This window comes from Coregonus lavaretus (assembly GCF_964263955.1).
Source record: "Coregonus lavaretus genome assembly, chromosome: 12".
In the NCBI taxonomy this organism is placed as follows: domain Eukaryota; kingdom Metazoa; phylum Chordata; class Actinopteri; order Salmoniformes; family Salmonidae; genus Coregonus; species Coregonus lavaretus.
The window spans coordinates 35,585,725-35,657,813 of NC_139999.1; the positions used below are offsets into that span (position 1 = coordinate 35,585,725).

Sequence of the window (72,089 nt, forward strand, 5' to 3'; positions counted from 1 at the left end):
AGTTGATTTCTTCAAACCAAGCTGCTTACCTATTGCAGATTCAGTCTTCGCAGCCTGGTGCAGGTCTACAATTTTGTTTCTGGTGTCCTTTGACAGCTCTTTGGTCTTGGCCATAGTGGAGTTTGGAGTGTGACTGTTTGAGGTTGTGGACAGGTGTCTTTTATACTGATAACAAGTTCAAACAGGTGCCATTAATACAGGTAACGAGTGGAGGACAGGGGAGCCTCTTAAAGAAGAAGTTACAGGTCTGTGAGAGCCAGAAATCTTGCTTGTTTGTAGGTGACCAAATACTTATTTTCCACCATAATTTGCAAATAAATTCATTAAAAATCCTACAATGTGATTTTCTGGATTTTTTTCCTCAATTTGTCTGTCATAGTTGACGTGTACCTATGATGAAAATTACAGGCCTCTCTCATCTTTTTACGTGGGAGAACTTGCACAATTGGTGGCTGACTAAATACATTTTTTCCCCACTGTATGTCCTCATTATGTAGCTACGGCCCTGCACACTCACAAACACGTTCTGCTGTCCTATAAGCCTGCGGATCTTGGAGGAATTCTGCCTGTTATAGGCGGCCTGGTCAGAAGCAGTCAGAGATGAGATGGAAAATGGAGCGTTTCAAATGAATGCCACATTTTGATGAAAAAATAACGAGAATGGCCTAAAAGTAAAGGTTACTGTGGTGCTGCAGGGGCCCAAAACAAACAGCACATTGTGTCTAATTATTTATTTATACAAAATCGGTTGGAATTTTGGGTCTGGTCCCAGCTCTCAACCAGCAGAGAGGCCTGTGTGTGTGTGTGTGTGTGTGTGTGTGTGTGTGAGTGTGTGTGTGTGTGTGTGTGTGTGTGAGTGTGTGTGTGTGTGTGTGTGTGTGTGATCAAGAGAGGGAGATGGAATGTGTTTGTGGAGAAAGATAATTGTGTATAATGTGGGGAAGTTAATTCAATTCTGGTTGAAAAATGTTTCAACCCTTTTTATTCTGCCCCAAACTTCATCAGAACAGGGTGCACAACAAGACAAAATACACTTAAATCAGAGAATGAGTCCATTCCCTCAGAAGAAAACACAAATTGTTCTTTGTATTCTTTTTTTAAAGTCTAAACAAATGCACAGATGGAGCTGTGGGGATTTCGGGTGACTCCACATGATGACAGATGAAGATTAAGTTCCCTTTGACAAGAGATGGACACAAACCTAAACCAATGAAAATCTTCCGCATAAATAAAGGCATGGTCTTGAGAGCGAGGTGGTCCAATGGAGCTCACTGGGTGGTTGCTGTCCGAGGAGGAGAGCGTCGCATAGGCTCTCCAATTTGCCATGTCTGGCCGACGCGCCAAAGCATTTCACGAGCAGAGAATCCCGACAATCAAGATACCTAATTATCATAATAGTTTTAAAAAAGTATTTTGTGTACGTCATGTATAGGCACTAAACTTGTAGGACTTCATGGATCTCTTCCTGATCCAAAGCTCTTCCTGGCTTTGTTCATCATCCTCAGACTGTGTTATTTCTTGCTCCAATGTCAAGATTACTATAAGCTTTCTCATTTAGAATGATCCACAGTCTGATATGCAGGCTTGGACTTATGAGCAAATGCTGCACATTCCAACACAGGCAAATACCACACAAACTGCAGCCAAAGGTTCCCTAGCGCCTTAAATGTGACCATAATTGTGACTGCAGCCTTATTGATGAAAACATTGTGATTTGTGCCCATACTGTTAGTGCTGGTGTTATGAAAGACAGAGAGAGCCCATTGTTCTGGCCTGTGTGTGTTTGTCTCAGAGATGATGACAGGAAGAATAGCTGAGGAACCAGATTCTGAAATGCCCTGTGAAGAGCTGGAATGTGACTGTGTGTGTACTATGTGTGTGTATGTTCGCGCGTGTGTGCATGCATGTGCATGTGAGTGTGAGTGTATGTGTTAGAAAAATAGTTGGAGAGAGAGAAAGAAAGAGACAAAGAAAGAAAGAAACAGTGAGGGGGATTGGGCTGCCTTTTTCCTGTCTGCATTCTCTCTTTCGTTTCTGTCTCTCTTTCCTCAGTCCTGGGGCTGGAAGTTGTAGGGGAGGGGGGTTGAGGGGGTAAGGGGGTGGGGCTGTAATTGTCTCAAGGTGTGGAGAGAACAGAGCAGGCTGAGATTGTGCAGCTACGCTCCCTGCTGTGTGTCACAGAGAAGTGTGTGTGTGTGTGTGTGTGTGTGTGTGTGTGTGTGTGTGTGTGCGTGCGTGCGTGCGTGTACGCGTGCGCGTATGTGCGTGTGTATGTGTGACATGTTGAAAGACAGGTAAAAATGTTGAGACTGAGAGAGGGAAACGTTTGGAGGGGGACACGGGGGAATGCTTACATGAACAAAGCAAAGGTGAAAAGGCAAAAAGAGGCCATAGCATTATGAAAAGAGGGACTTTTTTCTTGGAAGTTTCACTATTGTTCAGTTGACACTAAAACGTCCATAGTGAGAGAAAAGAGAGAGAAAAAGAGAGAAAAAATGCAACTGTACATGATCATAGTGGGGAAGATATTGACATAACAGTAAACTTGCAATAATACAATAAGGGAAAATCATTATGGATCATGAGAAACCGAAAAACAGAGCGATCAGAGGAAAAGTGAGCCAGGGAAAGAACAGAAACCATGGAAGGAGGGGAGGAGAAGGGCAGGAGAAGTTTGAAGGGGGGAGTTAGTGCCCCAGTGGGGGTTTCTTCCAGAGTTCATCCCTCTTGAACGAGGGAAGGAAAGGGAGGGGGGGTGAGGGGGTGGAGTTGACCGTATAGAGAGCGTATGAAGTATCCAAAGTCACGGCAGTTGAGTTGGCTTGTGGGGGAAAGCGTGGTTTTAATGTGGCTGAAGTAGCCAATAACCCCAGGGCTGGGCAAATCAACTGAATTGAATTAGAAAGGCAACACAAGCCAGATGAAGTGGGAAGAGAGATAATCTGAAAAAGTTGAAAACACAAACCAGGGAGGGAGAGAGAGAGAGAGAGAGAGAGAGAGAGAGAGAGAGAGAGAGGAGAGAGAGAGAGAGAGAGAGAGAGAGAGAGAGAGAGAGACACAACGTCTCTATTCCTTTAAAACTTTTGTGAGTGTAAGTGTTTACTGTTTAGCAATGTAAACATGTTTCCCATGCCAATAAAGCCCTTTGAATTGAATTGAGAGAGAGAGAGATGAGATAGAGAGAGATGAGGTAGAGAGAGATACATGAGGTAGAGTGATAGAGATGAGGTAGAGAGATAGAGATGAGGTAGAGAGAGGCAAAAACACCAAATAGAAAAACATCAAATATTGCATGCATAGTAGAATTAGGCCGATACCCGCTAATTATCCAAATCCAGTAAAGAGCCGTTAAATTCGACAACCACCTAAAAGGAAGCGATTCACAAACCTTCCATAACAAAGCCATCACCTACAGAGAGATTAATCTGGAGAAGAGTCCCCTAAGCAAGCTGGTCCTGGGGCTCTGTTCACAAACACAAACAAACCCCACAGAGCCCCAGGACAGCAACACAATTAGACCCAACCCAATCATGAGAAAACAAAAAGATAATTACTTGACACAAAAAATGGAGCAAACTAGAATGCTATTTGGGCCTAAACAGAGATTACATAGTTACAGAATACCTGACCACTGTGACTGACCAAAAATTAAGGAAAGCTTTGACTATGTACAGACTCAGTGAGCATAGCCTTGCTATTGAGAGAGGCCGCCGTAGGCAGACCTGGCTCTCAAGAGAAGACAGGCTATGTGCACACTGCCCACAAAATGAAGTGGAAACTGAGCTGCACTTCCTAACCTCCTGCCAAATGTATGACCATATTAGAGACACATATTTCCCTCAGATTACACAGACCCACAAATAATTTGAAAACAAATCCAATTTTGATAAACTCCCACATCTATTGGGTGAAAGACCACAGTGTGCCATCACAGCAGCAAGATTTGTGACCTGTTGTCACAAGAAAAGGGCAATCATTGAAGAACAAACACCATTGTAAATACAACCCATATTTATGTTGATTTATTTTCCCTTTTGTGAGTGTAATGTTTACTGTTCATTTTTTATAGTTTATTTCACTTTTGTTTATTATCTATTTCACTTGCTTTGGCAATGTAAACATATGTTTCCCATGCCAATAAAGACCTTTGAATTGAATTGAATTGAGAGATGAGATAGAGATGAGGTAGAGAGATAGAGATGAGGTAGAGAGATAGAGATAAGGTAGAGAGATAGAGATGAGGTAGAGAGATATAGATGAGGTAGAGAGATAGAGATGAGGTAGAGAGATAGAGAGATGAGGTAGAGAGATAGAGATGAGGTAGAGAGATATAGATGAGGTAGAGAGATAAAGATGAGGTAGAGAGATAGAGATGAGGTAGAGAGTTATAGATGAGGTAGAGAGATAGAGATGAGGTAGAGAGATAGAGAGATGAGGTAGAGAGATAGAGATGAGGTAGAGAGATAGAGATGAGGTAGAGAGATATAGATGAGGTAGAGAGATAAAGCTAAGGTAGAGAGATAGAGATGAGGTAGAGAGATAGAGATGGTCAAGAGAAAATGATAGATAGACTGGAGAACACACTGTACACACAGCTGACAACAAGCTTGTGTTGATTTGTTAATGCATCACAGCTCTATAAGCATGTCCATTAGGGTCAGTGGCTGAGGCTTTGTCAGTAGAAGTTTTGTCTACGTTGCTGCTGTGGTTTTTGATGTGTTTGGTCAAGCTTTTTTTGTGTTTGAACCCGGTGACTGTGGTGTGCATGAAACTAGCACTGCGGTGCTGGATGCGGTTCAGTATACGGTCACTGAAATTACTGACTGTGAGGGAATTGAGAGGGAGCGAGACCAAGAGAGAGAGAGAGAGAGAGAGAGAGAGAGAGAGAGAGAGAGAGAGAGAGAGAGAGGAAAAGTGAAATGTACAGCGTGTACTAGTATGGGCAGCAATAACGTGATCTGAGACTCATTCCAATAAAAGCAGGATAGAATTAAGGAGGGGAGGGGTAGAATGAGAGGATGAGGAGAAAAGAGAGAGAGCTAAGGGAGAACGAGACTGTGTGTGTGTCTGTGTGTGTGTGTGTGTGTGTGTGTGTGTGTGTGTGTGTGTGTGTGTGTGTGTGTGTGTGTGTGTGTGTGTGCGTGCACATGTGTGCTCACATGCAAGTGTTTGCATATTTGTTTGCCCCCTGTTCCTCCCCATGGAGGCCTCTGGGTGGCGCCTCTGACTTTAACCATCACCCTACAGTCCCACATACAGTATATCACCATCAGAAATGTCCCACTTAATGCAAGCTAACAGTGTGGTATACTCAGTCTCAGCATTCATTTACAATAGGATGGTAGTCTTCTCTTAACATTGTGTGTTGACTCATTACATTTGCCCTCCCTTTGGGACACTATGAAGTGGCATTGGGGACACATAAATGACTTTGGTGTTTGAACCCTAAGAAGGGACGGGGGAGGCTCAAGTCTGTGTGGGAGGGAGGGAGAAGGGGGCTTTTCAATTGAGAAAGGAGTAGAGGAGGGGGGCTGAGAGAAAGAGAAAGAAAGAAAGGGAGGCATGGTGTTTGTTTTCATTTGTAAAATATGAAAAATGAAGAGGAGGGAGGGAAAGCAGAGGGAAAAAATAGGAGAGAACGTTTGTTATGAGACCAACCAGACTAATGGGCCCGCCCCCGGCTCTCTAGTTCCCTCCCTCCTTCTCCCCCCCCCCCCCCCCCCCCCTCTGCTGAGAGAACAGGCTGTTGGTTCGCTCCACAGTATCACTGGCTGTGTGTGTGTGAGAGGCCCAGAGAGCTGAGGAGAGGGGGGTGTTTAGATCAGTTACAACTCCCAATGAGAGACACCCAGAGAGTGGAGAGAGCGACTGAGGACTGTGTGTGAGAGTTGGAAGTAGTCTGGAGCTCAAGAGAAGAGAGAAAGAGAAGACAAAAGGGAAAAAATCTGTTCAAGACCAATACACAGAGAGAGAGAAGCCAGTCAAGGACTTTATCAGAGTGGAACCAAGCAGAGGCTGAGACAGACACACAGCACCTGGAGAAGGTTCACCCCGACTGGGGCTGAGAGTGACAGAGGTCCACTCCTACAACAACCACAAGCCTGGAGAGCCAGTCATGCTCTGAGCTGCTCTTGTTTTGCTCTGGGTGGAAATTCCTCTGAGACGTCACTGCTAGCTAAGGTCAGCTGAACAACCACAACAGAAGAGGACTCTGGTGTTGTTGTGGTTGTTGGACAAAATAGTGTGTGTGGAGCTAGAGAGAGGAACATGTTTGACTGTATGGAGGCTCTAGGGATGGCCCCCCGGCCGCTCTTCGACGTGTCCATTCAGGGGGCTTGTATGCTGGGCAAGGCCACCCCCTTCTTCCCTGGTCTGGACCCCTTTGCCTGGGCTGGGACGGCCAGTGTTCAGTGTAAGTGAAGTATTTGCTCTGTCTCCTCACTAGACTCATCAGACTGGAAAAGCATGTGTGTGTGCTGTGTGTGTTTGTGCAGAGCCAGGGTTTTCACTCTCCTCATCAGACTGGTGGTGTTATTGTGATAATGCGGAAATAGTGACTATCTCAGTGTGCATGTGTGTCCTTATCAGAGTGCTGATGTTATCATAGAGCTCTCTCCACAGGAAGAGACAGATTCCATTCGATTCTCTGTGCCCTTTCTCATCCTCCAGTTTGTTTGTTTATGTGCTCAGTGTGTGTGTGGGGGACTGCATATTTATTCATCATCATGTTTGTTTTCTTTTTAAATGACTTCAGATGAATGATTTAGCTTTCTCTCACAATATGGGCCCCCTGACCTTGTGAGGTGTTTAGAAGCTAACTACCAAAGTCAAAATGAAAGTGGATCCTTAAGAGGGATCACAAGAGGCACAATGATGAAAGCATATGACCCATTTCAGTAGAGATATGGGTAACTGATGCAATGTGAATAACTAGGCCTACTTAAAAACATAATTAGCATCTAACTTAAAAGTTCATTTGAGGGCAAAACTGTTAATGAAGAATAACTAGAGCATGAATAAGTAGGACATTACAGCTTTACAGTAACAACTGAGGCCCTGGGCTGGAACAGGGCCCTGTCTCTCTCTCTTTTCCTAGAGGCTTTGCCACTTTACTAACACACATAATGCCTGTATGAGTGAGAAGGAGTAAAGAAAATAACTTGAGTTATTGTTATGCAGTCCATCTACCCTCACCACTGTATTTCATATGATAATAGCCTACTCTGGCACTGGCAACATGGTGTTTCTGGCATGCTCATTTGAATATAAAAGATGAGGGGGGCCTTGCTATTGCACTAAAATAACGTGTTCAGGCAGTGAAGACACACACAGGAAACTATTAGAGATGTTATATTTATCTATTTAATTCAGTTGGCCTACACAATTTTACGCAAGGCTTTGCCCCCTTAGTACCTTTTGTGTTGGTTGGATAATTGCGTCCCAGGCGAGTTCTACTTAATGGCAGTAGGCCTACACCGTGTGCTGGTTAGTTTCAGTTCTTCCAGGTGAAAGGCCTATATATCTTCATTAATCGTGAAGACACCAGGGTTTCAGGCGCTGTCAGCCCCACGGTGTTTCCCGTAATGAAGACGAATGAGCTGTCAGGGCGAGCGAGACCACAGCCGGTCTCAACTTGCTAAATACAATCGCCAACTTCTGAGGGGACAGGAGGACAACAAAAAACTACTACAATTGTATTGAACATCGAAACTATGGCCCTTTCTTTCTTCGGTAACAGTCTAGGTCCTATATTGTCCTGTCCTAAAGTGTCCTTATTACAGTGTAGGCTAATAACCTTTATGTAGCGCAAATGTGCATAGTGGCCATCATACCACTTTTTCATTTAAGAGAATTAGATTTATTTTCCCACGAACACTTTAAGTGAATTAAGTTCAGTTTATAAACAACTTTTCTCTGAACAGTTGGTTGCCTTCACAAAATAGTATCTGTTGTTAGGCAGTTTGAGAAAGAGACAAAGAGAAGGAGAAAACAGAATAGGCCTAAAGACCACAGAAATGTCCTTTGATAGGCGTGGATGGCCCCGTGCGGGGGAGAGAGAAAAGAGGGATCTAGAGTGTTGAGTGTTCATCTTTAGACCGGTGTTCTGTTTCCATCCTCTGTTCTCAATAACCTCTGTAAACATTGAGAGACAATAACTCGCGAAGAGGCGTAATTCACCCACTCTATTCACACTGGTTAGCCCTCATTGTTGCCAACAGACAGATGAGCTAGCAATGGCTTACCCTTACATTGCCAAACAAGGAAAGGTCGGACTAAAATCAAATTTAGGGAGTATGATAGCATAATAACCAGTAAGAGCTCATTCAAATGCTCAAAGAAGTGGGTATTTGTGGAGTGTGTTCAACCTGGACTCAGGGGTAGACATAACATAGTAAATGAAAATCCGGACACTCCAATTAGTATGATATGTTACGTTTCGTATGGAAACCTATGTATTAATTTGTGGATGTCCATCATCCATTTCGTATGATGTTACGATTTACAATTCGTACAATATGTTACAAATTTGCAAAACGTATGATATGTTACGAATTCCTATTTGTTTTGGCTAATGTTAGCTAGGTGGTTAGGAGTTAGGTTAAAGGGTTAGGGGAAGGGTTAGCTAACATTCTAAGTAGTTGTAAAGTAGCTAAAAAAGTAGTAAGTAGTTGCAAAAGTTGTCCGTGATGAGATTCGAACACGCAACTTTTGGGTTGCTAGTCGTTCGCATTATACGCCCACACCGACCAACCACCCACCTTACTTTCCTTTTTTGCCTTGAAGATGCTCCGCCATTTCCTGGTTGCTAAAATTCGGATAGTTCGCCTAATTTCAGTTTATGTGACAAAACAAACAAGTATAGTGTAAATGATCGGAGAGGTTGAGGGTAGCGGAAGTTCAGGAGTAAAAACAAACAAAATAGAATTATTATAAAATTGACTGTGTCCATAAAATGTATATAGTATGTATAAGCTGGAAGTAGAAGCCTAAGCGTTGTTGTTCACTAGTTTACTCCAATTAGGGGAGGGGTGGTTGGGTTGGAAAGTAATAAAGGGAAATATATTTAAAAAAGGGATATGTATATATATGTATGTATATGTATATGTATATGTATATGTATTTATATGTATGTATGTATATATTTGCGAGAAAAAAACCATATGGGGGATTGGAAGTGATGCAGACAATTACATTGATGGAAGTTACAATCTATCTGCAATATTAAAGCTGATCTACCCCCTAATTTATTTTTATTTTTTATTAATCATTGTACCATCACAACCGCTGTGAAATATATTTTCCATAAACAAAAATATTGTATTTTCAGCTGTTTGAAGCTGGTGTACAAAAACAAAAGTAAAATATGCAAAAGGGAAACTTAAAAATGGGAAGTATAGAAATAGCACACATAGAACAGCTCTACCGCTTCTTAGACTTGCTTTCAATGAGAATGACAGATCTATAACTCACATTTCTATGATTTGGTCATGCTAATTTGAGTGTTCTATATTTACGTTTACTATGTTAAGTCTAGTCTATGAGACCAGGCTGGTGTGTTTGATGTTTTAGTTTTTTTGCCCTTGGATGGTGAACTACAGCGTGTCATTGTTTAGCATTGACAGAAAGGTCAATGATAGATGACAGGCTTATCAACTACGAATGAGGCCATCACTTTTTCACAAAAAGACAACCCAAGCTCATATTGGTCTCTATTACTCTGACACACCGCATTGTGTTTTATCCAATTTGATAACGTAAATATTCTGAAGGCTGTAGGTCTGTCTCATATGACATCAGCAGAAAAAAACATTTGGCCTACAGGAGAGCACAACGTATCAGCACTAGTATCAACAACACAGCTAACCTATGAAGGATCCGCCAGGGGGTAGATTGGAATAGAGGCTCTGTCACAGTGTGGAACTTGGTCATGTTACTTCTCTAAATTCTCATAATCCGGGATAGGCATTCAGGGGGCCCTAGTGTGTGTGTGTGTGGCCAGCTTTCCTGTTTTCTGTTGTTTTTATGTGAGGCAGTTCAGGACCTCTCTACCTCCCTTGGTTTCAATGTCAGGCGTTATGGAGAGAGCACAGACAGGCCAAAGTCAGGACCTGTGTGTGTGTGTCCGTCTTTGCACACTGGTGGGCTCCTAATAAAGAAAGAGAAAGGCATAATTTTAAACACAATTGAATAAAGTAGACATGGTATTGTACAATAATGAAAGCAATACCAATCAAGGACTATACATGCCATTATTTTGAGTTCTTATGAGTGTGCTGCTGTATATGTGTGTCCATCTCACTGAATCATGCATACAGTATCCCTCGGATCTTGTGTCTTGTCAGAATACGTCAACATCATTTGTTTGCCTTTAATCAAGGCCTTTAATTATTCAATTATAATTACAAAAGGCTCAATTAAGAGATTAGACTGCCTGCAGGGACGGGGCCGCAAGAAGAGATGGATGAAAGGGGGTTTGATTAGGGATTAACATTTACCCCCTACAATTCCATCCCTTCTTCTGTACTCAGGGGGTTTCATCCTTTCATCAGAGAATATGCCAGCGTGTTTTCTGTGGGAGTGATAAAACTAATCCCCTGTCTCTCTCTGCTTCTCTCCTCTCTGCCCTTGATGTCTTATTCACTACCAGCTTGAAGGTCATATGGCCACATTATACGTGTCATGACTATGTTAGGAAGCTCAGGTGAAATAGGATTAAATGATAGTTTGTCTTAAATGCTATGCCTTCAGGATGAAACAATATGGTTACAGATTAACTGCAAGGTGAGAATATTTCTCTATGAGAAATTGGAGAGGGAGGATGAAATCTACATTGCAGTATGTACAGTAATACATCAGCATAAACATACTTTTTTCATGGTCAAATAAAAATAGAAAATACTTCTACACTCCTCACAGGTATATGTTTTTAGTTTCCATAATAAGACATGTATGCATAAAGGCAGCAGTTTGTAAAGTAAGAATTTACACAAACATACTAGGGCCAGTTTGATTGAATATGTCTAAGACAAGGATAGGGAGACAGAGTGAAATACTATTTGTGAGGTAGATGGTAGCTGAGAGGGTTTAGAGGGAGAGTGAGAGAGAATATATCCCAAAGACGGTGTGTTTGCGTCTGCGGTGTGTGTGCTTTTGTGTGTCTGTCTCAGCGCTCAGACGGCCGTCCCTGTTTGTGCCTGCGCAGATTTCACAGGCCCCTGATGGAATTCGGTAATAGCATTTTATTGCCTGTCTTCAGTGGGCGAGGGAACACAGTAAATAATATCGGCTGTCCATGGTGCGTCCACTCCTATGGATCCTACACAGTGTCCTGGGACGCCTCTGGGCTGGCTTTCCCATAGTGCCATTGGGCCAGGGCATGGGAGAAGGACCCAGTCAACCCTACCTTTTGTATTAGTCTGTTATTGTTTTCCAAAGTCAGAGAACCACTCATTTACATAATATAAAGATTTTCTACATTATATGTATTTTGTACATGATCAGACTGTCGTCAGGCACCTCTCTATGGTTTCTCCTAGATAGACATAGAATGGTTGTAGATGACGTGACGTGACGCCTCAGGACTACCTGTGTGTGTTAGTGTATGGTCTGTCTGTCTGTCTCTGGGAGTGTGTATGTATCTAAGTTTGGGATCCGACCCCAGAGGAAGTGGGGATCCTGTCTTCCTGTGGCAGGGCAATGCTGAGCAGAGCACCAGTAAGTAGCTAGTCAACTGATTGCTACTCTTCAGACAAAAATAAGCTGTGCCAAGCTGAAGCTTGAGTTACTGTTTGAGTTATTAGCTGAGTCCTATTCAGATGTGCTAAACTGGCCGACCACACAAAAGGGATTGATTTTAAGTGACTGATTAGTTGATTGATATATTGATGATTGATACATTGATTTACTGGTTGAGAATCTTGGTCTTAAAGTGCTAGGTTGTTTGGATACTCAAACCTCGCTCAGTCAGATGAGTGCTTTAGTAATTGCGGTGACTGAACCACTTGTACTGCACTAGGATTAGTGGTTCTTGACAGTAATGACAAATTGTTTCCCAATTTCAGTGTAACTCAAACAATCTTGTAAGTAATGGGATTAGCTTGGTAGAGTTATTGAAAAGCAGTTACTGTAGCATGAGGAAGCAGCCAGGCAGCACTGTAGTGCCTCACCTGTTGTAATGAATAGTATTTTCCATCTAGTCTTGTTCCAGCTTGTCTCACACTCTGTCATTCCCCTCTTTATTGTGTCATAACAGTCTCTCCCATACATGGCCACAACACATTGACTTCAATGGTTGAATGTTTGGAAACAATGGGAACATTTGGGAGTGTGTGTGTGTACAGTTGAAGTCGGAAGTTTACATACACCTTAGCCAAATACATTTAAACTCAGTTTTTCACAATTCCTGACATTTAATCCTAGTAAAAATTCCCTGTCTTAGGTCAGTTAGGATCACCACTTTATTTAAGAATGTGAAATGTCAGAATAATAGTAGAGAGAATTATTTATTTCATATTTTATTTCTTTCATCACATTCCCAGTGGGTCAGAAGTTTACATACACTCAATTAGTATTTGGTAGCATTGCCTTTAAATTGTTTAACATGGGTCAAATGTTTCGGGTAGCCTTCCAGAAGCTTCCCACAATAAGTTGGGTGAATTTTGGCCCATTCCTCTTGACAGAGCTGGTGTAACTGAGTCAGGTTTGTAGGCCTCCTTGCTCGCACACGCTTTTTCAGTTCTGCCCACAAATGTTCTATAGGATTGAGGTCAGGGCTTTGTGATGGCCACTCCAATACCTTGACTTTGTTGTCCTTAAGCCATTTTGCCACAACTTTGGAAGTATGCTTGGGGTCATTGTCCATTTGGAAGAGCCATTTGCGACCAAGCTTTAACTTCCTGACTGATGTCTTGAGATGTTGTTTCAATATAGCCACATAATTTTCCTTCCTCATGATGCCATCTATTTTGTGAAGTGCACCAGTCCCTCCTGCAGCAAAGCACCCCCACAGCATGATGCTGCCACCCCGTGCTTCACGGTTGAGATGGTGTTCTCCGGCTAGCAAGCATCCCCCTTTTTCCTCCAAACATAACGATGGTCATTATGGCCAAACAGTTCTATTTTTGTTTCATCAGACCAGAGGACATTTCACCAAAAAGTACGATCTTTGTCCCCATGTGCAGTTGCAAACTGTAGTCTGGCTTTTTATGGCGGTTTTGGAGCAGTGGCTTCTTCCTTGCTGAGCGGCCTTTCAGGTTATGTTGATATAGGACTCGTTTTACTGTGGATATAGATAATTTTGTACCTGTTTCCTCCAGCATCTTCACAAGGTCCATTGCTGTTCTTCTGGGATTGATTTGCACTTTTCGCACCAAAGTACGTTCATGTCTAGGAGACAGAACGTGTCTCCTTCCTGAGCGGTATGACGGCTGCGTGGTCCCATGGTGTTTATACTTGCGTACTATTATTTGTACAGATGAACGTGGTACCTTCAGGTGTTTGGAAATTGCTCCCAAGGATGAACCAGACTTGTGGAGGTCTACAATTTTGTTTCTGAGGTCTTGGCTGATTTCTTTTGATTTTTCCATGATGTCAAGCAAAGAGGCACTGAGTTTGAAGGTAGGCCTTCAAATACATCCACAGGTACACCTCCAATTGACTCAAATGATGTAAATTAGCCTATCAGAAGCTTCTAAAGCCATTTTCTGGAATTTTCCAAGCTGTTTAAAGGCACAGTCAACTTAGTGTATGTAAACTTCTGACCCACTGGAAATAAGATACAGTGAATTATAAGTGAAATAATCTGTCTGTAAACAATTGTTGGAAAATGTACTTGTGTCATGCACAAAGTAGATGTCCAAACCGACTTGCCAAAACTATAGTTTGTTAACAAGAAATTTGTGGAGTGGTTGAAAAACGAGTTTTAATGACTCCAACCTAAGTGTATGTAAACTTCCGACTTCAACTGTAGGTCTATGTGTGTTTTTGTCTCAGTGTTGTTGTTCATCAAGGTGGGATTAGGAAGGCATGGCTGTTTGAAGCATAGTGTTGGTCGTCTGACAGGAAAGTGTTGTGCGGAAAGTAGGGGTAGTTGGTGAGTAGGGGAGATGAGGAGATGAGGGGTGGCCAAATGTTGACTCCTTTTCATCAAAAAAGGGGTGAAATAAAAAGGTAGCTTTATGAGGTGTTGTAAAGAAGAAAGGCTGCTTTGTATGCAGGCCAGTGAATGTGAGGGGCAATCCTGATTTAACAACCGTCCCTAAAAAAGAACCCCCCTTCACAGAGAAACCATGCTTTCCTGTCCATCTCTGTTAGGAGAAAAACACATGGGAGTAAATATTGCATAAAACACTGCAGTGGTATTTATAGAGTGAACATATACGAAAGTCAGTACAGATGTAGGATCTTAATTTGAGCCATTCTGCTAAAAATATTCCTGCAGCAACTGGAAATATTAAGTATTATGTGGGTTATAATTAATGGACATTTTTGTAGGGGTCAAGTCTGAAATTTCAAGTCTGACATTTCAAAGTGGAAATTACAAACTTCAGAAGCCTTTTTAAACCTCAAATACACCACAAGTTGTACATTTCCTGAAAGTTCCCTGCAACAGGATGATCAAATTAAGATCCTACATCTGTAGGTGAATTTGCAGCATTACTCTCCACATAATCTGTGTGTGTGTGTATGTGTGTTTGCTGTATAGTCCACGGCTGTGTGTTGTTCTAGTAAGGGTGTGATAATTCCTCTCTGATTGTGTGTGTGCATGCATGAGCTGGTGTGTGCTCATGTGTTTGTGTGTGTGACCCCCTCTTGCCTGTGTGTTTGGTGTTGCTGTTTTTATGGAGCCATCTCCTGGATGGTAGCCTGGTTTTATCACAGGCTTTCCTTTCAAAGAGGCTCCCAATGACAGGAAGGACTCCTCCTCCCAACAGGGCAGGAAGGCAGAAGGGGGGAGAGAGGGAGGGAGGGATATGGGACAGGCCAGGGCGGGGCGGGGGAAGGGTGGTGAGGGAGGATGGGTTGTGTAGGTATTGAACTTAAGACAGCTGATGAAAGGAAGTGCCATTGCTTCACATTTTGGACTGAAATCTCTTCAACCATAACCCCCCCCCCCACCCTCCCCCCACACACACACACACACGCACACACATATACACGCACTCAGCATATCCTCTCCTGGGGTTCAGGCCTATCTCTTCCCTATAGGTTATCTGTAAACATAGGCCTATCTGTAATAGTGAACTAGTACTTTCAACACCACGGTACAGATACAACTCTAGAACCATCCATTAAATCAGTTCAGACATTCATAAATTTGCCCACAGCATGCTCATTTCAAAGTCTGAGTGGTCATGGTGGACATATAAATTTGAAGACACACATGGGAATTGTTTTCCTGTTTCTTGGTATATACAGGATGGGATGAGTTAATGTAGTCTCCATTTTCTCCTTCTGATCAGGCTTAAGGTGGTGTGCGTGTCAGTGGAGGCTGCTGAGGGGATGATGGCTCATAATAATGGTTGGAATGGAGTATAATGGTTGGAATGGAGTGAATGGAATGGTATCAAACAGATGAAAACCATGTGTTTGATGCCATTCAATTTACTCCATTCTGGCCATTATTATGAGCCATTCTCCCCTTAGCAGCCTCCTCTGCGGTGCATGTGTGTTGTTCCAACATACTGTATGTGTTGTTACCCTATTTCACACTGAAAGTCACACTGAAAGTCACACTGAAAGTCACACTGAAAACCGCCACACACATTCCAACATGTTCATAAGCTGAAACAAGCCTACACTCACACACATTCACACACACACACACACACACATTCCACAGCACACTCCAGAACATTTTGTGAGGCGAGAAGTTATGTAAAAAAAAAATTTGCTAACCAAATTAGTCTTTGGAGACCTGATAACGCCATACTGTAGATTGGAGCACGGGCAATTTAAAACTGAATGCCTACAGTCATGTACCGAGATTCCATTATGTTGGCACTACATACATTTGTGCAGAAAGTCATCTCTATAAAATGCCATCTCATATCGATCATTAGAACTAGATAAAGCCATGTGACCTGACCAGGAAAAATGACTATTACGTTATTGCCAGGTAACACTAGGACATGGAGTTTTTCCTTGTCAGATCCCTGGGTCAGGAAAACTACTGCCCCTAGAACTATTTTGTTCATAATCCAAAATGTTCCTCTTGTAAGGACTACTAGAGAAAATACAAGAGAGGCAAACGTAGACAAAATCACAGGATACTCCATAGTATTAATGGTGCCGGAGGAGATGGCTTCCGTTTTACAAGCTCCTAACCAATTGTGCTATTATGTGTGTTTTTTTACGTTATTTGTAACTTATTTTGTACATAATGTTTCTGCCACCGTCTCTTACGACCGAAAAGAGCTTATGGATATTAGGACAGCGATTACTCACCTCGTACTGGACGAAGATTTTTTCTTCAACGTGTCGGACGCGAAGGATTTACTTCAGACACCCGACAAGGCCCAAATCCCCGTCATTCGCAGGAGAAAGAGACAGAGATATCGGGGATGTAGGTCGGGGTGCCTTGTGAGCATCCGACGGCGAGTGGGTAATCTGCCTCTTCCATCAGTCATATTAGCCAACGTACAATCATTGGATAACAAAATTGACGAGCTACGATCATGAATATCCTACCAACGGGACATTAAAAACAGTAATATCTTATGTTTCACCGAGTCGTGGCTGAACGACGACATGGATAACATACAACGGCCTCCGGTAAGACAAGGGTGGCGGTCTGTGTATATTTGTAAACAACAGCTGGTGCACGAAATCTAATATTAAGGAAGTCTCGAGGTTTTGCTCGCCTGAGGTAGAGTATATCATGATAAGCTGTAGACCACACTATTTACCAAGAGAGTTTTCATCTATATTTTTCGTAGCTGTCTATTTACCACCATACAAACCTATGCTGGCACTAAGACCGCAGTCAATGAGCTGTATAAAGCCATAAGCAAACACAGGAAAACATTCATCCAGAGGCGGCACTCCTAGTGGCCAGGGACTTTAATGCAGGGAAACTTAAATCAGTTTTACCTCATTTCTACCAGCATGTTAAATGTGCAACCAGAGGGAAAAAACTCTAGACCACCTTTACTCCACACACAGAGACGCGTACAAAAGTACATACCCCAACCAGAAGCCATGGATTACAGGCAACATCCGCACTGAGCTAAAGGGTAGAGCTGCCGCTTTTAAGGAGCGGGACTCTAACCCGGACGCTTATAAAAAATCCCCCTATGCCCTCTGACGAACCATCAAACAGGCAAAGCTTCAATACAGGAGTAAGATTGAATCGTACTACACCGGCTCCAATGCTCGTCGGATGTGGCAGGGTTTGCAAACTATTACAGACTACAAAGGGAAGCACGGCCGCGAGCTGCCCAGTGACACGAGCCTACCAGACGAGCTAAATCACTTCTATGCTCGCTTCGAGGCAAGCAACACTGACGCATGCATGAGAGCATTAGCTGTTCCGGACGACTGTGTGATCACGCTCTCCGTAGCCGATGTGAGTAAGACCTTTAAACAGGTCAACATTCACAAGGCCGCAGGGCCAGACAGATTACCAGGACGTGTAGTCCGAGCATGCGCTGACCAACTGGCAAGTGTCTTCACTGACATTTTCAACCTGTCCCTGACTGAGTCTGTAATACCAACATGTTTCAAGCAGACCACCATAGTCCCTTTGCCCAAGAACACTAAGGTAACCTGCCTAAATGACTATAGACCGGTAGCACTACGTCTGTAGCCATGAAGTGCTTTGAAAGGCTGGTCATGGCTCACATCAACACCATTATCCCAGAAACACTAGACCCACTACAATTTGCATACCGCCCCAACAGATCCAAAGATGATGCAATCTCTATTGCACTCCACACTGCCCTTTCCCACCTACGTGAGAATGCTATTCATTGACTACAGCGCAGCATTCAACCCCATAGTGCCCTCAAAGCTCATCACTAAGCTAAGGACCCTGGGACTAAACACCTCCCTCTGCAACTGGATCCTGGACTTCCTGACGGGCCGCCCCCAGGTGGTTAGGGTAGGTAACAACACATCTGCCACGCTGATCGTCAACACAGGGGCCCCTCAGGGGTGCGTGCTCAGTCCCCTCCTGTACTCCCTGTTCACCCATGACTGCATGGCCAGGCACGACTCCAACACCATCATTAAGTTTGCCGACGACACAACGGTGGTAGGCCTGATCACCGACAACGATGAGACAGCCTATAGGGAGGAGGTCAGAGACCTGGCCATGTGGTGCCAGGATAACAACCACTCCCTCAATGTGATCAAGACAAAGGAGATGATTGTGGACTACAGGAAAAGAAGGACCGAGCACGAACCCATTCTCATCGACGGGGCTGTAGTGGAGTAGGTTGAGAGCTTCAAGTTCCTTGGTGTCCACATCACCAACAAACTATCATGGTCCAAACACACCAAGACAGTCGTGAAGAGGGCACGACAAAGCCTATTCCCCCTCAGGAGACTGAAAAGATTTGGCATTGGTCCTCAGATCCTCAAAATGTTCTATAGCTGCACCTAGAGAGCATCCTGACTAGTTGCATCACTGCCTGGTATGGCAACTGCTCGGCCTCCGACCGCAAGGCACTACAGAGGGTAGTGTGTACGGCCCCGTACATCACTAGGGCCAAGCTTCCTGACATCCAGGACCTCTATACCAGGCGATGTCAGAGGAAGGCCCTAAAAATTGTGAAAGACTCCAGCCACCCTAGTCATAGACTGTTCTCGCTGCTACTGCATGGCAAGTGGTACCAGAGCACCAAGTCAGCTAATCAAATGGCTACCTGAACTATTTGCATTGTCCCCCCCTTTGGATAAAAGCGTCTGCTAAATGGCATATTATATTTGATTTGAGTAACATCCCATGGAGAGGGTCTGTCAGCCCCCCAGGCTGACTGAAGCTCACCCCTGAGACGTCTGAGCTGCACCTCAAGCGATGCGCTACACTCTGTCGCCCACAGCGAATGAAAGGAGCCCTTCATCACAGCATACATTCAACACGCTACACTGTGTGCGTGTGGGCGCGTGCTGGATATGAAAACACATTTCTCACCGCTGAGATCCATGTGACATATGACATATGGGTGAAAAGTTTGCATAAGGTCTTGACTAAAGCTTCTTCATGGTTCGCCTGTTGTAGCAATCAAACTGTTCTAACATACGCTATAGCCTACACTGACAAATTGTTTTTAATTGTGTAACTGACAAGCCTGTATCTACAATGAGGTTCATTCAGACATGTAATAAGTTTCATAAGTCAAGAGAACTCTGTAATTACGTGAAAAGTTGGCATGGCCTCACATGGCTAGCTATTACAGCCTCAAGCCACAGCTGTAATAGCTAGCAGCTGTAGAGCGAGTTAAGACAGACCTATGCTGCATGGTTGAAAGACAGACAGAGAGAAAGAGGGGGATAGATGGGGGAGAGTGTGAAGGCCAATCGACGGTAGTGGTGCATGTATAAGTGACAGAGGGGGATTATGAAGACTCGCTCCCTCCCCTGCACAAAGAAGCCATGCAGAGACTGAGGGGATTATGAGTAAAATGATACGGAATGGTGATGGCTCTGCTGTACCTGCCCTCCCCACCCACACCCACCATCACCCCCACCCCTCCTCAGAGCCCAGGCTGACACACGGCACTCAGGATGGGGATTGTCATGCTAATTGCGTCCCAGGCTTCTGGGGGCTGAGAAGGAAGGCCTCAGGTTTCACAGGAGCTTTTGTTTTCTAAACAGTGATGTGTCGAGCTGAGACACACTGAAGGAGAAGCAGAGAGAGAGAAAGAGGGAGCGAGAGAGCGAGAAAGCAAGAGGGAGAGAAAGAGAGTGGGAGTGCGAGAGAGAGAGAGAAAGAGAGAGATGTGTAGAGCTGAGGAGACACACTGAAGGAGAAGCAGAGAGAAAGTGGGAGCGAGAGAGAGCGAAAGCAAGAGGGAGAGAAAGAAGGTGAGAGCAAGAGAGAGAGAAAGAGCAAACTGCAGGCAACTAAAGCACCAGGGTAGACACAGACCCACTTTTGCACAAAGTGAAAAGGTGGAAGAAGGAAGGTAGAGAGGGATAAACAAGGATGGAGAGAGGGAGGTGGGCGAGAGAGGAATAAAGCGAGATAGAGGGAGTTGTGAGGGGTGGAGCTGGTCTAATTGCTTGTCTGGGGGTAGTCCTATGGATGTGTGCTGATTGATGTAGTGACGCTGTGAGGTGAGCCGTGGGTGAAGAGAGAGACAGAAGGAGAGAGAGAGGGGCGTTTTTTCAGGCTGAGGCTCAGAGGCTGGGCTCAGTTCAGGGTGATGACAGATCCTGACAGATTCAGGCCCCCTCTCTCTCTGTCTCTTCCAGCCAGGTGGAGCTGGGATTGTCCCTATCTATTTCTCTGTGTTCTCCTGTTCTCCCTCACTCGTGTCCTTCTATGCCCCTTCCTCTTTCTCTGTCTCCCTCGCTCCCTTTATCTTGTGTCCTTCTGTCTTCTCCCCCTTTTCTCTCTCCCTCTCTCCACCTCTCCCCCTCTCTCCACCTCTCCCCCCTCTGTTCAGACATTGTCAGTCACTACCTCTCCCCTGGCGCCACATGCAGCTCCTCCTTTTCAATAGGAGTCTTTTTTCAAGGCATTTCTTTCATTGTCAGTGTTACTACATAAACAGAAAACAGCACTCCGGTTACAGTGTCCCTCACTCAGCACCAACCCACTCCCCACGACCCTACTACCTCCACTACCTGCCTCTACTGACAGCATGGGTGTCCCAAAAGGCACCCTATTCCCTATGTAGTGCACTAATTCCCTATGACCATAGGAGCAACAGTTGAAGTAGTGGTAGCATCCCAAATATGCTATTGGTTGTAGTGTTGATGGTAGTAAGATGTTGGGTTACCGATAGTGGTAGTGGTATTGGTAGTGGTTTTAGGCTATTGGTCTAGTAGTAGTACTATTGGTAGCTAGTACTAATGGTAGTGGTGGTAGTAGACTGTTAGGCTATTGGTAGCTACTACTTATGGTATTTGTATTTGTATTTATTATGGATCCCCATTAGCTGCTGACAAGACAACAACTACTCTTCCTGGGGTCCAGAAAAATTAAGGAAGTTAGACCATTTTTAAAAAACAGTTTTTAAAATCTGATTCTACTGCTTGCATCAGTTACCTGATGTGGAATAGTCATGGCTCTATGTAGTACTGTGCGCCTCCCATAGTCTGTGGACTTGGGGACTGTGAAGAGACCTCTGGTGGCGTGTCTTGTGGGGTATGCATGAGTGTCCGAGCTGTGTGCCAGTAGTTCAGACAGACAGCTCGGTGCATTCAACATGTCAATACCTCTCACAAATACAAGTAGTGATGAAGTCAATCTCTCCTCCACTTTGAGCCAGGAGAGATTGACATGCATATTATTAATGTTAGCTTTCTGTGTACATCCAAGGGACAGCCATGCTGCCCGGTTCTGAGCCAATTGCAATTTCCCTAAGTCCCTCTTTGTAGCACCTGACCACACAACTGAACAGTAGTCCAGGTGTGACAAAACCAGGGCCTGTAGGACCTGCCTTGTTGATAGTGCTGTTAAGAATGCAGAGAAGCGCTTTATTATGGACAGACTTCTCCCCATTTTAGCTACTGTTGTATCAATATGTTTTGACCATGACAGTTTACAATCCAGGGTTACTCCAAGCAGTTTAGTCACCTCAACTTGCTCCATTTCCACATAATTTATTACAAGATTTAGTTGAGGTTTAGGGTTTAATAAATGATGTGTCCCAAATACAATGCTTTTTGAAATATTTAGGACTAACTTATTCCTTGCCACCCATTCTGAAACTAACTGCAGCTCTTTATTAAGTGTTGCAGTCATTTCAGTCGCTGTAGTAGCTGACGTGTATAGTGTTGAGTCATCAGCATACATAGACACACTGGCATTACTCAAAGCCAGTGGAATGTCGTTAGTAAAGATTGAAAAAATAAAGGGGCCTAGACAGCTGCCCTGGGGAATTCCTGATTCTACCTGGATTATATTGGAGAGGCTTCCATTAACCTTTTCACATGTGAGTTCCAAATATCTCTAACGGTCGCCCCAGCGTGAGTTGTTTTATGCACGTAATGTTCCAAATTGTGATTGTTACGCAACAGGACAGTTAACACACAGTTATCACACAGTTATCTATAGGCTATGTTTCAACTTGTCAATTTCAAATTATTTTTTAACAAGTTTTATTTTCTAACAGTTTGAATTGAAGTGTGTTCCGCCTCCTCATTAATTCACATAGAAGTATCCCATTTCACTGTTGCGGACAATTTATGTTTGAGGCTTTACTGAGCTGGATAAACTTCTCTCCTTGAGGAGAGCCCAAGCACTTCCCCAGTGTTTCCGCAGATCAAGTATGCAGACATTTGCACAGTCTTGCACGAACTGGCACATTTTCTGGCTGGTGCTCGCATTGCATTCATTGTTGTTTTCCTTACAAATAATAATATTGGACATGTGCGTACCTTTCAAAGTAAGTGCCTTATTTTCTGTATATTGTGTTGTTGTTTCTACTGTAGCATACAGTATGTATGTATGGATGTTACGAACCGGCTCGTAGACCGTAACAAAGAGGGAGACAACGCGGAGATAAAGAAATAACAAACATATTTATTAAATAAAGTAAACTATATCCAAGTAACAATGGTGTGTGTAGTCAGTAGTGTAAGTGAGTGGATGCGTGCATAGATGGTGATAATGAGGGGTGTTGAGAGGTGCCAAAACAAATGAACACAAAGAAGCCCCAAAATGCCACAACCAAACACAACAGTGTGTCTGCGTGGAGAGAGTCTCCTCGATGTATGGGGGAAAGGTGTTTTTATCCCCGGGACACACCCACCCAGGTGTGTCCCATTTTGCTGACGACCCTCCCAGCTCCGCCCACCGACATCCTATAAAGGAAAACAAGAGCAGAGGGAAATCATTTGGCAGACAGAGTTAAAGGGTAGTCACAATGGAGCATAATGTATTTACAGTTTTCAAGTACTGGTGAGAAATAATGCATTCCAATTAGTGCATAGATTGTAATGGACACCTATGATGTGTGTAAAATACTATTTTGAAGGTTATACTGATTATGATGAGCTAATGCTAAGCTATTTGTCAGCTATGTGTGGCGCCATGTTTGTTGACATTATACAATGCATTCTGTAATTGCTATTAGCTAAATCATATTGTGGTTTCTGTCAGCCGACTGTTTTAAGTAAGCGTTCTAATCACACCGGTTTGAGCGTACACTGCAGGGACCACTATAGAATAATCACAGCCGTTTGTTGGTATGTGTCAAAGGGTTAAAGAACACCCTCTGTGTTCTGTTAGACAGGTAGCTCTTTATGCACAATATAGCAGGGGGTGTAAAGCCATAACGCATACATTTTTCCAGCAGCAGACTATGATCGATAATGTCAAAAGCCGCACTGAAGTCTAACAAAACAACCCCCACAATCTTTTTATCATCAATTTCTCTCAGCCAATCATCAGTCATTTGTGTAAGTGCTGTGCTTATTGAATGTCCTTCGCTATAAGCATGCTGAAAGTCTGTTGTCAATTTGTTTACTGTAAAATAGCATTGTCAAACACAATTTTTTCCAAAAGTTTACTAAGGGTTGGTAACAGGCTGATTGGTTGGCTATTTGAGCCAGTAAAGGGGGCTTTACTATTCTTGGGTAGCGGAATGACTTTTGCTTCCCTCCAGGCCTGAGGGCACACACGTTCTAGTAGGCTTAAATGTATATGGCAAATAGGAGTGGCAATATCATACGCTATTATCCTGGTAGTGGTAGTAGTAGACTGTTAGGCTATTGGTAGCTAGTACTAATGATATCGGTAGTGGTGGTCTCACAAAACATCTCCTCAGTCAAGGTCAAAGCTAAAGGGTCAGAGTTTTATTTCACCTCTCTAGCCACTGGGAGCTCTCTGTCCTCTAACTCTCATTTCTTTATCTTTCTCCATCTCTATTTTTCTCTTCATTTGTCCCGCTCTTCTTTTATTAGATTATTCCTTTATGCCCTTTTCTACTCTTTTTGAAGTCTCGCCACTCTTGTTAAACGCAGGCCCTAGTGTGAGAGAGAGGGGGCTGGAGGGGGGGTAGAGGAGGAGGAAGGGTGGGGGGAGGTGGGGGTCCACATTTGGGCCAGAACTGTTCTATCCATTGAAGATGGCAGCTAGGAGGGGGGCTGTGCGTGGCTTTTGGATTTTCGACCCCTCCATTTTATTTTTGTGTCTTTTTTTACGGGGAAGGGATGCGAGGGTCCAGCTGGTGGTGTGAATGGCTGTCCAAGGTGACTGGATCCCAATAAAGAGGCGGTCGGCCTGGCTGGGGGCCTCCTTCCCAGCCCAGACACAGCCTTTATAGGCCGGCTTACGAGCCTGGTCCTCTATTAAACCCTGGCCAGCCTGCGCTGAGGAATTTAGGGCCAGGAAACAAGAGAAAAACAGGGGGGTTTGGGAATGGGCATGGGGAGGTGAAGTTGGGGTGACTGAAGGTGAAAGTTGAAAGGCATGTTAGAGGGGATTGCTTTGGGGGCTTGGTCTGTGAATGTGGCTAAATGTATGGGTATTTATGCTTGTTTGACCATTTATAAATGAATGTGTGTGTGTGTGTGTGTTTGTGTGTGTGTGTGTATCTATGCAAATGTCTGCTGTTTGTTGTGTGTGTGAAGTCAGGAAAAACCCAGTGCATTTGTAGTTATATTTAGTAGCTAGATGGTGCATAGACCTGAAATGGTCAGTGATAAAAAGAGAAGAACCGCACTCTTAGAATTAAGGTGAATACAAAATAAAGACGTTTTCCATTTTAGACATAGACAAAGGTTTCGCTCATCTGGGCTTCATCCATGTCGTCTCTGTGTTAAAATGTTTGTCTCTGTGTGTGTGTGTGTGTGTGTGTGTGTGTATTTGACGTTGTTTATTTTGAGGGTTTTCATTGGCAGCAGTTGAATGACTGCTTGTGGCACAGCAAATGGTGTTATATTGTGTGCCATTTTCCCCCTGCGAGACAGAAGGGAGGGACAGAGGGAGACAGCAGAGTCTCATAAACACCTTCAGTCTGTTTGTTCAAATGTGGCTAGAGGTATACAAGCATGTCGGGTTGGGCAGGCATTCAAATTAAAAAAGACACACACACACACCATTCAGCTGTCAGTTAGTCAGACAGTCAGAGGTATGCTCCACCCCCCACTCCCCAGAAGTGGAGACGGCAATCAAATCTCATCTGCCAATCAGCATTTTATCAGCATAGCCATCTGGCCATCAGATAATTGTGTCTCTTTTCCATCTTTCGATCTCTCTCTTTCAATTCAATTCAATTTAAGGGCTTTATTGGCATGGGAAACGTATGTTAACATTGCCAAAGCAAGTGAAGTAGATAGTAAACAAAAGTGAAATAAACAATAAATATTAACAGTAAACATTACACTCAGAAGTTCCAAAAGAATAAAGACATTTCAAATGTCATATTATGTATATATACAGTGTTGTAACAATGTGCAAATAAATAAACATAAATATGGGTTGTATTTACAATGGTGTTTGTTCTTCACTGGTTGCCCTTTTCTTGTGGCAACAGGTCACAAATCTTGCTGCTGTGATGGCACACTGTGGTTTTTCACCCAGTAGATAAGGGAGTTTATCAAAATTGGGTTTGTTTTCGAATACTTGGTGGATCTGTGTAATCTGAGGGAAATATGTGTCTCTAATATGGTCATACATTTGGCAGGAGGTTAGGAAGTGCAGCTCAGTTTCCACCTCATTTTGTGGGCAGTGTGCACATAGCCTGTCTTCTCTTGAGAGCCAGGTCTGTCTACGGCGGCCTTTCTCAATAGCAAGGCTATGCTCACTGAGTCTGTACATAGTCAAAGCTTTCCTTAAGTTCGGGTCAGTCACAGTGGTCAGGTATTCTGCCACTGTGTACTCTCTGTTTAGGGCCAAATAGCATTCTAGTTTGCTCTGTTTTTTTGTTAATTCTTTACAATGTGTCAAGTAATTCTCTTTTTGTTTTCTCATGATTTGGTTGGGTTTAATTGTGTTGTTGTAGTGGGGCTCTGTGGGGTCTGTTTGTGTTTGTGAACAGAGCCCCAGGACCAGCTTGCTTAGGGGACTCTTCTCCAAGTTCATCTCTCTGTAGGTGATGGCTTTGTTATGGAAGGTTTGGGAATTGCTTCCTTTTAGGTGGTTGTAGAATTTAACGTCTCTTTTCTGGATTTTGATCATTAGCGGGTATCGGCCTAATTCTGCTCTGCATGCATTATTTGGTGTTTTACGTTGTACACGGACGATATCTCTGCAGAATTCTGCATGCAGAGTCTCAATTTGGTGTTTGTCCCATTTTGTGAATTTTTGGTTGGTGAGCGGACCCCAGACCTCACAACCATAAAGGCAATGGGTTCTATAACTGATTCAAGTATTTTTAGCCAGATCCTAATTGGTATGTCGAATTTTATGTTCCTTTTGATGGCATAGAAGGCCCTTCTTGCCTTGTCTCTCAGATCGTTCACATCTTTCTGGAAGTTACCTGTGGCGCTGATGTTTAGGCCGAGGTATGTATAGTTTCTTGTGTGCTCTAGGGCAATGGTTTCTAGATGGAATTTGTATTTGTGGTCCTGGCAACTGGACCTTTTTTGAAACACAATTATTTTTGTCTTACTGAGATTTAGTGTCAGGGCCCAGGTCTGGCAGAATCTGTGCAGAAGATCTAGGTGCTGCTGTAGGCCCTCCTTGGTTGGTTTCTCTTTCTCTCCTATGTCAATCAGCGCTGCCCCCCCCCCCCCCCCCCTGATCTCTTAAAATATTTGCCTTTGAGCTGCCCTCCTGGGTAGAGCTGAAAGGCTGGGCTAGAGGGGGGTTGGACTTGTTTGTTGACAAGTCTCCCTTTATCAGTTACTCCATATTTATACATCAGGTTAACTTATTTAGGGAACAACACTGTGGTCCCATTGAACCCCAGTCGTGTATTGTACTTGTATTGTACCTTCAAAGATGTTTGGGGGCTTCAGAAAGAAATGTTGACATGCAGTAAACCTATTAGCTGCAATACTGAAATGTGCAGTAAGTTAATGTCTGTCTTTATTGCCTCCCTACTCTCTCTCTCTCTCTCTCTCAATTAAATTAAATTCAAAGTGCTTTATTGGCATGGGAAACATATGTTTACATTGCCAAAGCAAGTGAAATAGATAATAAACAAAAGTTAAATAAACAATCTCTTTCTTTCTCTCTCTCTCTCTCTACCTTTCCCTCTATCTGAGCAGCAGTAGAGACCCAGAGCACCAGCTCTGAGGAGATGGTGCCCAGTTCACCCTCTCCGCCCCCTCCTCCCCGCATCTACAAGCCTTGCTTTGTGTGCCAGGACAAGTCCTCTGGATACCACTATGGGGTCAGCTCCTGTGAGGGCTGCAAGGTGAGACACACAGAGAGACACAATAGACTCAGTCAATATATACAGACAGGATGTATAACCCAAGCAAATACATGATATATACAGAACATGCATACACAAACAAACAAGCCATGAACAGTCAGACAGGGGCACACATACAACCTACCATAACTGTTTCCATGCAGTTGATCCCTATTCTGAGACATTAGAGGATGTAAAGATGCCTGTACTGCCCTCTGCTGCAATCTTTATCTAAGGACAAAGGCATGGGCTCAAATATCCTCCTGTAGAGTGAGACATCTATGCTCCGGAAACAATGTTTTAATGGCTGATTTCTCTCTCTCTTCTTCTCTCTTGGTTTCTCATACTCTCTCTCTCTCTCTCTTTCTCAGGGATTCTTCCGGCGCAGTATTCAGAAGAACATGGTGTATACCTGCCACCGAGACAAGAACTGTCAGATCAACAAGGTGACCCGTAACCGCTGTCAGTACTGCCGGCTGCAGAAGTGCTTCGAGGTCGGCATGTCCAAAGAAGGTGAGTGCCAGTGCCACAGATGGATTACATTACAACCAGTTTTGTCAATCCCTGCTGGGTATGTTGTGCTGAAGTGTAAAGGTGTGAGGGGATCAGAGATGGTTTGAATACAGAGAGTGTGTGAGAGGCAAAGAGTGTTTTGGAAAGGTATCTCAGTACAGTTCATGTCTGTGAGTATTTGGATAGCACTGAAATCACAATATGTCCCCTCTATAAGTGGACATCCTGAGAGGGAGGAAAGAGTGAAGCATGTGTTACTTTATCAGACGACAACAAGTACCACCCAATCTATCACTCATCTTCTCTCCCTCCTTCGTTTTAATAATCATTTAGTTGGTGCTTTTATTTGTCCTATTTCACACATGTGTGAATTGGAAATGTGTTGCCTCAGAGAGTGGGGTCACAGCCAGGGTCTGCCATTATCAACGGCGACCCTGAAGCATTTAGGATTAAGTGCCATGCTCCAGGGCACATCGACAGATTTTTCACCTTGTTGGCTCAGGGATTCAAACTAGCGACCTTTCAGTTACTGGCCCAACACTCTAACCGCTAGGCTACCTGCTGCCTTCTCCCCCATGCAGCAGTGCGTAATGACAGGAACAAGAAAAAGAAGGATGTGAAGGAGGAGGTGGTGTTGCCGGAGAGCTATGAGCTCAGTGGAGAACTGGAGGAGCTAGTCAACAAAGTCAGCAAGGCCCACAAAGACACCTTCCCCTCACTCGTCCAACTGGGCAAATACACTACAGTGAGTCAAGTACACACACACGCACATGCACACGCACGCGCACACACACACACACATATCTCAGCCCTCTCTCTCTGTGTCTCTCCTGTGTTCCAGAACTCCAGTGCAGACCATCGTGTGCAGTTGGATCTGGGGCTGTGGGATAAGTTCAGTGAACTTTCCACCAAGTGCATCATCAAGATAGTGGAGTTTGCCAAGCGCCTGCCAGGCTTCACCACCCTCACAATCGCTGACCAGATCACACTCCTCAAATCAGCCTGTCTGGACATACTGGTACCTAAACACCTCTCTCCCTCCACCTCCACTCTGTCTGTACTCCTCTCTCCCTCACTGCTCTTTACAGTGCACACTCATCTCTCCCTCCACCTTCACTCATCTCTCCCTCACTACAATCTATCCACTCCTCTCTCTCCCTTACAATGCTTTATCCATACTCCGCTTTCCCTCAACACACTATACACACACATTGCACTATCCACGTCACTGTCCTCAGTCCTCTGTCACTCCCTACACTTTACACGACCCCTCTTCCTCGTCCTCCCTTTTCATCATCCTTGTTGTCATTATTCCCCTAACCTCTCTATCTTCTCCTCTCCTCACTCTCAGATGCTGAGGATCTGCACTCGCTACACCCCGGAGCAGGACACAATGACCTTCTCAGACGGGCTGACCCTGAACCGGACCCAGATGCACAACGCAGGCTTCGGCCCGCTCACAGAACTGGTGTTTGCCTTCGCTGGCCAGCTGCTGCCTCTGGAGATGGACGACACAGAGACCGGCCTCCTCAGCGCCATCTGCCTCATCTGTGGAGGTACTGAAGCATTGGCTGTTATAGTGTGTGTGTGTGTGTGTGTGTGTGTGTGTGTGTGTGTGCGCACGCATGTGTGTTTGTCTCAATATACTAAGCACTCTCTCCTCTTCTCTTTTGTTCCCATTTTTTTTCCCCCCTGACCCTATGTCATTGGCTGTTTACTCTTTCTCACCTCCTATCATTGTTTGTTGGCTCTCTCCCTCAGATCGTATGGACTTGGAGGAGCCCCAGAAGGTGGACAAGCTGCAGGAGCCCCTCCTGGAGGCCCTAAAGATCTACGCCCGCCGCAGACGCCCCAACAAGCCCCATTTGTTCCCCCGTATGCTGATGAAGGTCACTGACCTCAGGGGCATCAGCACCAAGGGTCAGTACAGATAAGGATGTAGTACACAGGACAGAGACAAGGCACAGCCTAGATCTCTATTCTTAACACAGGCTATAGCCTTAACACATTCTGACACATAGATCAATATGCATGTATGGTAGAGCCTCAGACTCTTGCTTTCAATCAGTATTGATAGAGACATAGAGCCCCAAATAATTAACAATTTATAACTAACTGATTGTACGTCGCTCTGGATGAGTCTGCTGAATGGCTAAAGTGTAAATGTGAATGTAAACCCATGTTTATGCGTGTCTCTGTCACTCTCTCTCTGTGTGTACTGTAGGTGCGGAGAGGGCCATCACTCTGAAGATGGAGATCCCAGGCCCCATGCCTCCTCTGATCAGGGAGATGCTGGAAAACCCTGAGGCCTTTGAGGACAGCAGCGACTCTGGGGACAGCGCCTCTGCCGCCGCCCCCCCTGCCATCCAGGCCATCAAGAAAGAGAGAGAGGAGGAGAAGAGCCTGGAGGAGGAAGATGAGGAGGACGATTGGGGGGACGATGATAGGGAGAGAGGGGTGGACAGCGATGGGGAGCCCTGGGGGGAGGCTGCAGTGGCAGCAGGGGGGTCCCAGAAAGGGACGACTGGGAGAGCCCAGTGAGAGACATAGTGATGCACTCTGACCCTCCTACTCCACCACCCTCAGACAGACCAACACTCCCTGTCCTAGCACACCAAGTCATCTCCCTACATGAGCAACCCATCCTATAACAAGGGTCTTTGCCAAGCGCTCACCTCTGCTGTTACACCTGTTACACTACCCCCCCATACATTTATACACATACACACATACACATACATACTGTATCCCCGTAATAATTCCCCCTTTGCTCTAGATAGACAGAGAAGTAAAGGCTCTATATGTAGTGAACCTACTCTGACACTCCAGGGTGAAACTGGCCCTTTCTATAGGAACAGGTGGAACATGTAGTCTGGGAAATAAGAGAAGAGAGAGAAAAACAAGCACTAAATCTCACTGAGTTGGGACAAGGGCCATGAGAGATCACTGTGCCAACCATAAGACTGACCATTATGTTACTTTACAATGCTGTCTCCAAACAAACAGAAACACAAGGAAATGCTAAACTGAGTGGCAGCAGCTTGAAGTGGTGGTCTATAGGAAATGCACTCCCCCACTTTCCTTAAGGGCTACGCTAAGTGCAAGAGCAATGACAAAACGACAACTGCAACAACCAAACTCTTAATGTGGAAACCATTCGCCACAAATGCCTTTGAAAATAATTTCCAGTGACATTTACAGTTTTTTTCTTCTATTGTATGATTTTAGAAAAGAAAACATGAATGCATTCATATTTTATCATACTGTATATTCATGTGTGTTACTATGAATTTTTCTATTTGATTGTTGTTTTGTATGTTTGTGCTTCAGTCATGCTCATGATTGACGAGCCATCTCAAACTAACGATAGATTCTCAATCTGGCAACCCAACTCGCAAACTGGCATCTCTCTTCTGATCTTGACATTGTCTGTGCTTGTGACTTCACTCATTGGGACAGAGCTTACTATAGAGCTCTGCTCAGTGAGACAAACAAAATCAACAAGGATTTGACCAATGGGCTATGGCACATTACAAGCTATAGTTCTGAGCTACACAAACAGTTCATAAACACACAAACACACTAATCCATGTGTGCAGGGTCAATTGTATGCAATTTAATGCCAATGCTTTGACTCAGGGTGACTCTAGAGAAGGACCAAATCTCACCAGTGGTAATGTTAAATAAAACCGATGGTCCGCCACACTCCCCGTTCTCTTCACCGACAAGCCATTCAAGTGGGATCTGAATGTGAAAGAGGACTCTCTTTTAGTTGTCATTTCCTTTTGTTCTCAGTGGAATGCCTGGTAGTCTACCAGGGGGATCAGATATCTGGGTGGGCAGAATCCAGCACATAGCTGAGTATATGTGATAATGAAAGTAAGTGTCTGCTCCCAGCACCAAGCCAAGGCTCAGGTGGTGTGTTGATAATAGTACAGCACATTGAAAGTAAGCCATAATGAGCAGCGATATGATTAAGGATACATGGACTGGATTACTGGATCACTAACTAACACTCACCGGACCAGTTCAGTCTTAGGTCTATTCGATTAATTCAATAGAATAACTCAAATGTGTAGGTCATAGTTACACATATCATTGATGTCCATGAAATTTCACCCTCCTACAGTGATGATCTCGTAGATGAATAAGCAATATTGGAATTATATGCAAACCCATGAGAGGGAGATAGCCTTGTATGACTGTGTGTGGGGTATGTAGATGTATTTGTGTGTGTGTGTGTGTATGTGTGTGTGTGTGTGTGTGTGTGTGTGTGTGTGTGTGTGTGTGTGTGTGTGTGTGTGTGTGTGTGTGTGTGTGTGTGTGTGTGTGTGTGTGTGTGAGTGAGTGAGCGTGAGCGTGTGTGTTTCACGTTACTTGTATAATGTAAATTTTGTGTTTTGTGCTTGCTTTACCATAGAGCAGATGAGATAGTATTTTGGAAACTGTCTACATACATAAACTGGGTTATAGGAGTTTTAGTCCATAGTCCAAGAACATGCACAGAACCATATGATTGATTTTCTTACTACAGTCATATAGAGAATTCTTCCTTTGTAAAGTTAATCTATGCCAGGACTCTCCAACCCTGTTCCTGGAGAGCTACCCTCCTGTAGGTTTTCACTCCAACCCCAGTTGTAACTAACCTGATTCAGCTCATCAACTAGCTAATTATTAGAATCAGTTGTGCTAGATTAGGGTTGTGGCAAAAACCTACAGGATGGTAGCTCTCCAGGAAGAGCGTTTGAGAGCCCAGATCTATGCAAAGAATTGTGTAATTCTATTGATGTTATTTCACTTTTGATATACTGTACTTTACACATGTAATAAGAAATGTTTCTGCTGAATTTGAGATTTAGATAACTTAATCCTGTTAGAATGACTACATTTCATTATCTAAAAGTCCACAAGTGAGATATTCCACCCAGTTCCTCTATAAATGTATCAAGCATTACTGTACAAGATCTTACTTTGATAAAGGAGCAGGGTATTAATGCTCATAATAACTCAAACCCCACATCTATAGTATATTCAGATTGCATACCGTCGGCACCTTGTTGTTGGCCTCTTACTATGACAAACAGACACAGCAGTGTGTGGATTTATTAAAATCTGTGGTTGTAAAGCATTAACATGGATCTTAGGCTGAGTAAGACTTCCAGTGTATGGAATGGATTTGAAGTTAATCCCCAGTGTGCATTGAGACCATTAGTTATTCTGAAAGAGTGATTTACGCCTTCATGTCAGCAGCCACTGCACAGGCCTACCTCTTACTCAGTACTCAGCCAAGCCCTCATAGAGAAGGGGAAGAATTTTCCTATACAGTCAGTCACACCCTGATGCATAAACCTCAACCCTTACTGCAGCGCAGTTCACATACTGTAGCTACTGTAGTGGGATATCTGACAGCACTCATTCAAAACAAAAGCCATATTTACTGTGTTCTCTGTGTGTGTGTGGTCTCAGAATGCTACAGAGGACTCTCAGCCTCTGTCTCACAATATTAGTCACATTAGCTAAATATATTTGATACCATGGTCATACCTCTAAATAAGATTTTCAATCAGGTTCATTGGACTCCTGAGGGGCTTCTTGGAATAGCAGTAATGAATAAAGGACATTTATTAAAATATTTGTTCATTGTTTCCTTTTTATATACGGTAGTCAATGTTTTGTTTTAAGCTAAGCAGATGTAGCAAAAAGCCATGGTGCTTGTGCATTTAGCAAGCACTTAGCAAGCAACCAATATAGAAAGAGATGTAGATGTGTGAATCTGTATTTTCCTAGGCATATTTTAAGAAAATGGGTCATATATTTTGGGCAAAAGCTTTTCAAAGACAGCTGACATTTAGTAGTGATTGTTTGATGGCGATGATAACTGAAAATAGATTGGCCAAAGAAAAAACAATTACACCAGTGTTATCATTCATGAAGGATCTCAATTAGGTCATTCATTTGAAATATGTGTGCTATTGCCTGAGTTTGTATTTGTGTGGCTCTTCACAGCTTTTATTATTGATTATAAGCGCTTCCTTTTTCATGCTTGAGGATTGTTGGGTATTTTATGAGATAAAGAATTGCTTTTGAGAATGTACTATACTTATTTTAATTTGTATTTTGTTCTTATTTGTTGGTGTTACTTTTCATAACCATAACCTTACATTTTCAATTTAATTTGTATAAAAAAAAAGGATACAACATTTTAACTCAATTCAGGGATTTCAAAATCAGCCTAAGATTTGTATTTCTGTTTGTGTCAAAACATGAAATCCCCAGTTTGTGTTTGTATGCTCTTTTGAGATAGAATATACTGGTAGGTTATGTGTTTCTGTTGTTTTTATACCTGCTGTCCCTTTCTCAAAACAACGCTTTGTCTTTGTTGTCACTTTTTTTTATTTTCATTGAGGCAGTTGTCTCTTCATGTACGTTTGGATGTTGTTGTTTTTTCAAATATTTTCCTTTTATAAATGAACTTCTCTTTTATATGTGTGTGTTCATTTGTATTATAAGTGTACTGTATCACCATGTCATTTGCATCAATACAAACGGCATACCTAGTAAAAACACATGGACACAAGGGGGCGATGTAGTCATGCCATAGCAAGGTGAATCTACTGCTATTCTATTCGGAGTAAATGAGACAACATTAGCATGTTCCACATTTGTGGCTAAATCACCACACTTTGATTACTAGGCTACTGAGCAGAGCCAATCTGAGTGGAGCTGTACTGCTGGAACCTTGCTGGAAAGGGAAATGTTGAAAGAAAATATCTGAGCCAGCACAGTACTGTAGGCTACAGTTCAGCAATATACTGTAGTGTGACAAGGCTATTAGGGTATTATCAAACCAAGTCATTGAGTTGAATTGGCCATGCCCTATTGGCCATGCAATTACCCGTTTTTATGTATTTATTTTTTATTAGCTGAATTTATCAGTGGCTATTTAAACAAATCTGAACCGTGGATCAAGGTTACTCCTGGCCCATAGATTACTTTAAAGGTAAAATAAAAAATACAATACAAATGTGTCCTATAAGGCAGCAGAGACCCGAGTTGTATGTGCAAAATTAATTGTTTATTACATGGGTTCGAACCAGGTGCCCTAAAGCCTAACCTAACACCTTAACTGCACCGGCCACATTGCATATGCTAGCGTTGCAAAATAAATGTACACATACGTTATTCAATAATTTCATCCACACTGCTCATTTCTGTGATGCCAAACGCTAAAATAGAACTTGGTTTTATTTGAGACACTCAACGCGTTGCAAGTCCCGCCACTCCCATCTCCTTATTCGTTTTCAGGAGATACAACCCCCCTTATTCGTTTTCAGGAGATACAACCCCACATGGTTGCTTAAAAGATGACAGAGGAGAAATGGGGCACTTTTGAGTGGTAAGGCTAAAGCAACCAACTGTAGACGAAAGTCGAGAAGTGAAGTCGGGGGAGGTGCATCTGCTATAGCTTAAAGTCAGACACTAATGTGGTTTTCCAACAGCAAGGCTCAGATCAACATGGCAGTGTTGCCATAGTTTATAAAAGGTTTTCTTTATAATGTGGAGGGGGAAAAATTGAAGTTGGTGAAGAGCAACTGCAGAAACTTTTATCGCAAGAATGCAACACACTTTGAAAGGCGGTGACCATCGTTGACTGTGTCCATACACTATGCAAGTGACACCTCGTTTCCCAGGCAGGATAGCCTTGTCGTTTTTGAACTTTTGTCTGCTTTTGAATGATATTCAACGGGTAAAAATGTAGTGCAATGGTCTTCAGCGCAAAAACTTTACTGGTAGAAGTAAATTCATCCACAAACACAAATATAATTGTATATCTTAAATGACCGCGTTTTCGCGAATTTGATGATACAGTATAATCGTGAAGCCCATTCAAAAGATTAGGGGACATGATACGGAAATAAATAGGAAGGGGCAGTTACTTTCACAGGGTATTAATCAAACTAACTAAAAATGAACTAGGTTTCCCTTTTTATCTGTGGATGAATCATTGGAGTAGAGAAACACACGACTTTTGTATGATCCAGGTCAAAATTCTACAAAGAACCAGTTTAAAAGAGGACCATATGCATGATCAGGTAAATGTTAATATCCCAGGACAAACTGCTAGGAACAGCTATCTAGCTAAATGTCCATGAATGTTTCGTGTGTTTCATCCTGTGCCCAAATTAATATAGTTGGTTCACTGTCGGTTTTGGTAATTTAACCTGCGTGTCATGAGCGTGTTTGGTGGGGATAGACAGTGGGCGTGTTCCTCTGCTCAGACGTTGGTGACGCATGCCAGATCTTACAACGGCTGGATAGGTATTTTATGTATCAGCTAACCACATCATTATGTTATAGCAATCTGGTGCGCAGCCATTGGTTGATGCATGCAACAAAGAGCAAAGCAACACATGATGAGGAAACCAAACCAGTTGGAATGTATGTAAAAATACAGGGCTTTGAAGCTTTCTTGTTTAGTCTAATGTCCTAACAGTTTCTTTGATATAATGCTTAACTTTAGACAACAGTCAAAACTGTCCTTTTAACCTTTTGATGTGGGATAAGAGTACAGTGGGCCCTATAACCCCTCTGCAACAGCACTCATGCTGACAGACACCAAGGTACAGTGCATTCGGAAAGTATTCAGACCCCTTGACTTTTCCCACATTTTGTTACATTACAGCCTTATTCTAAAATTGATTAAATAGTTCACCCCCCTCATCAATCTACACACAATACCTCATAATGACAAAGCAAAAACAGGTTTTTAGAAAAATGTGCTATTTAAAAAAAAATACAAAACTGAAATTTTACATTTACATAAGTATTCAGAACCTTTACTCAGTACTTTGTTGAAGCACCTTTGGCAGCGATTACAGCCTCAAGCCTTCTTGGGTATGCCGCTACAAGCTTGGTACACCTGTATTTGGGGAGTTTCTCCCATTCTTCTCTGCAGATCCTCTCAAGCTCTGTCAGGTTGGATGGGGAGCATCGCTGCACAGCTATTTTCAGGTCTCTCCAGAGATGTTCGATCGGGTTCAAGTCCGGGCTCTGGCTGGGCCACTCAAGGACATTCAGAGACTTGTCCTGAGGCCACTCCTGCATTGTCTTAGCTGTGTGCTTAGGGTTGTTGTCCTGTTGGAAGGTGAACCTTCACCCCAGTCTGAGGTCCTGAGCACTCTGGAGCAGGTTTTCATCAAGGATCTTGCTGTACTTTGCTCCGTTCATCTTTCCCTCGATCCTGACTAGTCTCCCAGTCCCTGCCGTTGAAAAACATCCCACAGCATGATGCTGCCACCCCCATGCTTCACCGTAGGGATGGTGCCAGGTTTCCTCCAGACGTGACGCTTGGCATTCAGGCCAAAAAGAGTTCAATCTTGGTTTCATCAGACCAGAGAATTTTGTTTCTCATGGTCTGAGAGTCCTTTAGGTGCCTTTTGGCGAACTCGAAGCAGGCTGTCATGTGTATTTTACTGATGAGTGGCTTCCGTCTGGCCAATCTACTGTAAAGGCCTGATTGGTGGAGTGGTGCAGAGATGGTTGTCCTTCTGGAACGTTCTCCCATCACCACAGAGGAACTCTAGAGCTCTGTCAGAGTGACCATCGGGTTCTTGGTCACCTCCCTGACCAAGGCCCTTCTCCCCGATTGCTCAGTTTAGGAAGAGCCTTGGTGGTTCCAAACTTCTTCCATTTAAGAATGACGGAGGCCACTGTGTTCTTGGGGATCTTCAATGCTGCTGATACTTTTTGGTACCCTTCCCCAGATCTGTGCCTCAACACAATCCCGTCTCGGAACTCTACAGATAATTATTTCGACCTCATTGGTTTGTTTTTGTTCTGACATGCACTGTCAACTGTGGGACCTTATATAGACAGGTGTGTGCCTTTCCAAATCATGTCCAATTAGTTGAATTTACCACAGGTGGACTCCAATCAAGTTGTAGAAACATATCAAGGATGATCAATGGAAACATGATGCACCTGAGCTCAATTTCGAGTCTCATAGCAAAGGGTCTGAATACTTATGTAAATAAGGTATTTCTGTTTTATATTTTTCTAAATTTGCAAACATTTCTAAAAACCTGTTTTTGCTTTGTCATTATGGGGTATTGTGAGTAGATTGATCAGGATTTTTATTTATTTAATCAATTTTAGAATAAGGCTGTAACGTAACAAAATGTGAAAAAAGTCAAGGGGTCTGAATACTTTCCGAATGCACACACAGAATTAGGATAGGATCTCTATGGTGGCACATTTTAATTAAAATATTTGTTCTAAAAGTGCTTGCTTTAGTTCAATCAGAGAGCATTGGCAATGGAGTCTGAGACCAGGGACACTGTCGTAGCACACAACCCCACAGCCCCCCCACCCAAAAAATATAAAATATAAATTTGGTTGGGGTCCTCTCCCGGAGGAGGTCGGGCCCACCAGATAGCATATGAAACACATCATAAACCATGAAATCAATTTGACAGGAAGTTAGCTTTAAAACTGCAAAACTTTCTCTTAGCCTCATGGAAATTAGCTCAGAGATTCTTGAAAGTCGGGACAATCCTTTATAGTTGAAAAAAAAATGGATTTTGATGCATTATTGTGGAATTTAATGAGGTAAAGATCTGTTTTAGGAATTTTCTAAATACTTTCAATATTATTCATTTCCATGTCAGCTCTATGCCTGAAAATGCCCTTGTCTGGAGCAAACTATCCCAATTTCAAACTCTCCAAAATAGTGTTTAAATGTTTAAAAACTGGCCATAATGGATATTAATTGAAAAAGTATCTTATGTAGTTTCTTGCAATAACCCTCTGTGACTTTAAATAATATTTATCTCAAAACTGTGATTCCTAAAAGATGTGTCTGGAGATTTGGTGAACTCCATCAGATTTGTCTGAAATAATCAGGAATGAGCAGGGTCAGCTACACTTATTCATTACATGTAGTGCAACAAGACCACTCATGGTCTGTAAATGTCACTACTTTTGATAGATTTAAACAAACAGCATTGGAATCACCATGGTCACAACCACAAACTGTCAACCCCATATGCCTAATTTTGGTTCAAATATGTTATATTTAATTAGGTTTTAGCGTCATAAAGCAAAAGAGGAAAAATAAAATTGCTACTGTGTATACCACTTTAATGAAGAAAATTGTGTCCGATTTTTATCTAATGTCAGCTCCGACAAAAGTGCTGAAAGATCTGATAGAATGGTTATGTTTTTATTGCGGATTTTCAAATAAATAATGTTCCATATTTTACAAATGTTTGGATTGATCTTTTTTTTTTGTATCTCTTTTTTAAGTATCTGTTGTCAACTCCGTCAGTTGCTTGACAGCTCCATCACTGATGGAGTCAATATTTTTTTGTCAATATTCTGATTTTTATTTTATTTTATCATTGTTCTGCAACATGCTTAAACAATTGAAGTATTTGTTGTGCTAGACCTAAGAGATAATGCTTGCTTTATACATTTAGTTTTATGTTCTAAATCTAGAAAAACATGCCAAATGGCTAACAAAATTTGCCCTGGAGCCATTAATAGCGTTTTAAAACAAAACTAAAAGTAGTTTGGAGATTTGTATGACATATTTGAATAAGCTAATTTTAGAATTAAACAAGAATGCCTTGATTGTGTCTGATGGAGTTGACATAAATCCAGTTAGTTGCATTTTATGTTCCTTTACATGGTGTGATAGCTGATACTTTGGTCTATCAAAATATATATTTCAAATGTGTTAATATTAAGACACATTTTTGTGGGAAAATAAGTTGAGATTGTCCCGTCTTTCAAGAAACCCTGAGCTCTAAAACAGCAACATTTTCTCTCAGCCTCATGGCAAAATTTGTAAAATGGCATGAGATTAGCTATAATACTGCACATTTTTCTCTCTGCCCCATGGAAGATTATTTTGCTCTCCTAAAAACAAATAAATACATTTGGAGGGAGGGGCCTTGGTCGAACCTTTTAGGGTTCCAGCAAAACTGCGCTACGCCACTGACAAGGGACAAAATACTAATGTACACCATTAATTGATCTTCTCAGGTGCATGCAGCAATCCAATCTCAGCCAGGTGTGTGTTGCCGCACTTTCTGTCACGTGAGGAAGCTTGAAGCAGGCTTGAAGCAGGCTTGAAGCAGGCTTGAAGCAGGCTTGAAGCAGGCTTGAAGCAGGCTTGAAGTTGTGTTCTCTAGAAATTCGATCTGTTTGGCCTGTTTCTTGATATGCGTGACATTTCCAGTTAATTTTGACTTTTGAACAGTTTAGGCCTACCAGTTGGCCTATGTATGACTTTGGTTAAATTATACTACTTCCAGCGCGCCCTGTGTAGACTTGCAACTTTCATGTGAGGGAAAGGGAATCAGTTTTCGTCAAACATGTAAGTAACTTGTACCCTATTTTTACATTGTGAAATAGCCTGCCTAGATACATTTTGGGCCTTTTTATTCTCTAGAATTAACAGTATATCGAAAAGGCTAGGCAACTTTTAAATTGTCCCACTAAAACCTTCTACAGCTTTCACATTAACAAGGTAACGTTAGTAGTTGCCAGAGAGGAAGAGGCAAAGCGAGAGGCCCAAATCAGTCCAAAATCAGTTTTCTCCAGCAGGTAGCATTTTTTTCCCACCCTCACCAAGCAAGGTGTTTTTGTATGAGGTCAATGAGTGTGGAATTTGGTCAACAAACAATTGAATGGCTTATTTGATTGAATATACGTTTTGTAATGCTTAGGTGTACTGATATAAGTAGGACACGTGACATCCCGGCAACTTTGAGAAAAAACTATCGGGGTTGTGCCTCTTAGTGCTATTCGGAATTCTTGGGAAGTCCCTACCCGTAACAGTTGTCAAATTGTCTGGTAGTGGATCTCTACTCCGAATAGCTCGTTCCCCCTCATCCCACAGATGCTCAATTGTTTTGAGATGTGGTGACTGGGCAGGCCACTGCAGTAAGCTGAATTCACTGTCATGTTCGTGGAACCATTCCTGGACAATTCTAGCCATGGAGCATTATCCTACTGAAGGGATGCACCTGATTGGCAATGATGTTCAGATATCCTGTGGCATTCAAACGTTGCTCCACTTTTATCAACGGGCCCCAATGTGTGCCATGAAAACATACCACCACCACCAGTTTGCAATGTTGACACGGGGCATGATGGATGCATGTACTCATGTGCTTTTCGCCATACCCTAGTCCTCCCATCAACAGGAACCGGGATTCATCAGACCAGGCAATGTTTTTCCAATTCTCCAATGTCCAGTGTTTTCGTTCCTCAGCTCACTGCAATCGCAGTTTCTTATTTCTTGCTGAAAGAAGTGGAACTCTGTTGTCGGCTGCCATACCCCATTCTTGTCAAGGTACGATGATCTGTGCATTATTTTATTGGTCTTTGGGAACCAATGGTGTATTGGACTGTCAGTTGACTAACTGTAGCCCGTCTGTTGCTCTGCACAATTCGTGTCAGCCTCCTTTCTCCTCTTTCATCAATGACCCGTTTTTGCATTGGAAACCATTTGCTCCAAACGGAAAATGGTTTGCAACGAAAACGAGAGTTTCTATTGAACAAATTCAGGTAGGTCCCTCTTTAGTTTTTTGCAAAACGTTTTCTGTTTGCTACGGTCTGCACAAATGATTACATCCCTGCTGATTTGGTTAGATTGAGGGATAGGCCCTACAGTTTTTTGCGAAAATGCTCACTCTAATCATGAAAGTTGGCACAATGAATATTTCCATGCATTACACACATACACAAGCCTCCCTTCAATGATGGATATGTTTTGTCAGCATGGTCATTTTTAGTAATAGGGAGAGAGAACATGTAATAAATTGGGATAGGACTGCTAATTAAATGATTGCTATAATTAACTTTCATTAAACAGAGATCGATAAAGCAGTGCAAAGATTAAAACAGGGTCCATACATTATACACTGTTTTACAAGGAAGCTTTTAATGACCTTCTATATTTGACTGTGCTGAGGCACGTTTCCATGGGAACGCGGGGTGGGGGATTTAAGGAGGCTGAGCAGTATATTTTATTCCCCCATTTTTATGTGTTTCTGTCTTCATTTATATTTGATCTGCCTTTGGCTGCCTGGAGTGAGACTGCTCTGAGATAAAAACTGCACAGAGGGGGAGGGGAGCCACTCTTACCCTTGGGTGCAGATGAATATGACGAGTATTATCAGATACATCAGGGGTAAAGGCATTTTGGACCATATACCATCAAGGGTCACTCAGGGAATCCTTGTAGATTAGTTGTAGATCGCAGCCAGGGATGTTCTTGAGCCCAAGAAGGATACAGAGTTAGAGACCTTAAGATAGACAAACATAATATAAACCGAGAGCGAATGAAAAGGAGCAGATTAGGGAAGGAGGGATGGACTTGTTGTAGGGTGGTGGTGTGATATGTGACGCTATAGTAGAGTGGTGGTGTGATATGTGACGCTATAGTAGAGTGGTGGTGGGATATGTGATGCTATAGTGGAGTGGTGGTGGGATATGTGATGCTATAGTGGAGTGGTGGTGGGATATGTGATGCTATAGTGGAGTGGTGGTGTGATATGTGATGCTGTAGTAGAGTGGTGGTGGGATATGTGATGCTGTAGTAGAGTGGTGGTGGGATATGTGATGCTGTAGTAGAGTGGTGGTGGGATATGTGATGCTGTAGTAGAGTGGTGGTGGGCTTCTCAAAGAGGTGGTATCTCTAATGTTTGGGTTTTAGCACAGAGCGACTCTGATTTCCCCAGACCAGGTTTCAGACTCAGAGCAGGCTGTAAAAGCAACTGCATAAGACCATTGATTTTATAATGAGCGCTTTTCCTCCATCTCAGATTCAGGTGTGGGAGGGATGGGGCCAGCGGAGGGGTTATGTAGAGGAGGTTGGTTTCAGAATGCAGATGTTTTAGTGCCAAAGAAGGTTGAGAAGAATGCAAGCATTCGTTAGACTGGACTGATGGGGAGGGGGGACACAGGTGTTTGTTTGTGGGAGGGAGGAAAGTGGATAAAGAGGACTACTGCAAAAAGTAAGTTGCTGGGTAGAGTGGGAGTATTGGAGAATAGTAAGAGACAGTGTAGAAAGAGGACCAGAGGCAGAGTAGCCGACAGTTGACTGCCTTCCTGATCTTCCCCTCCATCCAACCAGTCTGTGATAGAGTATGGACCATTTGTTTTAACGCTGCCTCAAAAATTACAGGATAGAGATGAGCATAAATCGGTAAACAGACAGTGTTTTATTACAAAAACTCATCCACACAGTGTGAAGCACTCCGAAAGTAAACTTCAGAATCAAATGGATAAATCATTAAATAAAAAGAAACAACATAACCAATAGAGGGAACTTGTTCATTCTATCACTCTTGTGCACACTTTTACAACTCTACACACATCTTTACAGCCTACTCCCAAATGTATCGGGCTAATTTATAGCACCTAAATAAAATGTATACCGAGATAGAAATAGTGTAATGGACAGATTGCTTTCAACAAGAAACCTCGAATTGCTATTAGCCAGCTGCTGTAGGCCTAAGTTGAAAGACCTAGTAGACCACTGTTTTATTTCCAGGCAAACAGCCATTGACATTGTGCTCGTATGAACATAGCACAATGGTCACCTTTGACGCAAAACATCAACACTTTTATTCTATTGGCTAATTTGAAACACTGAATGTTAACCAAACCACTAGTGCCACACAACCAATTGAGTCTTTAAAAAATTACACATCACACATCCCAAGTCAAATTCATAGGCTTATAAATATTGTATCTCTACAGCACAGTGTCTATATGGCTAACTAGTTGTCGGTAGCCAACCATAATGTAGGTCCTTTTATTTATTTTAATTTTAGGAACTCAGTCTGGGTCTCAACTCACTGTTGAGAGTTGGAATAGTAGAATAAACAAGGTGCAATTTCGAAATTTGGTTGTGCATGAGCAGTTTTTCTCTTATGTCAGTCACTGACAGTCACTCACCAATGTCAGCTAATATTTTTTAGATTGTTAAATTGGTCTAGCCAGCTATCTAAACTTGTAGTAATGGTCGAATTACCGACCGGGGGGGGGGGGGGGGGCAACATTTCTCTCCACCCTATGGCAAAATGTGTAGAATTGCCCCTGACAATATTGTGCTTAGGGCCCCCAAAAGGCTAGGGCCGGCTCTGACTGCATATGTGGGTACGCAGACCCGCAAGCCACTGCTGCCCCTCATGAGGAGTTCAGATTTTTTGTGGCCCCCACCCCCATCAAAGTTGCCCATCCCCGTTGTAGGATATTCAAGCAACTTGTCCTCATTTCTGTTACCACAAGGGGGAGCAGTCAGCAAGCTCACTATGAAAGAGGGAGATGGCAAGGGGAGACATTAGGTGAGGCTCTGTGGATGAATGGATGCATGCATGAAAGAGAGAGAATGGGCATAGTAGTTAATAATGGTTGGAGAGAGAGAGTGGGAGAATGAGTGATGCTGTGGTGAATACTTAACACTGTGTGTGACTAGTGATGGATCATCCCCACACTGCTTCCAGCTCTGGTCTTTATTATCCCCTGCCCCCATCCCTCCCTATATGGCTCTGCTCTACTCCCACTGGCCTACTCCAGCTGATGCATTACCTCTATAACATTCAAATTACTTTTTGGGAGGAAAATCATTATAATTTTATAGATGTTCTTATTCCCGCTGTTCTTTAATTCAGTGGCGCTGCTGCAGTGCTTTACATATTCTCACACATGAAGAGGAAAGGAACAGGGTCGTTTTAACAGCAGTCAGAAAATAAACTGTTTCGGTACCAGGGTTGGAGATAGTGGAGGGTTTGGCAGAAGGCCAGAATGGTCACCTTATGATGGGGTTGGTGAGGTCTGGCAGAATCAGTGGTTGGTCTTCACCCTTACTGGTCTTGTGCTCCTCCTCATCCTTAGTCCAGATTGATAAAACAACACATACACACAGAAAATAACTCAAGTGAGGATTTCAGGAATATTGACATGCATGTACTGATGTAATTTAGTATGTTTTGTTTATGAAATTGTTTTGTGTATTTGGATGAGCCATAGTGTTATATACTGAACAAAAATATAAACACAACATGTAAAGTGTTGGTCCCATGTTTCATGAGCTGAAATAAAATATCCCAGAAATGTTCCATTCACACAAAAAGCTTATTTCTCAAGTTTTGTGCACAAATGTGTTTATCTCTGTTAGTGAGCATTTCTACTTTGCCAAGATAATCCATCCACCTGACAGGTGGGGTATATCAAGAAGCTGAATAAACAGCAGGATCATTACACAGGTGCGCCTTGTGCTGGGGACAATAAACGGCCACTCTAAAATACACGTATACATCTGGCCCTTCATTGGACACTGTGTTAACAAACCTCCAAACGAGCTTCAATGCCATACAACACTCCTTCCGTAGCCTTCAACTGCTCTTAAATGCTAGTAAAACGAAATGCATGCCCTTCAATCGAACGCTGCTTGCACCCGCCCGACTAGAATCACTACTCTCAGCGGGTCTGACTTAGAATATGTGGACAACTACAAATACCTAGGTGTCTGGTTAGACTGTAAACTATCCTTCCAGACTCACATTAAGCATCTCCAATCCAAAGTTAAATCTAGAATCGGCATCCTATTTCGCAACAAAGCCTCCTTCACTCATGCTGCCAAACATGCCCTCGTAAAACGGACTATCCGACCGATCCTTGACTTCGGCGATGTCATTTACAAAATAGCCTCCAACACTCTACTCAGCAAATTGGATGTAGTCTATCACAGTGCCATCCGTTTTGTCACCAAAGCCCCATATACCATTGTGACCTGTACGCTCTCGTTGGCTGGCCCTCACTACATATTCGTTGCCAAACCCACTGGCTCCAGGTCATCTATAAATCACTTCTAGGCAAATCCCCGCCTTATCTTAGCTCATTGGTCACCATAGCAACATCCACCCGTAGTATGCGCTCCAGCAGGTATATCTCACTGGTCATCCCCAAAGCCAACTCCTCCTTTGGCCGCCATTCCTTCCAGTTCTCTGCTGCCAATGACTGGAACGAACTGCAAAAATCTCTGAAGCTGGAGACTTATCTCCCTCACTAACTTTAAGCATCAGTTGTCATAGCACCTTACCGATCACTGCACCTGTACACAGCCCATCTGTAATTAGCCCACCCAACTACCTCATCCCCATATTGTTATTTATTTTGCTCATTTGCACTCCAGTATCTCTATTTGCACATCATCTTCGGCACATCTCTCACTCCAGTGTTAATACTAAATTGTAATTATTTTGCACCATGGCCTATTTATTGCTTACCTCCATAACTTACTACATTTGCACATACTGTATATAGATTTTCTATTGTGTTTTTGACTGTATGTTTTGTTTATCCCATATGTAACTCTGTGTTTTTTATCGCACTGCTTTTCTTTATCTTGGCCAGGTCACAGTTGTAAATGAGAACTTGTTCTCAACTGGCTTACGTGGTTAAATAAAGGTTAAATAAAAAATAAATTAAAATCTGCAGTTTTGTCACACAACACAATGCCACAGAGTTTTTAGGGAGTGTGCAATTGACATGCTCACTGCAGTAATGTCCAACAGAGCTGTTTCCAGATAATTTAATGTTAATATCTATACCATAAGCCACCTCCAACGTCGTTTTAGAGAATTTGGCTGTTTGTCCAACCGGCCTCACAACTGCAGACCACGTGTAACCACGCCAGCCCAGGACCTCCGCATCCGGCTTCTTCACCTGCGGGATCGTCTGAGTGGGGTTCTTCTGAGGAGTATTTATGTCTCTAAAAAATCATTTTGTGGGGGAAAACTCATTCTGATTGGCTGGGCCTGGCTCCCCAGTGGGTGGGCCTGGCTCCCAAGAGGGTGGGCTTATGCCAACCCATGGCTGCGCTCCTGCCCAGTCATGTGAAATTCATAGATTAGGGCCTAATGTATTTATTTCAATTGACTTATTTCCTTCTATGAACTGTAACTCAGGAAAATCTTTGAAATTGTTGCATGTTGCGGTTTTATATTTTTGTTAAGTATATTTAGCTGTGTCCATTACATATTCTGTGTTTTGGTGGTATGTACATAGTTTGACTTTGGCTGAGATATGGTGGCCTACTGTCCCTGTCTGGGGACACTCCACACTCCGGTGAGAGGAGTGTTCCAGCGCGTCACTCCAGTAGGGTAGTCTGGGTGTCCGGTAGTGTAGTGGAGATGCAGGCTTCTCATCCTCAGATGAGTTGTCAGGTAGGGAGTCATTGCCACGAGCTAAATATGTCATGAGCATCCAAGAATAGGACGACGTCTGTACTATACTGTATATGTCTAGAATTTATACTGCGAGTGCCTGACTTTGGGTCTGTACATTAGCCTCTGTGGTATTGGTATCACTCACTGGTTGAGTAGTAGAGAGCCACTTCCTTCCACCTATTGTCTGTAGCCACCTCCAGCCTCTGCTCCAACTGATGCATGTAGTCCAGCATGTCCTGTGTGTATTTGAATGTGTACACAGCAACCATTACAGGGTAAGACAAAACAGAGATCAAAACATCCACAACGTGGTTTACTCAAACCAAATCTTACACTTTGCCCTCAGCCTCAATTCGTCGGGGCATGGACTCTACAAGGTGTCAAGCGTTCCACAGGTATGAGTGGCGCAGTGGTCTAAGGCACTGCATCGCAGTGCTAACTGTGCCACTAGAGATCCTGGTTCGAATCCAGGCTCTGTCGCAGCTGGCCGCGACCGGGAGACTCATGGGCGGCGCACAATTGGCCCAGCGTCGTCCAGGTTAGGGGAGGGAATGGCCGGCAGGGATGTAGCTCAGTTGGTAGAGCATGGCGTTTGCAACGCCAGGGTTGTGGGTTTGATTCCCACGGGGGGCCAGTATAAAAATATATATATGTATTCACTAACTGTAAGTCGCTCTGGATAAGAGCGTCTGCTAAATGACTAAAATGTAAAATGTATGCTGGCCCATGTTGACTCCAGTGCTTCCCACAGTTGTCAAGTTGGCTTGTGTCTTGATACACAGGAAACTGTTGAGCGTGAAAAACCTAGCACCGTTGCAGTTCTTGACCCACACCGGTGTGCTTGGCACCTACTACCATACCCCGTTCAAAGGCACTTAAATATTTTGTCTTGCCCATTCAGCCTCTGAATGGCACACACACAATCCATGTCTCAAGGCTTAAAAATCCTCCTTTAACCTGTCTCCTCCCCTTCATCTACACTGATTTTGAAGTGAATTTAAGAAGTGACATCAATAAGGGATCATAGCGTTCACCTGGTCAGTCTATCATGGAAAGAGCAGGTGTTCTTAATGTTTTGTATACTCGGTGTATAGACATAAAGCCACCCGATCTGAACGGCACATAGCCTGATCCTTGCCTGTCTCTCCAGCTGCTGCTGCTCCCTCTCCATCTGGTTCATTCTCAGGCTGGCCTTCACTTCCTGCTCCTCCCTGCGGGCAGCACCTGCAGGGGGCACTGGTGTGTTTAGAGTCGATAGGCTAAGTGTGACTTCCAGCCTTGTGTGACTCACTGCGGGGAGCAGTGTGATGGATGGATGTTGATGCCAGGCTGCCAACATATCTGTGTCTTTGTGTGTTTACTGTGAAAGTGGCAGAGGATATTTTTTAAATTGGAAACAGTTTCCGAAATCTGATCTGAATGTCCGATGAGGACAGATTAGTGAAACTAGGGGAATGGCAGTTATATTTAGGAAGGGTGTTTTTGTGTGCCAATAATGGTCTATGGTTTGTGTGTAGCCTACCTATTGCAATACACTTGACTATATTACCCTATTGCAATCCTTCTCTTTTCCAAGCTCCACTTTTTTCTCCCTCTTAATCCTCTTTTCTTGGAGCCACTCCTCCTTACGCTGCATGTCGCGGTTCAACTTCTGCACCCACTCTTTATCAAGCTACAGCAAGGAAAGATTAATAGATAGATGAGAAATAGGATACACAGAGTGATTCATGAATACATGTAGAAATTAGTAATGGGGGAAAGAGCTCATACAATTACATATCAGATTATTTTTTGGACTATATTGTAGCGTTTTGACAATATCGCGATATAATTGTTGGGCTAGTTGGTTGTACCTGCACCAAAACTCCAGTATTTTTCCTTTATATCTTGTTCTCCATCTTCTATTTAAATAGCGAGCCCATTTTGTTTTCAGCACTTTTATTTCCATGACTGATCAAAACTTGTTTTCTCATGGCTCTCTTTTGTCCCTCTTGCTGAGCCATGGCTGTTCCTTATGCCCCCCCAAAAGAAAAAACTAGAATAGTCCCAGTAAGCAAAGTGACGTTGAAATGACGTCTAAAATAAGTATTTTCCAGACGATTAAGTTAAGTTCAAGTTAGGTTCTGAATGAAAGGTGAAAAAGTATTTTCTGCATGTTTAAAATACATATTTTTCAGGAGGTTGAAAAGGCTTATTTTCCAGATGTTGAAAATACGTATTTTCTGGACGTTGAAATCAGGTTCATTTTCGGTTCTGAATGAAAGTTGAAAATAAGTAATTTATAGACGTTTATGTTTGGGCCAAATCTAGGCTGGTCCAGACTGGTCAAAATCTGAACCAAACGGAGACGTCTATGATTGGTTCAGGTTTGGTCCAGACCGAAAACCAATGTCCGTGGATTTGGAAATCAAGGCCGGTTCGGAACTGCATAAAAAAAAGACGTCCAAAAGGCATCGCCGTCAGTGTGATTGTCCATTCAATATTGGCCATTTTACTTTGACCTGTCCTGCGTTTAGGATTATTTTTTATTTTTTTACGACAGCTAATTTTTAATTAGATTTAGCGCCATTTAGGTTAGGCTATTTGAACAGAGAAACCTGCATGATGTAAAATGTATCCATCTCATTACATTGTCATACATTTTATCTCCAGCCTGTAGGCTACAGAAAAGGCCACATACTCTTTATACTATATCCTATATCTGTTACATGATTTATGTTTGATCATTTTTGGGGTGGAGTTCTGAAGAGATGCATCTCTCCAACAGCACCCTGGAGAGGGGCGCTGGGAATGACAAGCAAAAAAATGTGCGCCCCTGCTTTGACAAAGTGGGCACTGCTTATCAAAAGGCAGCATCAGCGCTCACCTAAAAAGCCCATATGCCACTGGTTGAGAGAAATTGTTTTTGGGCAGAATTAAGTGAGGTTTTATGTGTTGTTGTTGGAGGTGCGTCTTGGTCAGATTAGCTCAGAAAATTGCGTCCCTCGTCAATCTGCCGCCATAGGTGGCCGCCTAATCCTGCCTAATGAGCGGGCCGGCCATGTGGTGAGCAATATGTTTAGAACATCGAATCGCAATAAAATCAGTGTCTTATCGGTTTATGTCCCATCCTACATCTTGATATTACCAGGTTCTGACCACTAGATGGTGCTGTTCCTGCTATTAGGTGATTATAATTCTCTCCCCACCCATTGTTAAAGGGATGGTTCACACAAATTACTAAATGACATAATGGTTTTCTTACCCTGTAAGCAGTCTATGCACAAGGTATGACTTTAACCCTTGTGTCATGAGCACTCTCTCTCCCTGGTAGCAACATTAATTGCATTCAATTCTCTGCCACTCTGCTCACTCTCTCCCTACTCTGCCTAACGAGCTCCACCTGGCTCCGCCCTGCTCTGCTCTTGTTACCTGGCCAGCTGCACTGCATTTCCCACTCACCATCCTCACCTTGCCTCACTCTGTTCTAATTACTCTGCCAGCTGAACTGCATTTCCCCACTAACCTCTCCCAGTATATCAAGCCCTGTTTTTCAGCCAAGCCCTGTCAGATCGTCTTCAAACCCGGACCAGTAACCTGCCTGTCTGCGCTCTGACTCCTGTTTGTGATACCGATCCTTTCTTGTCTGCCTCCTTGTTCTACTGCCCCGTCTATCCCGACCTGCCTTCTGGACCTCGACTACTCTCCGATCTTCAGCCCCTCCGGTAACTCGATTCTGCTTTCTGTCTCTCACCACGATATTTGCCCAGCCCTGATCTGTACTTCTGCCTGCCATTCATATTGCTGTTGTGTGTGTGTTCCCCCAGGTCTCCGACCACCAGATGAGCGTGCCCAGACGCTTCACCACCCTCAGCCCGATACGCCGCTCCATCACTGGGGAACACACACACTAAGCACTTGGACTGGACACCCCCCGGACATTTGGTGACCCCCGGAGCACAGGTACCCACAGGACCCTGAAAAACCCCAGAGCCCCAAGCACCCCTGGAACCCCTGACACCCCTGGCACTCTTCTTCCCGCCTGAAACCTTCAATAAAGAACTCTGAATTTGAACTTGCGCTCTTGGGTCCTCTTCTGTCCGTGACAGAACGATCTGACCATCATGGACCCAGCGCACTCCCTGACCACGATGGAAGAAGAGCCAGAGATGACTGCCCTACAGCGACTGGAACGCTCTGAGGGAGACATAAATCGGATGGCTGGCGACATCGCTTCCCTTCTCCAGCTATTCAACCAGCAGCAACAACAGTTCCAACTGCAGCAACAACTGCTAGCCCAAGCCCTGCAACTACTCTCAAACCCGGCTACTCCACCTGCACCCCCCCCTGGTCCTTCTGTTCCTGTACCACCGACACTCCTTCATCCCTCCGCTGGAGGTCCCAATGCTGCAGGCCCGGCAGTGCTGCCACCAGATCCCCACGCTCCTGAACCAAAGATTGGGAACCCGGAACGTTTTGATGGCAACCAGAAGCAAGTAAGACCATTCTTGAGCAGCTGCCGAATCCAGTTTGCACTACAGCCCAGGACTTTCTCAACAGAGGGAGCCAAGGTGGGGTATGTCATCACACATCTCACCGGTCGAGCTCGGTTGTGGGGAACGGCGGAATTCGACCGGCAAACCCCAGCCTGTGCCTCCTTCAGTGCCTTTGAGGAGGAGATGTTAAAGGTCTTTGACCTAGGCTCGCCAACAGCCGAAGCGTCACAAGCTCTGCTCACCATCCGTCAGGGCAATCGGACAGTGGCAGACTTCTCCATTGACTTTCGTACCCTGGCCAGTCAAAGCTCGTTTAACCCAGAGGCACTGGTGCAAGCCTTCCTCCATAGCCTGGCGGACTATATCAAAGACGAGCTTGTTTCCCATGACCCGCCCTCAACGCTTGATGCCGCCATTGACCTTGCCGTCCGCATTGACCGCCGTATACAGACCCGGAGGAGGGAGAAGGGCCGTCTCAGTCAACCTGCCATCCGCACTCGGGTCGATACCGCTTCTGTCCAGCCCCTGCCTGTCAAGTCCCATAGCCAACTCAATCAGCCTGAGCCCATGGAGATTGGCCGTGCCTCTCTGACTCCCGAGGAGCGTCGGCGCCGAAGCTCCAACCTTTGCCTCTACTGTGGTGGCGAAAATCACCGTGTCGCCACTTGTCCGGCAAAAGCCGCAGCTCACCAGGTGTAGGGGAGATCCGGGTGAGCTCAACAAGCCTTCAGTCTCCCTCCATCCGAAAGACCCTGCTTCATCTCCGCCTTCAGCTTTCTGACAAGACTCATACATTGGCCGCCCTTGTGGATTCCGGAGCCGAAGCAAACATCATGGACCCTGAGCTTGCACAGCAACTGGGCGTGAACCATCATCAACTGACACAACCCATTCCTGCACGAGCCCTGGATGGGCATCATCTTGGCACTGTCACTCATATCTCCGCCCCTGTGACAATCCTGCTGTCAGGAAACCACCAGGAGTCCATCCAGTTTCACCTCCTACACTCACCTGGCCAACCACTCATTCTTGGATACCCGTGGCTCCGTCAGCACAACCCCCACATCGACTGGGAGACAGGAACAGTCCGTGAGTGGGGAAGGAGTTGTCACCAGACCTGTTTAAGGGGGGCCACCCTGCCCGTTCACCGGGAAAGATCTAGCGCTACCCCCGACATATCCAATGTTCCGGCCTGTTACCACAGCCTGAAAGAGGTGTTCAACAAATCCAAGGCGACATCTCTACCCCCACACAGACCCTATGACTGCGCGATTGATCTCCTGCCTGGCACAGCACCTCCCAAGGGTCGTCTGTATTCACTGTCAGCCCCGGAAAGAAAGGCCATGGAGGACTACATTAATGACTCTCTTGCCGCCGGGATAATTAGACCGTCATCTTCCCCCGCAGGAGCGGGATTCTTCTTTGTCGGCAAGAAGGACGGTTCTCTTCGTCCATGCATAGATTACCGGGGTCTGAACGACATCACGGTTAAGAATCGCTACCCACTGCCCTTACTTTCGTCTGCCTTCGAACTGCTGCAGGGAGCCACTGTATTCACAAAGCTGGACCTTCGCAATGCCTACCATCTGGTGCGGATGAGGGAGGGAGACGAATGGAAGACAGCGTTCAACACACCAACCGGCCACTATGAATATCTCGTCATGCCCTTCGGCCTCACCAATGCCCCAGCAGTTTTTCAAGCCCTAGTGAATGATATCCTCAGGGACATGCTAAATACGTTCGTATTTGTGTACCTTGACGATATTTTAATATTCTCAAAGACTCTGTCAGAACACACGCACCACGTCCAGTTGGTCCTGCGCCGCCTGCTGGAGAACTCTCTTTTCGTGAAGGCAGAGAAGTGCGAGTTCCATGCCAAGACCGTTTCATTCCTGGGGTATGTGGTGACCGAGGGCAGCATTCAGATGGATCTCACGAAGGTGTCGGCTGTCACTTCCTGGCCCGTTCCTGAGTCTCGGAAAAAGTTGCAACAGTTCCTGGGCTTTGCCAACTTTTATAGGAGATTCATCAGAAACTATAGCACAGTGGCTGCACCCCTCACGGCGCTAACCAGCACTAAACAACCGTACCAATGGACATCAGCTGCTGATAAGGCCTTCAATATCCTCAAGACATGTTTCACTTCTGCTCCCATCCTCCAGATGCCAGATGCAGCAAGGCAGTTTGTGGTGGAGGTAGATGCTTCGGACGTGGGAGTGGGTGCAGTGCTTTCTCAAAGAGCAGCTGAGGATGGCAAGATGCACCCCTGTGCCTTCTACTCCCGTCGGCTAACCCCTGCCGAATGCAACTACGACATTGGGAACCGCGAGCTGTTGGCTGTCAAGCTCGCCCTTGAAGAATGGCGGCACTGGTTAGAGGGGTCAAAGGAACCATTCGTAGTGTGGACAGACCACAAGAACCTGGAGTATATCCAAACAGCCAGGAGGCTGAACTCCCGTCAACAGCGGTGGTCTCTGTTCTTTACGCGCTTCAATTTCACGCTCTCCTACCGCCCGGGATCTCGCAACATCAAACCTGATGCTCTTTCCCGGATGTTTCAGAAGGACGAGACCACCGCCATGACAGCCCCCATTCTTCCCAGCCACTTGGTCGTAGCGGCCCTCACCTGGGAGATCGAGAAGCAGGTCATGGAGGCTCTTCGGGACCAGCCAGGTCCAAGCACCAGCGCCCCCAACCGTCTGTTTGTTCCAGCAAATCTCAGGTCACCTGTGATTCAGTGGGGGCACGAATCCCGTCTGGCCTGTCATCCCGGCATCACTCGCACCCTTCATCTGGTCCGCCAGCGGTTCTGGTGGCGGCGGATGAGACGGGATGTCCGAGAATTCATCCGAGCTTGTCCCACTTGTAACCGAAACAAGACCCCCAACCAGCCTCCTGCTGGGTTGCTGCAACCCCTACTCATACCCAAGAGGCCCTGGTCCCACGTTTCACTGGACTTTGTTACGGGCCTTCCGCCCTCTGACGGACACACAGTCATCCTTACCATTGTTGACCGCTTTAGTAAGATGACCCACTTTGTGCCCCTTCCCAAACTACCCTCTGCTAAAGAGACCTCCCAGGTGGTCCTGGAACATGTGTTTCGTATCCATGGCCTACCCCAGGATATAGTGTCAGACCGGGGCCCGCAATTCTCAGCAACCTTTTGGAAGGAGTTCTGTCATCTCCTTGGGGCCACCGCCAGCCTATCGTCTGGATTCCACCCGCAGTCAAACGGCCAGACTGAACGCATGAACCAGGAGCTGGAGAAGGCACTGAGGTGTGTGGCTTCCCAAAATCCCCGGGCCTGGGCTCAACACCTGCTCTGGGTGGAATATGCCCATAATTCACTCACCAGTTCCTCCACCGGGCTCTCCCCCTTTCAGTGTGTCTACGGGTATCAACCTCCACTGTTTGCCAGCCAGGAGGCGGATGCCACCTGTCCGTCTGCTCTTGCGTATGCCCGCCGCTGCCGCCGCACTTGGGCCCAGGCTCGCACTGTGCTCCTGAAGTCTGGAACCAGCTACGCCGTCGGTGCCAACCGACGGAGGACCCCAGCACCTACTTACCGGGTTGGTCAGAAGGTCTGGCTGTCTGCCCGGGATCTGCCGCTGCGGGTTGAATCACGAAAGCTGGCCCCTCGCTTCATTGGTCCTTTTCCTGTGCAGAAAGTCATCAGTCCAACGGCGGTCCGACTTCAGTTGCCCGCTTCCATGCGGGTCCACCCCACCTTCCACGTCTCCAAGGTCAAGCCGGTCCATGAAAGTCCCCTGGTCCCTGCAGCTCCGGCGCCACCTCCTCCGCGCCTCGTAGATGGCGGTCCTGTCTTCACCGTCCGGCGGCTGCTCCGCTCTAGGCGAAGGGGTAGGGGTCTCCAGTACCTCGTTGACTGGGAGGGATATGGTCCAGAGGAGAGGACCTGGATCCCGGCCAGGAGGATAGTGGACCGGACCCTTATCACTGACTTCCACCGACTACATCCTGATCAGCCTGCAATCCGTAGGGGCCGTCCAAGAGGGGTTCCTAGCCGTCCTGCCCGCCCTGCTTCCTGTCCTGTGCCTGACCCTGCTCCTGTCTCAGTGCCTGTCCTGTCTCCCGACCGTGACCCTCCAGCTCCTTCTGAGGATGAGGAGATTCACTCGGACCGCTCGGAGGAGTTCTGACCCGCCGCCTGCTCCCCTCCACCCTCCCGGCATGATGTTGTTCTTGGGACTTCTGGGGCCGTCCCTTGGAGGGGGGGTCCTGTCATGAGCACTCTCTCTCCCTGGTAGCAACATTAATTGCATTCAATTCTCTGCCACTCTGCTCACTCTCTCCCTACTCTGCCTAACGAGCTCCACCTGGCTCCGCCCTGCTCTGCTCTTGTTACCTGGCCAGCTGCACTGCATTTCCCACTCACCATCCTCACCTTGCCTCACTCTGTTCTAATTACTCTGCCAGCTGAACTGCATTTCCCCACTAACCTCTCCCAGTATATCAAGCCCTGTTTTTCAGCCAAGCCCTGTCAGATCGTCTTCAAACCCGGACCAGTAACCTGCCTGTCTGCGCTCTGACTCCTGTTTGTGATACCGATCCTTTCTTGTCTGCCTCCTTGTTCTACTGCCCCGTCTATCCCGACCTGCCTTCTGGACCTCGACTACTCTCCGATCTTCAGCCCCTCCGGTAACTCGATTCTGCTTTCTGTCTCTCACCACGATATTTGCCCAGCCCTGATCTGTACTTCTGCCTGCCATTCATATTGCTGTTGTGTGTGTGTTCCCCCAGGTCTCCGACCACCAGATGAGCGTGCCCAGACGCTTCACCACCCTCAGCCCGATACGCCGCTCCATCACTGGGGAACACACACACTAAGCACTTGGACTGGACACCCCCCGGACATTTGGTGACCCCCGGAGCACAGGTACCCACAGGACCCTGAAAAACCCCAGAGCCCCAAGCACCCCTGGAACCCCTGACACCCCTGGCACTCTTCTTCCCGCCTGAAACCTTCAATAAAGAACTCTGAATTTGAACTTGCGCTCTTGGGTCCTCTTCTGTCCGTGACACCTTGCTTTGGTTTTGTTTACCTGGCCACTGTTTGAAATGCTAACTTTTTAGCATTTGTGTCACAAATCCAATCTAGTATCTAAAAATGTATTGTGTAACTCAATGATGTTACTTGTAGGTGATTTGGATATGAAGCGCACATTTTTTAAAATATAGGTACCATTGACTTGCAAAAAGTTAGAATTTGAAACAGTGGCCAGGTAAACAAAACATCTGTCAGGTGGATCGATTATCTTGGCAAAGGAGAAATGCTCACTAACAGGGATGTAAACATATTTGTGCAAAAAATGTGAGAGACACAAGCTTTTTGTGATTATGGAACATTTCTGGGGTCTTTTATCAAATCAAATTTTATTTGCCACATGCGCTGAATACAACAGGTGTAGACATTACCGTGAAATGCTTACTTACAGCCCTTAACCAACAATGCATTTATTTTTTAATAAAAAAGTAAAATAAAACAACAACAACAAAAAAGTGTTGCGAAACAAGGAGCAGAAGTAAAGTCAAATAAAATAACAGTAGGGAGGCTATATACAGGGGGGTACCGGTGCAGAGTCAATGTGCGGGGGCACCGGCTAGTTGAGGTAGTTGAGGTAATATGTACATGTGGGTAGAGTTAAAGTGACTATGCATAAATACTTAACAGAGTAGCAGCAGCGTTAAAATATGGGGTGGGGGTGGGGGGGCAGTGCAAATAGTCCGGGTAGCCATGATTTTCAGCTCATTAAACATATTTTATATATGAATGCTTCCGCTCAGTGTTTGAGAACAATTGACACCCTTTATCATGGAGCATTGAGATTTATTTTAACTGCAAAACCCTTACGTACCATTGCACTTTATATACCAGGGTTGGCTGGCCTTCTCTAGTCACACGTAGGCTCAGTCACTGGTATACTTTTATTTACAAAGCCATTTTGGGTATACTACCATTTGGGTTTACTACCAGAAATGTGGTGGGTACTTCCTTCGTTCGCAGGACTTCATCCAGCTAACAGTTCCAAATGTCCGAATTGAATTTGGTAAAAGGGTTTTTATGTACTCTGCGCCATCGGCTTGGAACGCCTTACAACAGGGGTGTCAAACGTGCGGGCCGGATCAGGCCCGCAAACGGGTTTAATCCGGCCCGCGAGATGATTTTGAAAAAAAATAAATAAAAATAATAATAATAATTGTAAAGTATAAAAATGCGCTGCAATTTTTCAATAAAATAAACTGCTGTTCCAATTGCGTCCACTGGATGGCGCAATAGCAATTGTGTTAAGCAAGCAAACTGTTTATACCGGGGCAGAGCAAGTAGGTCAAGCACGTGCAGCCAATGAGCTACTTTGTTTTGCCCGCGATATTTATTACGGCTTCTACTTTTAACATTATGTGCTTTGGCACCCTCATTGCCCCAATATGTCTCTGTCAAAAAAGAGAAAAGTGGACGCAGAGTGCAGAGTGTTCCAAGAAAAATGGTCATCCTATTTAATCACGGAATTGAATGGGAAAGCTGTATGTTTGGTGTGTTCAGAGCATGTTGCAGTGCTGAAAGAATATAACCTTCGTAGCCACTATGTGAGTCTTCATGCCGACAAATATGACAACTTTCAAGGACAGCGGAGATGAGAGAAGGTGAATGAACTGTTGGCGGGTCTGAAGAAACAGCAGTCTGTGTTTACTCACAGCCGAGACATCAGTGACGCTGCAGTGAAAGCTAGCTACCTCATTGCTAATGAAATCGCAGTGGCTTCAAAACCATTTAGTGAGGGTGAATTTGTAAAAACATGCATGATGAAGGCAGCGGAGATTGTGTGCCCTGAAAAGCGGCAGGCTTTTGCAAATATCAGCCTGACAAGAAACACAGTTGCAGACAGGATTTCCGATCTTTCAGTGGATTTGGACAGCCAGTTGAAGCAAAAAGTAAAGTCATTTATTGCGTTTTCGGTTGCAATTGATGAAAGCGCGGACATTACAGATGTTGCACAACTGGCAATTTTTTCATCCGCGGAGTTGATGACACATTGACCGTCACCGAGGAGTTCGTGGAGTTGGTGCCGATGACAGATACAACGACAGCAGCTGATATTTTTACCGCACTCGTCGGCGCGCTGGACAGGGTCGGAGTGGACTGGTCCCGCGCTGTCAGCCTGGCTACAGATGGTGCGCCCTCAATGATCGGGAAAAAAGCAGGCGTTGTGACAAAGTTCAGAGAGAAAGTGCAATCTGCAAATGGAGGACGTGATTTTTTGACTTTTCACTGTATTTTGCACCAGGAGGCTTTGTGTTGCAAGTCATTAAAGATGGATAACGTCATGAAGGTGGTCATCCAAACTGTTAATTTCATCCGATCCAGAAGCCTGAATCACCGTCAGTTTGACAGCCTTCTCAGAGAGAAAGACCACATCTATGGCCTGCCATACCACACTGAGGTAAGATGGTTAAGCCGAGGTGCTGTGCTGAGGCGTTTCTTTGATTTACGAGAAGAAATTGAACAGTTCATGGAAGAAAAGGGCAAACCAGTGTTAGAATTTCATTCCGCAGAATGGATGCCGGACCTTGCATTTATGGTGGATGTTACAGAGCACCTGAATAACTTGAACAAACAGCTGCAAGGGCGCAACAAAGTTGTCACGCAGTATTATGACAGCATACATTCTTTCAAGTTGAAGCTGTCATTGTGGGAGACGCAACTTGCCGGTGGCTCACTTCCCCTGTCTGAAAAATGTGTGCGCGACCCAACATGTGGCAGACATGAAGCGGTTCAAAGATAAAATAACGGGACTGTTACGGGAGTTTGAGCAACGTTTTCAGATTTATGTTTATGTTTTTATGTTGATGTGCTATTGTTTTTAATTGATTTTATTTTATTTGTATATTTAACCTATTCTTGACTCTGTGGTTCTTGCACTTGTTTGGGGAACAGGATTTCATTATTTTTATCTACATTTCTGCCTGAGAAATGACACCCTGATATAGTTCTGTGATCTGTGAAACAGTTCTGTTAATCACTGAGGCATTGTGTGTTTGTGTTCTTTTTCTTTAGAATTTTCAAATAAACTTGATGTGTTTTATGATTAATAGTGATGTTGTGCTTGTACTATTTTGGACACACTGTCCTCAGGCTCCAGCTTTATGTTGTATGTTGATCGTATTAAAACAAAGAAAACAATCTGAAGTTGTTGTTTTTAAGTTATATATACCATGATTTTTCCGGTCCGGCCCACTTGGGAATAGATTTTCCTCCATGTGGCCCCTGAGCTAAAATGAGTTTGACACCCCTGCCTTACAACATACTTTTAAACTGGAAGAACTTGTCCCGATTGGTGTTTTTAAATCATTGATGAAGGATTTTGAGGCTGATTCCTTGACCTGTCAATGTTTTAAATTGCTGTTTTATGATTTGTTATACTCCTTAATATTGCAGGTAGATTGTAACCTCCATCAATGTAATTGTCTGCATCACTTCCAATCCCCCATGTTTTTTTTTATATATACAGTGGGGGGAAAAAAGTATTTAGTCAGCCACCAATTGTGCAAGTTCTCCCACTTAAAAAGATGAGAGGCCTGTAATTTTCATCATAGGTACACGTCAACTATGACAGACAAATTGAGGGAAAAAAATCCAGAAAATCACATTGTAGGATTTTTTATGAATTTATTTGCAAATTATGGTGGAAAATAAGTATTTGGTCACCTACAAACAAGCAAGATTTCTGGCTCTCACAGACCTGTAACTTCTTCTTTAAGAGGCTCCTCTGTCCTCCACTCGTTACCTGTATTAATGGCACCTGTTTGAACTTGTTATCAGTATAAAAGACACCTGTCCACAACCTCAAACAGTCACACTCCAAACTCCACTATGGCCAAGACCAAAGAGCTGTCAAAGGACACCAGAAACACAATTGTAGACCTGCACCAGGCTGGGAAGACTGAATCTGCAATAGGTAAGCAGCTTGGTTTGAAGAAATCAACTGTGGGAGCAATTATTAGGAAATGGAAGACATACAAGACCACTGATAATCTCCCTCGATCAGGGGCTCCACGCAAGATCTCACCCCGTGGGGTCAAAATGATCACAAGAACGGTGAGCAAAAATCCCAGAACCACACGGGGGGGACCTAGTGAATGACCTGCAGAGAGCTGGGACCAAAGTAACAAAGCCTACCATCAGTAACACACTACGCCGCCAGGGACTCAAATCCTGCAGTGCCAGACGTGTCCCCCTGCTTAAGCCAGTACATGTCCAGGCCCGTCTGAAGTTTGCTAGAGTGCATTTGGATGATCCAGAAGAGGATTGGGAGAATGTCATATGGTCCGATGAATCCAAAATATAACTTTTTGGTAAAAACTCAACTCGTCGTGTTTGGAGGACAAATAATGCTGAGTTGCATCCAAAGAACACCATACCTACTGTGAAGCATGGGGGTGGAAATATCATGCTTTGGGGCTGTTTTTCTGCAAAGGGACCAGGACGACTGATCCGTGTAAAGGAAAGAATGAATGGGGCCATGTATCGTGAGATTTTGAGTGAAAACCACCTTCCATCAGCAAGGGCATTGAAGATGAAACGTGGCTGGGTCTTTCAGCATGACAATGATCCCAAACACACCGCCCGGGCAACGAAGGAGTGGCTTCGTAAGAAGCATTTCAAGGTCCTGGAGTGGCCTAGCCAGTCTCCAGATCTCAACCCCATAGAAAATCTTTGGAGGGAGTTGAAAGTCTGTGTTGCCCAGCGACAGCCCCAAAACATCACTGCTCTAGAGGAGATCTGCATGGAGGAATGGGCCAAAATACCAGCAACAGTGTGTGAAAACCTTGTGAAGACTTACAGAAAACGTTTGATCTGTGTCATTGCCAACAAAGGGTATATAACAAAGTATTGAGAAACTTTTGTTATTGACCAAATACTTATTTTTGTCTGTCATAGTTGACGTGTACCTATGATGAAAATTACAGGCCTCTCTCATCTTTTTAAGTGGGAGAACTTGCACAATTAGTGGCTGACTAAATACTTTTTTCCTCCACTGTATATATTCCCCTTTATTACTTTTCAACCCCACCATCCTTTCCCTACTTGGGGTAAATTAGTGAACAACAATGCTTAGGCCTCTACTTCCAGCTTATACTTACTATCTACATTTTATGGACACAGTCAATTTTACAATAATTCTATTTTATTTGTTTTTGCTCCTGAACTACTTCTACTCTAAACCTCTCCGATCATTTTCATGATGTCCATCCGGTTTGCTTCTATATGCCATATCTTTCTAACTGTGCTCTTTCCCAAAAGCTCCCAACATACAACCTATTTACTTATTATGGACACAGTATGCTTACATGATTAGTTATCTTGTTATTATTTGTTATTAGTCCCATCCTTCAACTCCATTCAACACCACCCATCTATCTCTTAACACCATCCATATAGGATTTCCATTTGCCATATATATTTCAACTGTACTGTGATGTTTTACAAAAGTTCTGAACCTTTCTATTCTCATTGCTTCTACAGATTGACTATGACTTTTCAGATCACCCAGTAATGCTATCTCCAAGGTTAGCTCCAGGTAAATATTGCAATCCTTTAGCCATTCCTGGACCTGTGTCCAAAAACAAGCTACAAATGGACAGAACCAAAACAAATGATCTAATGATTCTGTCTCTTCACAGCAACATCTGCAGAGCTGGGAAGATTGTATCCCCCATATAAATAACATTCTATTGGTAGCAAGAATTTTATATAATAATTTAAATAGAAAGATTCTAATTTTTGAATTCGGTGTCGTTTTCGTGTCAGTTCATAAACACTATGCCATGGGATCGGTACGTCAAAAATCTCTTCCCAACTATTTAGCAATCAATATGGGACGGCTGTCAATCCTTTGGTCCTTAAATAAAAAAGTATATCAGTTTCATTTATCACAGTTTTCCTTAACCAATTATGTTCTTTAATGCAAGGCCGACAGACAAGTTCCTTACTTTCTCCCCCTTCCACTTTCCTCTTCCATTTTTGCGGTAAGGCTGCAATTATTTGGTTGTAATTTTGGGTAGAGCAGACATTTCCATATGTTTTTGTTAGCTGCATGTGCGACATAACTCCACCAGTCCTACCGATGTTACCATTTACAAAGATTATACCTTTTTTAAACATTTTGTCAAAAAATAAAGGTTTTTTGTCAATTAGTATATTTGAATTTAACCACAATATTTGTTGCATTATTTGTTCTGTTGTTTCTGGAGGATTAAATTTAAATTGCAACCAACTTTCTATGGCTTGTTTTAGAAATAGTGATATTTGGGAGATGATTTCCTTTTCAAATAACTGAATATGAGTGGTTGTAATCTGAATAAATGGAAAAAGGCCATTCTTGAACATTGGGTGAGACAATCTTACTAATTTGCTTGAGAACCAGTTCGGATTTAAGTATAACTTTTGTATGACTGAAGCTTTTAGTGATAGGTCTAATGCTTTAATATTTAATCATTTCTGTCCTCCGAATTCATATTCATTATATAAATAGGCCCTTTTAAATTTGTCTGGCTTGCCGTTCCAAATAAAATTGAATATTTTTTTCTCATATAATTTAAAAAACTGTTCGCTAGGCGTAGGCAAGACCATAAGCAAATAGGTAAACTGGGATAATACTAAAGAGTTAATCAGGGTGATTTTTCCACAAATTGACAGGTATTTACCTTTCCATGGTAGCAAGATCTTATCTATTTTTGCTAACTTTCTATTAAAATGTATTGAAGTGAGATCATTTATTTCCTTTGGGATATGTATTCAGAGTATATCCACATCACCATCATACCATTTTATTGGTAAACTACATGGTAATGTAAAAATTGTATTTTTTAGTGATCCAATACGTAAAATAGTACATTTGTCATAATTTGGTTGTAATCCAGAGAGGTTAGAAAATGTATCTAGATCCTCTGAGGCTGTGGAGGGATTCTAGTTGTGGATTTAAAAGAAAACATGAATCATCAGCGTACAATGACACCTTTGTTTTTAAGCCCTGGATTTCTAATCCTCTGATATTATTATTGGATCTGATTTTAATAGCTAACATCTCGATGGCCACAATAAATAGATATGCCGATAGTGGACAACCTTGTTTCACTCCTCTTGACAGTTTAAAACTTTCTGAGAAATAGTCATTATTTACTATTTTACACCTAGGGTTACTATACATCATTTTGATCCATTTTATAAGAGATTCTCCAAAATTGAAATGCTCCAGGCAGTTATATATAAACCCCAGTCATACTTTATCAAATGCCTTTTCGAAGTCTGCTATGAATAGCAGGCCTGGTTCCCATATTTTCCATAGTGTTCTATTGTTTCCAATACTTGCCTTATATTATCTCCAATGTATCTTCCATGTGAAAAACCTGTCTGATTAGAATGAATAATATCCGACAATACCTTTTAAATTCTATGCACTATACATTTTGCTAGAATTTTTGCATCACAACACTGAAGTGTAAGGGGCCTCCAATTTTTTTAATGGACTGGATCTTTATATTTTCCACTTGCCTGTTTCAGTAATAATGAGATCAGACCTTCTTCTTGAGTGTCAGATAATCTACCATTTACATAGGAGTGGTTAAAACATGCTAATAACGGTCCTCTTAGTATATCAAAAAAGGTTTGGTATACCTCGACTGGTATGCCATCCAACCCTGGAGTTTTCCCGGACTTAAAGTCTTTAATTGCATCCAGACGTTCCTCCTCTGTAATTTCACCTTCACATGAGTCTTTCTGTATGGCTGTTAATTTTACATTATCAATAGAAAAAACATCTCTACAATTAGCTTCAGTTAGAGGAGATGGAGGCGACTGAAAAGAAAACATATGCTTAAAGTACTTTGTTTCCTCCTTCAAAATATCATTTGGTGAATCATGGGTGACTCCGTCAATTGTAACCAATTTCATTAAATACTTTTTGGTAGCATTCCTATGTTGAAGATTAAAAAATAATTTTGTGCATTTTTCCCCATATTCCATCCAGTTTGCTTTATTTTTATAATATATTACACATGATCTTTCTTGAATAAGTTTCTCCATTTCTTTTTGTTTTTCCTCTAATTTATTCTGAGCCTCTGTTACAGTTTTTATTGCAATCTATCTGTTCTGTTACACTTTCTATTTCCTTTGTTAGTATAAACTCTTTTGACCTAAATTGCTTTTGTTTTCGAGATGAGTACTGAATTGCATGGCCTCTAAAGGCACAGTTAAAGATGTCCCATACAATAAGGGGATTTGCTGTACCCATGTTATGTCGGAAAAAGTCAGTTATAAATTCCTTTGTTCTAATTATAAATCAATTATCATCCAATAGGCTTTGATTACATTTCCAATATCCTCGGATGTTTACTGGATTACTTGTAGTTTTTCATGTTGTCTGTCTGTAATTGTGTGATGACTTGGTGCTGCCGTTCTTGGCCAGGACACTCTTGAAAAAGAGATTTCAAATCTCAATGAGCCATTCTTGGTTAAATAAAATACAAAATAATGGGACCAACACTTTACATGTTCCGTTTATATTTTTGTTCAGTATACATAAGAGATATTGGGTGTCATTGCTTACTGAAATGACATGGAATGATCCAGGTGGAAAGTGGTGGTTGAGGTGGGATTCGACCCCATGCCGACATCGGCTATGTGCTTGGAAGACTGCAGCGCCACCCTCCCGCATGCAACTATTACTTTAAAAAGGAGATGATCAAAACAGGGAATGTTAAACCACTTAACTTGTATGGAGTAACCTCAAGCAACAGCACTATTAACATGGACTTCCCTCGTGTGCATTAATTTGATCTGCAAACTGTATTCATGTTGGTCTCATTACAACATGAGTATGAAGCATTGATAGAGAAGTTAAGTGAAACTGAGCTGTTGTCCATCCATCCACCTGCAGGAGCTGAGCTCTGGGCACAACCAGGAGCAGGCCGTCCCTGTCCCCCTCTCCGCCCTCCTCATCCTCGTCCCGCTCCTCCGTCAATGTCTCCAGCTCATCCAGAGGCTTGGAAATGGCGACGGTGAACTGGCGACTGCGGGCAAACACCTCGCCTCTCTGATCCACATAGACAAACTGGTACTCCACCGAACTGGGGCAGGGCAGGTAAGAGGCTGTGGGAAGGGAGGAGACATGGAGTGGGGGCATAGATTCTCACTTCTCCGGTTTGTTTAATCGTATTTTCTTCCACAAAAACGGATCAAACGTGTATTATACACTGTACACATACATACACAGTGCATTCGGAAAGTATTCAGACCCCTAGACTTTTTCCGCAGGTTTTTTGAAAATGTTGCACATCAAAAAACTGATGTCACTTTTACATAAGTATTCAGACCCTTTAGTCAGTACTTTGTTGAAGCACCTTTGGCAGCGATTAGATTCTCGAGTCTTCTTGGGTATGATGGTACAAGCTTGGCACACCTGTATTTAGGGAGTTTCTCCCATTCTTCTCTGCAGATCCTCAAGTTATGTCAGGTTGGATGGGGAGCGTCGCTGCACAGCTCTTTTCAGGTGTCTCCAGAGATGTTCGATCGGGTTCAAGTCCGGGCTCTGGCTGGGCCACTCAAGGACATTCCGAGACTTGTCCCGAAGCCACTCCTACGTTGTCTTGGCTGTGTGCTTAGGGTCGTTGTCCTGTTGGAAGGTGAACCTTCGCCCCAGTCTGAGGTCCTGAGCACTCTGGAGCAGGTTTTCATCAAGGATCTCTGTACTTTGCGCCGTTCGTCTTTCCCTCGATCCTGACTAGTCTCCCAGTCCCTGCCGCTGAAAAACATCCCCACAGCATGACGCTGCTAACACCATGCTTTACTGTAGGGATGGTGCCAGGTTTCCTCCAGACGTGACGCTTGATATTCAGGCCAAAGAGTTGAATCTTGTTTCTCATGGTCTGAGAGTCCTTTAGGTGCCTTTTGGCAAACTCCAAGCAGGCTGTCATGTGCCTTTTACTGAGGAGTGCCTTCCGTCTGGCCACTCTACCATAAAGGCCTGATTGGTGGAGCGCTGCAGAGACGTTTGTCCTTCTGGAAGGTTCTCCCATCTCCACAGAGGAACTCTGGAGCTCTGTCAGAGTGACCATTGTGTTCTTGGTCACCTCCCTGACCAAGGTCCTTGTCCCCAGATTGCTCAGTTTGGCCGGGCAGCCAGCTCTAGGAAGAGTCTTGGTGGTTCAAAACTTCTTCCATTTATGAATGATGGAGGCCACTGTGTTCTTCGGGACCTTCAATGCTGCAGAAATGTTTTGGTACCCTTCCCCAGATCTGTGCCTCAACACAATCCTGTCTCGGATCTGTACGGACAATTCCCTCGACCTCATGGCTTGGTTTTTGCTCTGACATGCACTGTCAACTGTGGGACCTTATATAGACAGGTGTGTGCCTTTCCAAATCATGTCCAATCAATTGAATTGACCACAGGTTGACTTCAGTCAAGTTGTAGAAACATCTCAAGGATGATCAATGGAAACATGATGCACCTGACCTCAATTTCGAGTCTCATAGCAAAGGGTCTGAATACTTAAGTAAATAAGGTATTTCTGTTTTTTACTTTTAATACATTTGCTAACATTTCTAAAAACCTGTTTTCGCTTCGTCATTATTGTGTAGATGAGCTTTTTTAAATAGTTTTTTTAATCCATTTTAGAATAAGGCTGTAATGTAACAAAATGTGGAAAAGGTCAAGGGGTCTGAATACTTTCCGAATCCACTGTGTGTGTGTATATACACCCACCCCAATATGGAATCAAATGTATGCTACGTCAAGGGGTTTGACTGGTTTGACAATAATTACTGAAACTCTGAGAGGAATGCAATCAAATTGGTTACTCTATGAATCCCAGTGATAAAACCAGCAGCAGACTGCTGCCATCCGTGACCTGCTCTGCTAGACCCTGCTTTAAAATGTACTTCTCATTCCTGTGCTAATCTGACATGATGGATGCATTCTTACCTTGGAAATGTACACAGCAGTTGGCATTAGTTTCCTTAGTGTACCCCTCAGGAGTGAGTGCCCACGCAAAGGTGAAGTACTCTTTCACCGATGACCAGCCAACCTGAGTGAGACATTAGCAGTTCTCCATATTGTTCATATAAACATAAGGCTACCCATATGATTTTATGGAAGTGTTCTATTGTTTTAAACACAAACAGTGCAAAGCATAAATGTTTAAAGCGATCTAAAAGGGAAAAACCCGCACTCACTGAAGTATTCTTTAAGTTTGAATGTCTTATTTTTTAGCAGCAGAGATCAAAACAAACTGACTAGTTTCGGCGGCAGCCTTTGTCAGCGTTTGGAGAACAATAAAGATCCACCCATATTTATAGATGACATCACATTGTAGTACCTCTTATTTTTTTCACAATCATTATTTACATTCATTATTTACATTGAACAAAAATATAAACGCAACATGCAACAATTTCAAAGATTTTACGGAGTTAGTTCATATAAGGAAATTTGTCAATTGAAATAAATTCATTAGGCCATAATCTATGGATTTCACATGACTGGTAATACAGATATGCATCTGTTGGTCACGGATACCTTTAAAAAAAAATAAGAGCATGGATCAGAAAACCAGTCCGTATCTGGTGTGACCACCATTTGCCTCATGCAGCGTGACACATCTCCTTCGCATAGAGTTGATCAGGCTGTTGATTGTGGCCTGTGGAATGTTGTCCCACTCCTCTTCAATGGCTGTACGAAGTTGCTGGATACTGGCGGGAACTGGAACTGTCGTACATGTCGATCCAGAGCAAATTGCCATCAATAAAGGGCCTCCTGAGTCACGCAGCATTTTAAGGCCCTGCATCGCAGTGCTGAAGCGTCACTACAGCCTAGGCTGTATCACAGCCGGCCGTGATGGAGTCCCATAGGGTGGCGCACAATTGGCCAAGTGTCCTCCAGGTTAGGGGAGGGTTTGGCCAGGGAGCTTTCCTTGGCTCATCGTGCTCTAGCGACTCCTTGTGGCGGGCCGGGGCGCCTGCAAGCTGACTTCAGTTGTCAGCTGAATAGTGTTTCCTCCGACACATTGGTGCGGCTGGCTTCCGGGTTAAGTGAGCAGGTGTTAAGAAGCAGCACGTCTTGGCGGGTTATGTTTCGGAGGACGCATGACTCGACCTTCGCCTCTCCCGAGCCTGTTGGGGAGTTGCAGCGATGAGACAATATCGTAACTACCAATTGGATATCACGAAATTGGGGAGAAAAAGGTGGTTAAAATAAAGAAATATAAAATGCAATTGTGTTCATTGTCCGTAGCTTATGCCTGCCCATACCATAACCCCACCGCCACCATGCGGCACTCTGTTCACAACGTTGACATCAGCAAACCGCTCGCCCACACGATGCTATACACGTGGTCTGCGGTTGTGAGGCCGGTTGGACGTACTGCCAAATTCTCTAATGACGTTGGAAGCGGCTTATGGTAGAGAAATTAACATTCAATTCTCTGGCAACAGTTTTGTTGGACATTCCTGCAGTCAGTATGCCAATTGCACGCTCACTCAAAACTTGATACATCTGTGGCATTGTGTTGTGTGACAAAACAGCACATTTTAGTGGCCTTTTGTCTCCAGCACAAGGTGATATGCCACACCTGTCAGGTGGATGGATTATCTTGTCAAATTAGAAATGCTTATTAACAGGGATTTAAACAAATTTGTGCACAAAATTTGAGAGAAATAAGCTTTTCATGAGTATGGAACATTTCTAGGATATTTTATTTCAGCCCATGAAACATGGGACCAACACTTTACATGTTGCGTTTATATTTTTGTTCAGTGTATATCAGCTGGTGGGTTCTCTAGTTGGAAACCTACAGGCAGCAGCATAATATCTAATGTCATAGATTGAGATCAAGGGCTCAAGGCTATTCTTGGTGACATTCTGATGAATGGCAAAACCTCTGAGTGTAGTTGATAGACGGGAACAAATATTAGATTTCCAAGTGTTGTAAAAACGAGTGTCCACTGTCCATGCCAGAATTGTTTCTGAGAATGTTTGAACACGCAGGATTCCAAAGAGTGAGAGAGAACTGCGCCAGCAGCCAGGCGAAGATGATAGGGATGATTTTTTGTCATGATGTCGCTGTGATCACCCACATTTTATGCAACATTGTTATTATACCTTATTGTTTTGTCTATGCATCTTCACCTGTCACTATAATTACTAGGTAACTGACATGTTTGCTTTATTTAAAATTACTACTCAAACAGCCTAACTGATTAATTAAAAAAACTACATTTTACAAAAATCATCTATCTAAAAGATCATGTTACGTATTATGACATGGCATATTATGCTATAATAGCCTAGATTCACTGACAAATGCTCCATCTTGTGCTGAACTGTCCCCTTAAAAAGAACACAACCACCTACATATTAAAAGATTCTTCTTTAGTTCATATTATGCTTGTGTTACCAATAGGCCTAACTAGATTGAATAAATGTTCCCTACTGGTAGCTTCAACTTAAAGAATTGTAGTAGGCTAAGCAAATTTTATTGGCAGTCTAGTTGATTAAACTTTTGTCAAGAGTCATCAAATATAATTTCGTTATCATGGAAGAAATTAACAACATTGATAAATGAATGCACATACATTCTTATGGAATTGTTTTGAAAAGCTTACCTAATGTTGGTATGCAATTCGCCCCCTATGTCTTCAGTGCTGCCTATCTGTCAGAGATGTGATTGAAATAAAGTGATGCACACTTGCCTGTCAACTAATACTTGGCTGCCTGCTACTGCAACAAAAAATAAGTTGGCTTGCTTTAGGTAAATGCAGTTCTTGAGAGAACCGCATATTCTGAAAGGAATAGAACCAAAGATATAGGTTTAGAAACTCTGTGATATAACTATTGCTCTAGAACTACAACTCCCTTGTGCGGAGTGGGGTAGTAAAAAGCGCTGTCACTCACTGCGGCTGTTGAGATTGGTTGACTTGTTGTAAACTAAAGCACATTAGGAAGGAGGCATTTCGGACTACAGTTTGTCTATTTTCTTTAGGCTACTGTGTAATCAGGCTGTATTTCATATGAAACCTACTGAACTCACAGATGGATATTTGGAACGTTTGCGCAACTGTGCTGGGAAGAGCGGACGTGTCCATGAGCGTGCGCTTTGACCTATCATATTATATAGCTCATTTATCAATAGATCATTATTTTGCAAATTCTGTTACTTGTATACATCTTTAAACAACCACAATAATTAAATAAAATAATATGTGGTAAACAGTGCTAGGTCTCTGCTGACTCATAGTAATAGTCATGTTTTATTTTAATCAAATTTTAAGTTGAAATCAAGTATCAAGGCATGTGATTTGTTTGAAGTTTTGTTGGAGAATGCGAGTTGAGTTTATTGAAGTATTCACTATAAAGAATGTCACTACCACTGCTGAGTCCACTGAAAGCCTTGTTGCACTGCCATCTAGTGTTTTAGGTGAATCTCAAACCAACCTCACTTTATCACTAAGTAATCATGGCCCTATCTAAGTGGGTGCAGTCAACACCCTGAAGACCAGTTGTGGAAAAAGTACCCAATTGTCATACTTGAGTAAAAGTAAAGATACCTTAATAGAAAATTACTAATGTAAAAGTGAAAGTCATCCAGTAAAATACTACTTGAGTAAAAGTCTAAAAGTATTTGGTTTGAAATATACTTAAGTATCAAAAGTAAATGTAATTCCTAAAATATACACTACCGGTCAAACGTTTTAGAACAGCTACTCATTCAAGGGTTTTTCTTTATTTTTTACTATTTTCTACATTGTATAATAATAGTTAAGACATCAAAACTATGAAATAACACACATGGAATCATGTAGTAATCAAACAAATGTTAAACAAATCAAAATATATTTTATATTTAGATTATTCAAATAGCCACTCTTTGCCTTGATGACAGCTTTGCACACTCTTGGCATTCTCTCAACCAGCTTCACCTGGAATGCTTTTCCAACAGTCTTGAAGGAGTTCCCACAAATGCTAAGCACTTGTTGGCTGCTTTTCCTTCACTCTGCGGTCCGACTCATCCCAAACCATCTCAATTTGATTGAGGTCGGGGGATTGTGGAGGCCAGGTCATCTGATGCAGCACTCCATCACTCTACTTCTTGGTAAAATAGCCCTTACACAGCCTGGAGGTGTGTTGGGTCATTGTCCTATTGAAAAACAAATGATAGTCCCACTAAGTCCAAACCAGATGGGGATGGTGTATTGCTGCAGAATGCTGTGGTAGCCATGCTGGTTAAGTGTGCCTTGAATTCTAAATAAATCACAGTGTCACCAGCAAAGCACCCCCACACCATAACAACTCCTCCATGCT

General features: G+C 43.6%; 1 protein-coding gene across 1 annotated transcript; it reads left to right on the forward strand.

The window, feature by feature from the left end:
- Positions 1-6,267: 6,267 nt before the first annotated feature.
- On the forward strand, positions 6,268-30,533 carry LOC311138009 (retinoic acid receptor gamma-A-like; the record flags this gene model as incomplete). The annotated part of the gene is made up of 8 exons (XM_084172655.1): positions 6,268-6,412; positions 27,331-27,479; positions 27,851-27,992; positions 28,574-28,737; positions 28,834-29,010; positions 29,344-29,548; positions 29,754-29,912; positions 30,217-30,533. The coding sequence occupies 8 exons, from the start codon at positions 6,268-6,270 to the stop codon at positions 30,531-30,533; spliced, it is 1,458 nt and encodes a 485-aa protein (XP_084028781.1).
- Positions 30,534-72,089: the final 41,556 nt, after the last annotated feature.